This window comes from Lupinus angustifolius, chromosome LG06, assembly GCF_001865875.1.
Source record: "Lupinus angustifolius cultivar Tanjil chromosome LG06, LupAngTanjil_v1.0, whole genome shotgun sequence".
In the NCBI taxonomy this organism is placed as follows: Eukaryota; Viridiplantae; Streptophyta; class Magnoliopsida; order Fabales; family Fabaceae; genus Lupinus; species Lupinus angustifolius.
The window spans coordinates 7,934,327-8,006,415 of NC_032014.1; the positions used below are offsets into that span (position 1 = coordinate 7,934,327).

Sequence of the window (72,089 nt, forward strand, 5' to 3'; positions counted from 1 at the left end):
TAGCTTAATAACTAAATCTAAGTATTAGATTGACTATTTAACTTAGATATTTAGAAAATATTTAAGTGTTTTTTTCAGAAAATTTGTGTTTCTATTATATAAATACTTGTATATAAATTATATTATCATTATTATCTTGGAGAGAGAATGTAATAATAGAATAAGGTGATAAATAAATTGATATTGATATAATGGAAAAAATAATAGCAATTTTGCTAAACAAAAATCATTCCTTGTATAAACTAATGAAACAACACTTATAAAAAACTAAAGAGTGAAAACTTATACAGCACGTGAAATTTGGAAGCTATAAGCTAAATGATAAACATGATAAAATTTACATTTTTCAGTCAACAAAAAAGAGTACTGCAATACAAAATAAAAATCAAAAGAAAAAGCATATTCAAAAACAAAAATATAAAACACCATATAATCCTTCTTCTCCTCCTCCTCATCCGCCATTGAAGCCATTCCTTATCTCTAATTGTTTTATATTAATGTAGAAAAATTAATAAATTATTAACATCATTTTAATTTAATTAAAATACCCTACATATTTTCTGCCAGAGAAAAGTATACTGAATAAAAAATGATAACGAGAATAAAATTGGAAAAAAATTGAACAAGTCTAAAAATTGTAAAACAACATTAGCTTTAAAACAAAAAAATCAAAATCTAAAACAACGAAAGATGAAGAATGGAGGGAGTATATTAGTATAATGTCATAGGAGTTTCTACTCCCCGAATAGTATCTAGCAATTTTTCTTTCGTGGGCCTCAACCCAGTTTATTTACACAAAAAAGAAAGTCATTTTAAACCATTTTTTTAATCTAAAAAATACCATTAATCAAAATTGTTCCAAAAAAAATTCTGGAATCTTTGTAAAAGATCTGTTCACTTACAAAATGTTGACCGGTTGATGAACATGTTTCAATGACATATATTATCCTTCACTTAAATCATTTATTTATTGTTTCATCATTATAACTGATATCATATATTTTCATTTCTGTTTCAACTCATGTCCCAATTCAATGAAAAAATATTACTTAATTAAAATAAAAAATTTAAATACACAACTTAATATTTTTATATCATTTAAAAGATATTAATTGACAAAGGACATGAAAACATAATGATTTTGGGATAAAGGATATGATTGTGCTTATTTAATATGGACCAACATCTCACATTTAAATCATTTTTGTTCGGCTTGTATACTTGGCCATCCTTGATCAGCTTGTAACTTGACAAACTCAGCCAATATCTTGATATCTTCATCTTCTAAACGAGCTCCAAATGTGCACTGCCCTCGTGGCTTGCATTCTTTACCAAAGCCCTACATGCACTTAACTATATATATAACACATTCTTCACCCAACCATAATCTCATATTTAAATGAATTTTTAAAACCACTTAAAATTAACCATGAGTATTAAAAAGGAAGTAACACTCCTATAGACTATAGAGAGTCCTAATCATATTCTATGATGTTTTATATTTCTTTTACCTCATCAATTTATACATATTATATATGTGTCATGTTCATGTTTCCTTGATATTATTAGAGGACACAAATTTAAGGCATTAGGTAGAGGAGTATAGCAACTAAATAATTAGCAATAGTACATGCATAAAGAACTCATTTAAATAGTACATAAATAACTCATCATTAGTGTATGCAAGATAACTTACTGGCATTCTTCCCTTGCCATTATATGTGATACTGTAGATATCTTCTTCTGTATCAACTCCATTTCTGTTATAGCAACATTAGAATTATTTTATAGATGTTTAACAAAATGACTCAGGAAATATGAATTTTAAGTTCACATTTGTGATTCTCCGAAGACCTTGCTATGCAAGTACTTTACAAGAAAGAAATATTGATTGATGTCTTCAATTTAAGCCAGGGACATTATCATATCAAATATCTTCTCATAAACAGAAAATAAGCCCTGAAAATTTCAGTTCCAATTTAAATGCCTCTAATAATATTTTCAATTTCACCTCATGAGTTACCTCTGTAAGTCCTTTGTAGAGAGAGTTGCACCCTGAAAGATAAAAATATGGAAAAGAGTAAGTAGCAAATAAGGAAAAGAGAGATTTTATTTTGCAGAAGAGGGTGCTCACTGGTTGTATTATGTTTCCACCAGCATCATGACATCCAATACAAGCTTGACCAAACAATGTAGCCCCTTTATGAATATCTATGGTCTGGCCAATTGAAACTGTACAACACAAGAATCTAAGCAATAAACTCCATCTTTCATTTATATATAACATAAAGAGGAAAACTTTTAGCCCATTGGTGCACACCAAAAACGACTTTACCAAACCAAGACTTAGACTTCACAGTAATAAAGTTTTAGTCTGTGACTCTGGCACAAGTTATCACTAACAGTTATCAGAATCATGAATATGATATTATCTCAAGTACTAGATTGTGAGAGAGAGGAAAAAATAATACAGGCTCTAAAATAATATAAAAATCTACACCTTTTGGTATTACATGTTACAATTTGGACTTAGTACTAGAGAGCAGCCTGTATTGATACCCATTTTTAACTAATAATTTATACCTATTAATTAATAGGCGAGTAAAATAACATTACTTTTAAACTAAAATTTCAACTGTTAGTTGTTACAAAAAACAAAAACAAGACTCAAAGGCACGTGGACAACAACGTAGTTTGAAACAAAAAGCAGGGGCATTTTAGTATTTTAAAGCATATGGATAATGAGAATAGGGTATACTAACCTGGGGTGCTGCAAAATGGAGATAAGACCAGAAAAGCAGCAACAAGAGGAGGAGCCAAGGTCTTGAAAAACTTCACTTCTTTTGCCTTTATAGAAATTGAATTCTCTTCCCTTTTCACATTAACCTTATCACCAAACATTCTTAATAGTGTGTGTGTGTGGTTCCATTAAAATTCGCAAATACATAGGAAAAGTGAGAGAGAGAATAGTTTTTACCTTAATGGAGAGGTGTGGAATGTAACCTGTGCAATTAGATATCATGCAAGCAAGCTTCATTTTGTTTGTTTTGTATATAATATAATAAGACGCAACTCAAACTGGACTCTGGTCTCATGTAATAGCAGATTAGATTAGAGTTTAGATTTAGAGATGCTGATGTCATATATTTTTTTGGTTTGGTATCCTCGTACCGGAGGCAATCCTGTCCGAGCCGGGAACATCCACAGGTACGTGTGGCTAACTCTTCCAACGGATATTTTTTCTCTCCACAAGACTCGAAGCCGGGTTCGAGTCGGGAACATCCACAAGTACGTGTGGCTAACTCTTCCAATGGACATTTTTTTTCTCCACAAGACTCGAAGTCGGGTTCTTACTTAAGAGGAATCAAACATGTACCACTTGAACCAACGTCGTCCGCTAGTATGCTGCTGATGTCATATATGATATAACAAAAGTACCCTGTACAAATAACAAAGGTACAATCACATTAAAAATACTTCATTTACAAATAACAACTATAATAGTTAGTTATAAAATAGATGTATAAATAAATGAAATAAGGTAAAATATTATGTGCCTCTCATTTTTTTTTTAATAAAAATAATACACATGAATAATAAATTATGCAATGACAATATGTAAAATTTTATGTTGATAATAGATAAATATTAATATAAAAATAATAAGAAGTAAATAATCAATCAATTAAAATGGAACAATTATTTGGTGAAATTTTTATATGTTGGAGGAACAAATATTCTCATATTAACCTAATCACATGTGTAAATTAGATTAAATTATTATTAGAACTATTTTTGAATATGGAGTTTGATGGAAAGTTAAAAGTAATTTTTGTAGTATATAATTATACATATAAAGTTGAAAGTTAAAAATAATATGAGACACTTTTAGTATAGAGTTTGATGGAAGAGTATAAGAGAATGTAAAATAAGAATTGATTTTCCATTGGAAAACATAATTCAACTTTAAAACAAATGATTCATGGTGGAGAATCTTCTATTTTTTTAGCTTTCTTTTCGAAAAAAAAGTAATTTAAATTTATAATCTGGGTAGGTTGTTGTAACTTTAAATTTATTTTTTCAAAAAATAACCAAAAAATTTAAATTTATTAGATTAAATTATTATTAGAACTATTTTTGAATATGGAGTTTGATGGAAAGTTAAAAGTAATTTTTGTAGTATATAATTATACATATAAAGTTAAAAGTTAAAAATAATATGAGACACTTTTAGTATAGAGTTTGATGGAAGAGTATAAGAGAATGTAAAATAAGAATTGATTTTCCATTGGAAAACATAATTCAACTTTAAAACAAATGATTCATGGTGGAGAATCTTCTATTTTTTTAGCTTTCTTTTCTAAAAAAAAGTAATTTAAATTTATAATCTGGGTAGGTTGTTGTAACTTTAAATTTATTTTTTCAAAAAATAACCAAAAACTATAAAATTTCATTTAAGAAAGAAGCATTATACTTTTTTTTATTTAAAGTCTTATATCTAATATATAGAGTCAATTATAATGACATATCTTGAGTTTTAATAAAATTACACAAATAATTTTTATATTTTATTAACCTATATAAAACACTCATGATTATATCTATATATATTACATTCATTGTCCAAGTAGTAGAGATAAGTGTAATTTCTTAAACAAAATGACGATAAATGTAATCAAGCTAAACAAAATATGGTATTTTGTGAAGACAAATTTAAATAGTATAAGAGTAAACGTCTTGTATTATTTTTGGTCAGGTACAATAATATAAAAATGATTTAAACAACTCCTTAATATTATTCTCTCAGTTTGTAACAGATAAAAAATAATCAATAGATATTGACTCTTTTACTATTTGGGTGTGTTTTCACAATATACTTTGACTTTGAGTCATTGCACAACAATCTCCACCTTGGCGAATATCATCAATCTCCATCTTCCGCCATTGGGTTGGGGGCGCTCCATAGTCCATCATCAGTGAATGTTCAACAAGCTCAGGCAATGCCTGAACTTGTCCACAGTAACCGGTTTGGTTAACATATCAGCTGCATTTTCTGAAGTGTGAACCTTCTGCAATAGTATCTGCCCACAAGCTACCAACTCTCTGATCTTATGAAATCTCACATCAATATGTTTGGTTCTAGCATGATACACCTGATTCTTTGCTAAGAAGATAGCACTCTGACTGTCACAATGCAGCGAAACTCCACCTTGCTCAATGCCTAACTCATTTACTAGTCCCATAAGCCACAAGGCTTCCTTAGAAGCTTCACCAGCTGCCATGTACTCTGCTTCAGTTGTGGACATAGCAACAACAGACTGAACTGATGATCTCCACATAATTGGTCCACCTGCAAGGGTGAAGACAAACCCCGTTGTGGACCTTCTATCATCCAAGTCTCCTGCATAGTCCGAATCAACATAACCAATAACTGAAGGCTTACTCTGTTGGCTGCCAAACATGATACCGAGACCTGTAGTCCCCTTCAAATATCTGAAAATCCATTTGACTGCTTCCCAATGTTGCTTCCCTGGTTTCGACATGTACTTGCATACTTGACTAACTGCTTGTGCCAAGTCCGGTCTAGTACAAACCATAGCATACATCAAGCAACCCACTGCACTGGCATATGGAACCTTTGACATGTATTTCTTCTCTTCATCTGTCTTTGGACACTGATCTAGGGAAAGCTTGAAGTGATTTGCCAATGGAGTGCTCACTACTTTAGCATTGCTCATATCAAATCTCTCTAAGATCTTTTCAACATAGCTTTGCTGGGAGAGCCATAGTTTTCTAGCTCCCCTATCCCTGTGAATCTCCATCCCAAGAATCTTCCTAGCAGCCCCTAAATCTTTCATGTCAAACTCCTTACCTAGCATGACTTTCAGCTCATTGATATCACTCAAATGATTAGCAGCAATCAACATATCATCAACATAAAGTAACAGAAAAATAAACGAACCATCGTCAAGGCTTCTCACATAAACACAGCAATCATACTCACAACGCTTATAACCAAGCTTCAACATATAAGTGTCAAACCGCTTGTACCACTGTCTGGGAGACTGCTTCAACCCATATAGAGACTTCTTCAACTTGCAAACCAAGTGACTCTGTCCAGCTGCACTGAACCCCTCTGGTTGTGTCATGTAAATTTTCTCCTCTAATTCACCATGGAGAAAGGCAGTCTTCACATCCATCTGTTCTAAGTGCATATCCCAGCTGGCTACCAAGGCAAGCACTGCCCTGATAGAAGTGTGTCTCACCACTGGGGAGAAAATCTCATTGTAGTCGATCCCCTTCTGCTGTGAATACCCTTTTGCTACAAGACGAGCCTTGAATTTTTCCCCTTCTTTTTCTGATACTGCTGGCTTCCTCTTGTACACCCACTTGCACCCAACTGCACGCTTGTCTGGGGGCAATGGAACAAGCTCCCAAGTTTGGTTCTTCTGTAAAGACTCCATCTCCTCCATCATGGCACCCATCCATTGTTCTTTCTCCTGGCTGTTTATAGCCTCTTGAAAGCTACATGGATCTCCTGAACTGATATGGAGAGCAACTGAAGCCATATCCTCAAAGCCATATCTCTCTGGAGGTTTGATAGGACGTCTATCCCTGTCTCTAGCAAGTAGATACTCCTGCACACCTGAACTCTCTGCCTGAGAATCATCATGTTCTTGACTTGAACTAGTGCATGGTTCCTTGCCTTTATTCACCTGAACCATTTCATTGCTCAGTGGAATCATATTTGAACCCAAATTCTCTCCATTTGGCATGGGCACCTCTGTCAAAACTGACTGTTTCATCATGAAATCTTCATCAAACACTGCATCTCTGCTCAACACCACCTTTCTGGAAACTGGATCCCAGAACTTGAACCCCTTCACACCTTTGGTATATCCAATGAAGATACACCTCTTTGACTTAGGATCAAGTTTCGATCGTTCATCACTGGGTACATGTATATAAGCAGGACAACCAAATATGCGTAACATATTATAATTAACTGGGTTACCTGTCCATACTTCTTCTGCAACTTTACCATCCAATGAAGCTCGTGGTGATCTATTGATGACATAACATGCCATACTAAGTGCCTCTGCCCAAAATCCTTTGGAAAGTCCAGCATTCAGTCTCATACATCTGGCCCTCTCTGTAAGAGTTCTATTCATCCTCTCTGCAACACCATTCTGCTGAGGAGTCTTCTTCACTGAAAAGTGTCTCTGAATGCCATGTTCCTCACAGAATTTCTGAAACTGTGAGTTTTTGTACTCTGTGCCATTATCTGACCTCATGTATTTGATTTTCCTACCAGTCTGGTTCTCTACCTCTGCCTTCCAAACCTTGAACTTGGCAAAGACTTCTGACTTATGCTTCAGAAAATATACCCAGACCTTGCGAGAAAAGTCATCAACGAAAGTAACAAAATACCTAGAACCTCCTAGGGATGGTTCCTGAGTGGGTCCCCATACATCAGTGTGGACATAATCTAGAATGTCTCAAGTCCTGTGTTGGCCAGCCTTGAAACTAACTCGTGTTTGTTTCCTAAGCACACAATACTTGCACAAATCTAGCTTGCATTTGCTGACTCCCCTCAACAATCCTCTTTTGCATAGTTCTGTCATACCACGCACACTCATGTGTCCCAAACGCATGTGCCATAATTTTGTAGCACCATGGTCTGAATCTATTGAGATCTCTTCAGCCACTCCAGCAACTCCACCTACAACTGTTCTCCCTAACAACTTGTAAGTGTTCCCTGCAGTCCTTTTACCCTTCATCACAGTCAGAGCACCTTTGCATACTCGAAGAATATCACTGTCCCCATCAGCTCTATAGCTAAACCCTTTGGCCTGCAATGTCCCCAAAGAAATCAAATTCTTCTTCAAATCTGGTATGTGCCTAACCTCACATAACGTCTTCACTACACCATCATCCATCACAATTCTGAGTTCTCCCATACCAATAATTTCACATGCTTTATTATTTCCGAGATACACGAAACCAAAATTGCCTGCTCTGTATGTGGTGAACCATTCCCTGTTAGGCGTCATGTGGTGGGAAGAATCAGTGTCAAGTATCCACTCATATGTACTATAATTTGATGATACAGATAGTAGATCAACTTCACTATTGTAACCAGAGTCATCTTTCTGTGCAACATTTGCAGATGTAGATACTCCATCTTTCCCCACCGGCTTGCTAGGACTCCATTCATTGGGACAATCCTTTTTATTATGCCCAGTCTGTTTGCACTTATAGCACTCTAATGGAGTTCTGCTCCTAGAATTTGGTTTTTTCCCTTTAGTAGGACCTCCTCTGCCTTGTCTCCTCCCACGTGCTTGGCTCTCTTTCACATACAGACCATCACTCTGAGACCCTTCACCTACATTCTGTCTTCTTTGAGTGTGGGACAGAAGTGCAGATGTGATCTCATCCAGTTTGATTGAGTCTTTCCCGTACGTCAATGTTGTCACCAAGTGTTCATAGGAATTTGGCAAATAACACAGTAATATTATTGCTTTGTCCTCATCATCAACCTTCACATCAAGTTTCTGCAAGTCATTGATCACTTGATTAAAACTGTTGAGATGTTTTTGCAAATCAGCATCTTCCTGCATCTTCAGGTCATAGAGTCTCTGTTTCAAATACAACTTATTTGTTAGAGACTTGGACATGAACTGATTCTCTAATGTCTCCCACACCTCTGTTGGTGATGTCAGATCCATTACATGATACATCACCTCATATGATAGACAGAGTCGTATGGTTCCTGCAGCCTTCTCCTTCATCTCTTCCCAACCTAGTTGATCCATATGGTTTATTCTCATGCAGCACCTTTAATAGACCTTATTGAGCCAACACATTATTAACTCTCCTTTGCCACAATCCAAAACTACGAGTTCCATCGAACTTCCTTATCTCAAATTTGGCACCTGAGCGAACAATCAAATAGTAAAGAGTATAGAGACAAGAGAATAACACAAGAGATTTGGTAACGAGGTTCGACCAATTGTGCCTACGTCCCCGGGAGCGTTGAGCGGCTACCACTATATATTATTAGAGAATAATGATCAGTGTTTTACTATTCTTTTCCTTGTTACATTAGGTTTACATAACATCAATATATATAGCCTCTACCCCAACCCCTTTACATCAGCCCAAACCCATAACTTGTATTGTTGTTATCTAGAGATATGAGTCATTGCACAACATAATTACACTCCTCGCCATTTTTTATTTAAAAAATTACAATTATCTTTCTTATAAGAGTAATATGCGTAAGCATATAATCAGAGATGATTTACATAAGTATACAATCAGAGATAATTTGTGTAAATTAAAAAGGATGAGTGATTTATACAATTTAACTAAAATTGAAAGTGTCCGTTCAAGTTACTCTAATATATATTATTGCAATATATATCTTTAAAAACGATAAAGCAAAAATATATTTAATTTATTCAATAAATAATAAATTTTGAAGTTATACATAAAAAAATGGCACTAATGAATTCTATTACCAATTAGCACATAAATCAAAGAGGTGTTGTATTTTAACTAGTGGTATGGAATCTGAAATCCTTGAAATTGTGTGTTATGAAGGGGTTGAGATTTTCTTCGAGTTCTACTATGACCAGAAAATGAAGTTTGGTAATATTTTATTAAAAAAAGTTAAAAGGTGGATGGTTAAAAAAATCTTCTTTTGCCACGTGTAAACATCAAGATCTGAATCGGTTACGAAGAGGTTGAGCCATTGTCAAAAGAATAAATATTTCTGAATTAGATACGTTTTGACAATTTTGTTTTGTAGCCTTAATAACACATGGCAAGTATTTTAATGTTGAATTCAACAACTTTGGTCCATTTTTATGACATTATGGTCTTTCTCCTTCCCCATCACTTCTCACTTTGAAAACAGTGCTAGCGCACGCAACCTGACACTATCACTTCTACTTTCCTACTCCAAACAACACCTTTCCTACGATTCTTTCCCCAACACCTTACACTGATTACCCACTTTTACAAGCACTTTCGATTCTTGCTGTTTCTTTATTATCAGGGTTTTCAATTTTATCTTCCGATGACGATCCTACGGTTCAGTTGCAAAATAAAGACACAGGAGCAACAACCATATGTGAACCCTAATCTTGATCCTGTGTTATTGGTACCGGGTGTCGGTGGATCCATGTTGAACGCTGTAGATGATCGAAACGGCACCGAAGAACGCGTTTGGGTTAGCGTACTCGCAGCTGAGTGCAAAATGAAAACCAAGCTTTGGTCACGTTACAATCCTTCTACCGGTAAACCGTTTTTTTATTTTTTATTTGTTTTGGTTGATCACGAAATTAAGAAAGGTTAATATAACTTACGCATGATTGGTTTTGATTTATTTTAGTTTTGATAATTATCCTAGTTGAGCCTTGTGCATTGTGACGTTCTTCTTTTTTATTATGTGATTAATGATCATGCTGTATCTGAGCATATCTGTTTAGTGCATTTCTTTCGTAATGTAATCATTGAATTGGTGTTTCCAGTGAAGAGTGTGTGATGAGGAAATGTGAATTTGGTAATCTTAACATCTTTATTAATCGGTTTTGAACCCAGGGAAAACTGAATCCTTGGATCCAAATACAAGAATCATGGTTCCCGGAGATCGGAATGGGCTCTACGCAATTGATAATTTGGACCCTGACTTGGTATGCTTGTTTTAAACTGATCTGTGTGCCTGCAGTTTACATGGTTAAACAATTGGTTCTCAAACCCTATGTAAATCTTGTGATGCAGTTAATTGGGTCTGAGTCGGTGTATTATTTCCATGACATGATCATTCAAATGCTTAAATGGGGATATCAAGAAGGAAAGACACTTTTTGGCTTTGGGTTTGATTTTCGCCAAAGCAACAGGTAACTAATTAATTTCAAAATTTTGACCAAACTTGAAAAAGTCAGGAATCTGTTTTCTTCTCTTCACAACCCAAAATAATGGATTTTGACAAAACTTAAACACTCCACTCTTGAAATCTGCACGTTTAATGAGATTATTTTATTTATCTTTCTGCATGAAAAACAACTTTCTCATTTAAATAGTGAAATTGATCCTCCATAGTATTTTTACTGAATTTTTGTATAATTCATGTTTTTTACGAAAGGTCTAGTTTTCCTGACAAACCTGCATAGCCTGAAGTAGTGTCATTGTGCAAATGGTTTTTAACTTGAATTGTTATCTCTCTATTGTATGTGTTGGGCGTTGGTTTTCTGGTGGTATGCTTTCCCCCACAATTCTGAGGAATAAGTTCTCTAACAAATACTTTCTCATAATCAAAATAAAAGTAATTTCTCTACCAATTGTTTATTTATTTTCATCTAGGTTACAGGAAACAATGGATCGGTTGGCTGCAAAATTAGAATCAGTGTATAATGCTGCGGGAGGGAAAAAGATAGACATCATAACTCATTCTATGGGAGGTCTTTTGGTGAAATGTTTCATGTGCCTGCATAGTGATGTAACATATCCATTAAGCTTCTCAAATCACTTTAATTTTGTTTTGAAGCTTCCTAGAACCTTTTTTCATTTCTCTCTGTCAATTTATATCGTGGAACTTATTTACTTCTAAAAGGAAAAGTCTAAAATTATGTTCTCTTTTCATTTTGCAGATTTTTGAGAAATACGTTAAGAATTGGATTGCGATTTGTGCGCCATTCCAGGGCAAGTAATCATATTATATATTTTCTTAGAAGTATAAAGTAAGGAAATTGGATGGAAATGCCTCATCTAATATTTCAATAAAACTGTTAACCCGGGACTGTTAGAATTTTGTTTTCCTTGTCAAATATATTTGAGTAAGGCAATTTCATATTTTCTTTATAGGCTCAAACTAAAATAGTTGATGCACAAATAATGTGCATATAATAATGAGTTAATATTTGTCAATTACAATGAAGAAGGAAAAATAGACGTCGGTTATTGTATTATGCTCGCTGTAGTGGTGTGGTGGAAGATTAAGCAGGAAATAAGTGTTGAAAGGTTTTGGATAAGTGATCTTACTGTCATGTCACTTGTTATTACCTATAAATGTTTTATATTTTAAACTAATTAACAACACTGTATAGTTTGACTTGTTTTGGTTGCCTTCAGGTTCCTCCTTTTGTCATCTGTATTGTTTCCTCTAGTTAGAGGTTTTTAATTTATTTTTTCTAATTCAAGTACATCATATTACTGTTATACACTGTTCTACAGGTGCACCTGGAGTGATCAATTCTTCCCTTTTAAATGGAATGTCATTTGTGCAGGGATGGGTGCAGAACTTTTATATTTCCAAATGGACCATGCATCAGTTGGTACAGATCAATTATTTTTTGTCTTTTGGATTTGTCTTTTTTCTCTCTTCTTCTGAGTCACCCTGCCTTTTACATGTATGTTATATTGTTATTTCATCATCACCATTACTGACGCTATTTGTATTTTGTATACATGAGTTTGAAGAAGTCGGGTTCTTACATTTGTGTGCTTTTTAACAACGTAAAAGTATATTTATTTTACTGTCTTTGCAATTTACCCTTACTTTAAGGTGCTGGCAGCAGACAGGAATGTTGAATGGATTAGGTGTTTACTGTTTATTAATCAGTATGAAGAAATGGGAAAATATGAATGACATCTTCCTAAAACCAAGGTCAAGGACCTAAAATACTTGAAGGGCCATGTTAGTTGTCATAATTCACAATGATGAAATATGCAGTGACCCAATCCAGTAGACAAACATAAAAAGGGCTGCCCAGTACACGAGGTTCGTACTTAGTGGGGTCTAAGGATGTTAAATATATGCTTCCTTATCCTCGGAAGTGAAGATGCTATTTCTAGGATTTGAACCCATGACCTCTAGATCACACGGCAAACAACCTTAACGTTTCGCCGAGGCTCATCCTCATAGTAGACAAACATATAAAACATAACTTTGGTCGCTCTTGTTCATGGTTTTGTACAAGTTATTTGATTGCATTTTCATGCATGATATCTTAATGTTGACTGCATGATTTGGATTTTCTAGCAAATTTTTGTTGGGTGCTGTGTTCTCTGTTTGTGCTGCTTCCCCCTGCCAAAAAGCACAATCTTGTTTGTAGATATTTTTGTATCCATGCATCTTGTTCTTTTTATATTTGAATAGACATTGTAGAATTATTTTTTGAAGCATGTTACAATGTCACAGCTGATTGAATGTCCATCGTTATATGAAATGATGGGCTGTCCCAGTTATCATTGGCAACACATTCCTCTTCTGGAATTGTGGCATGAGAAACAGCATTCTGATGGTGAATCTCATATTATTCTGGAGTCATATCCACCAGGTGATAACATTGAGGTTTTGAAGCAAGCTCTCACAAATAACACAGTGAGTTACCAGTTCTACCTTGCTTAGCGTGCAGCTTAGTTAAACTTTTTATAATTGAGTATCTTCAATTTCCTTGAAATTGAATGTATTATAAATTTATAATTTTATACATGTTTTTGGAGCATTTAACAATTAAATTCTAGAAACAATGAATAATTTGTAAATTAAGCAAACATGTATTTCCTTTTCTATATCTAGATTTGAACTTGGAACTTCAATGTGATCTCTTGTGTAGTTTAAGGAAATCTTAATTTTTTTTCTTTTCCTTTGGGGCAGGACAAGTGAAGTTATGATTATTTATATGCTTTCATGTACTTCTTAAATACATTTGAGAAGTACAAGCGTTGCTGTTCATCTATGATTTTTACTGGTACAGAGCTTAACCAGATTGGTAGTTAGTATTGCATGTATCGTGCTATTCATATCGCCATACGATGCGGAAATGATGGCCATCGATGCAAATTGTACCTTGCACCTTTTTTGTGCCAGAAACTTATCAAGTATTCTGTGAATGAGCTTTCAGGTTTTGCTGCTGCAGCTTGCAGAATGCACTCCCTTTCTTAAAACTCTAAAAGAGGTGTTTTTTATTTGTTTACATCCAACTTCAGATGGACCGATTTTATAAGTGGCCCAACCTAATTTTACCCCCATCCTTCAGTGATAAAAAATGTTATTTTAATGAAAACTTAAATGGATACATTGTGATAACTGAAAACAAAACACTTCTGTCGTTCAGTCGTTCTTCTCTGCTGCCTTTCCTGTTACTTCTCTGGTTCTTCTTCATTTCTTCTCTGCCTTTCCTATTACTTCTCCATTCCTTTATTTGGAATGATGATGAATGATGAGGATGAGGATGATCATTAGATTACACATTTTGAAATAGGGATTGGAATTTAGGATGTTATTTTGCTGTCATTTGGTGTTACTTTGTTATTGTAATTAGAATCTTATCACTTGGATCTTGTGTGGTTGTATTTTGTTGCGGTTTTGAAGCAAGCTCTCACAAATAACACAGTGAGTTACCAGTTCTACCTTGCTTAGCGTGCAGCTTAGTTAAACTTTTTATAATTGAGTATCTTCAATTTCCTTGAAATTGAATGTATTATAAATTTATAATTTTATACATGTTTTTGGAGCATTTAACAATTAAATTCTAGAAACAATGAATAATTTGTAAATTAAGCAAACATGTATTTCCTTTTCTATATCTAGATTTGAACTTGGAACTTCAATGTGATCTCTTGTGTAGTTTAAGGAAATCTTAATTTTTTTTCTTTTCCTTTGGGGCAGGACAAGTGAAGTTATGATTATTTATATGCTTTCATGTACTTCTTAAATACATTTGAGAAGTACAAGCGTTGCTGTTCATCTATGATTTTTACTGGTACAGAGCTTAACCAGATTGGTAGTTAGTATTGCATGTATCGTGCTATTCATATCGCCATACGATGCGGAAATGATGGCCATCGATGCAAATTGTACCTTGCACCTTTTTTGTGCCAGAAACTTATCAAGTATTCTGTGAATGAGCTTTCAGGTTTTGCTGCTGCAGCTTGCAGAATGCACTCCCTTTCTTAAAACTCTAAAAGAGGTGTTTTTTATTTGTTTACATCCAACTTCAGATGGACCGATTTTATAAGTGGCCCAACCTAATTTTACCCCCATCCTTCAGTGATAAAAAATGTTATTTTAATGAAAACTTAAATGGATACATTGTGATAACTGAAAACAAAACACTTCTGTCGTTCAGTCGTTCTTCTCTGCTGCCTTTCCTGTTACTTCTCTGGTTCTTCTTCATTTCTTCTCTGCCTTTCCTATTACTTCTCCATTCCTTTATTTGGAATGATGATGAATGATGAGGATGAGGATGATCATTAGATTACACATTTTGAAATAGGGATTGGAATTTAGGATGTTATTTTGCTGTCATTTGGTGTTACTTTGTTATTGTAATTAGAATCTTATCACTTGGATCTTGTGTGGTTGTATTTTGTTGCTATTATGACTTAAGGATTATGATATATATATATATATATATATATATGTGTGTGTGTGTGTGTGTGTGTGTGTGTGTATGTGTGTGTGTGTGTGTGACTCTTATGACTTGAATTTGTGCTTTTTCCTATGGTATTGTGCTGTTATGAGTCTTATGGCTTATATTATGATATGTTTTAGTATTTTTAGTTATTGATCATAAACCTTACTATTCACAATACATTTCGGTTCATGATTCGGAAAATAGGCCTTCCGATTCACATTCTGAATACCGATTTGATAACCATGGTATGGATGATAACTATCTGTAATACCCAGGTTAATTATGATGGTGTGGATTTGCCGCTGCCTTTGAACTTGGAGATCTTGAAATGGTCAAATAAAACATGGGAGATTCTGTCTTCTGCCAAACTTCCTTCACAAGTTAAATTTTACAATATTTATGGGACCGGTCTTGATACGCCTCACAGTGTTTGGTAATGCCTTAACCAACTTTTTGCATCTTTGGATAATGCCTTGGTTACCCCGGAAAGGGATTTTATCAAATGCATTATGAATGGTCTACTGCGTGTAGATATAAATAGTTCTTTTGAAACCATGTGAGTGATGTAACCCTCACTTTACATAACTACTATTGTGCAGCTATGGAAATGAGGACAAGCCTGTCTCAGATCTGCAACAGCTATGTCATCTCGAGGTCATTACATTTTGTAATTTTTTACCAAATGTATAATTCTTGTTGCATGTGCAAAGAATGCTTTGGTGCACGCAATATTAATTCTTCTAATTTGCATTACAGCTTTTATCTATATCTCTATACTTCTATTTAAGAGAAATCTTCCATCTGCATTTTTGTCTGTTCTTATTTATTCTAGTATTTGCTGAATAAATTAATGAAAGCTGTGTTTAGATTAATAAATTCCAAAACAACATTTTTTAAGCCAACATTGAGACATTTGGCATGTCCTACTGACCTTAGAATGTGATAACCTCCCCTTTGCCTATATTTTTTATCTCGCTACAACAAAGTAATTCTTTAATAAGCCAATTTACTCTCTACTTTGTTTTCCATTTTGTATAATTACTTCAAATTATTTGTTCCTTTATTCACTGTCTTTGCTCTCTTGTATGATATGATTTAGGTGCAGATTTTATTTGAATATATTTCCTGTAAAAGCTCCCTCCCTTAAGGCCTTGTTTAATTTGTTGTTATTTTTCCTTCAGTAGGCGAGTCTAACTTTTTCTTTAAAAAAATATTCAGGCCAAATTCGTATGTGTTGATGGTGATGGAACAGTTGCAATAGAGTCAGCTAAGGTTTGCTAACTTTCCTGTGCATAACCTTTATGCAATTGATAATTTGTTGAATCCAAATATGCTACGGAAAGACACTTTCAAATTTCCGATGTTATACTACTTTTCTTGGTTATGATACTGAAATCAATTAGCTCTAGCTCTACTGCTATGTGATTTATGGGCAGGCTGGGAGGAAGTTCAAAATGTTGGTTGATTAAACCTTTTATTACCTATTGGATAAATTTCAGAAAACCTTGTTCAATGCACTCTCTGCAATTTTCCTCAGTTTCAATTGTTACACTTTATTGAATTGTGGAATTCATACACGCCCATAAAGTTTTTTATTTGCATAATTTGCCCCCATACAGTATGCATTCAGTTAGATTGGGGTTAAATTGCACAAATCAGAAGTTTGGGGTTAAATTGTAGATGAAGTACAGTTGAAGGGTTTTTATTTTTGTTGTAATTTCCTTATCTCCAACCTAAGCTTGTAACTAGGATATAGTAATGTAATAGGCGGTACTTACCTCCAAGTTGAAGATCGTCACTGTGGGACGGTCAATTTGCAGCCTATTTTGGAACTTTTACCATAATTTTATAATTTGGTTTGGACGTCTCAGTTTAGTTCCTAACATGATCTTGTCATTTAAGAGAGATAGACAGACCAGCCTGCACAATATCTGTATGCCTCTTTATGATGACACTGTAATATTAAGAGCTAAAATGAGATGATCCAACTCCTTGTTAATCCTATGCTGCATCATTGTACCATCATATAACACTGCTTTCGGTTTAAGTTGCTATGTCTTCATTTCAAATGCAGGCTGATGGGTTCAATGCGGAGGCAAGAGTTGGAATCCCTGGTGATCATCGCTATATCCTTTCCGAACCTCATTTATTCCGAATTCTCAAGCACTGGCTAAAGGCAGGAGATCCAGATCCTTTTTACAATCCCCTCATAGATTATGTGGTTCTACCCACAGCTTTTGAAATAGAGAGGTCCAAAGAGAAGGGTCTAGAAGTAGGATGGGAAATTATTTCCAAAGACCAAGATGACCAAAGCAATACTTCTGCTGATATAACATCCTTGAGGTCCATCTCTGCTTTGCATGGATCAGCCAATCAATCTTATTCTGAGGCTCATGCTACCGTCGTTGTTCACCCCGGCAATGATGGTAAACAGCATGTTCAACTGAATGCTTTGGCTGTTTCAGTTGATGCCTCATGAATCATTTCATGTTGAAGTATGAATGAATGGGGCTTGTATAGTTATGGTTGACATCTCTTGTATAGAAGCAGTGAATTCTAAAAGCTTGTATAACTGTGAATATATATATAACATGCTTCTAAGTTTCCAGAAGCTGTATAAAAAATAATCAACTCTAAAAATGCATTATCAAAACATACATCTTGAAATAATTTTCTAACTGGCTATCTAATGCCAAAAGTTTTATACGGGAAAAATGTGAAGGCTAAAACTAAGTCAAATGAACATACTCTCTTTTGTTAAATGCAAAAAATAAATCTCCTGAACTAAAGCATGCTATACAAAAAAACAAGTATGTGGTAATCAGAATTTTCTATCCTGCATCTTCTGAACCAGACCATGTCTTTTTCATCATTCAACTGAAATACTTCAAATGTTCAGAATAAAGCCACACTCCAGAATTAGCAGAATGATTTCACAAGTAATATATATCCAACAGAATTTATGCAGTTGAGAAAGTGAATGAGTTCACAAGCTGAGGGTTGGGTATTAATCAAGAACATCATAACACATAAATTTGAAGCAGAAACACATCAAGCTAGCTCAAAAGTGCAGCAATATCAAATTGTAAAGAAAGAAAGGAAATAGCTTCAACCTCAACCCTTGAAAAATAAGCCAGTACTACCCCATTGAAGCAATGGTTGGAATGCTGGATTATTAAAAAAGAGATTTTATATCATGCAGGGTAGTGCTTGATTGATTGAGCAACTGTAAACAATTAATCACAAGTTCGACTAGGACACAGGGATGAAGCCACATGCATTTGAGGGTGTGTAAATTGCACACCCTGGATCTTTTTGAAAAGAAAATGTATAGCACTTATAATTTTATAGGTCTCAAATTTATTTATTTTGTAAATGATATATTTTGTGAAAAATAACTAATCATTTTCATGTTGAATAAGATTGTGAATGTATAGTTTAAGGATCTTCATGATTGTTTCTCTTAGAAAATATTCATTTGTTTTTTTATATCGCAAAATTGATTGAATTTACAAAGTTTTTATCCATATCATTTTGTTTCAACTGCTTTGGTCATGTCCGACAACCAACTTAAGACTTACATCATTGATATGCATAAAAATGTTGAATTTGCTTCTTTGAAATGAATTAATCACCTTTCAGGTTGCTTTAAAATGAAAGACATATTGTTTATCCATTGGTTTATATTATTTTAAAGTTAGCAATACAATTGTAGAAATAGTTTTTTCAACTATGAAAAATGTGAAAATTTGGTTTTATAATCGAATGGGAGATGCATGAATAAGTGATTGTCTAGTGACTTATATTTAGCAAGAAGTGTTCAACAATATTGACAACGAACTAACCATTCAACGTTTTCAAAATGTGATATCATATACCAACAAAACGTTAGTCTAGTAGTGTAAGACCCTGCTAGATCCTACGATAACCAAAATGCCAATAGTTTAATTACTGAGAGTGACACTTGTTGGGAGGAGCAACCACACCCGAAAGAGATCAGTTCCTTACCTATAGATTGAGGGAATACACTTGGTAGTACAAAAAAATGTGATATCATATAGAAATTAATTATAAAATATATAATTTATTTCATTAAATATATTTAAAATTTTCTAATTATAAGATCAACATATCTTTTTATAATTGATAATATTTATTATTTTAATTTTATCTATTTTGCACATCCTCCTATTCATTGCATTTCATTTGTTTAATTTGAAAGAGGAATCCCAGTTAGCCGTTACATTTTATAGGTCTCATGAAAATTGTGAGGATGTATCACATATTTTGTTTTCTTGCTTTTTTATTTTTATTTGTTGGTCACATTATCGATGAGTCTTATTCCTGAATAGAAGGCTGAATAGAAGGCTGTCCCTGTGTCTCTAACTTGTAATGAAAAATAGTGCTAATGCTTAGACTTGTTGATTTTTCATTCTATGCAATAGGCTCCAATCCATGATATTGCTATATTTGGAATGAGAGTCTCCTAGGTCATACTTGGAGAATGTTAGTCACCTTTTTTTCACCAGGGAAAACATGAAAACATGAAATTGAAGTACCAATTGATTAATATATGCTCACAGCATGTATCTAATTCCAATCAAGTTAATTATTGTTGCAGTCCATCTAGGGATGAAAGTAGTCAGGTTAGGCTTGGTTTTGTCCAAACAGACCTGGACATGTTTTGCCACCTCTTAATTGAAATATAAAACTTTGGTCTCACTGTAGAGAAAGATCAACTGTCCCATAATTTTTCTGTCCACATGTTCTAAATAAATCAATGGAGTTTTCTCATTTGCTTGTGACACCAAATAGTATATGAAAGTCTACTTTATGCTCTCTTTTGTTTAAGAGAAGAAAGTGGATAGAGAGAAAAGATAAGGAAAAGTGTGAAGAATTAAATGGTTAAGAAATAAAATGAATTTTTATATTGTTTGATATAAGAGAAATAGAGAAATGATATTAATTTTTGAATGTCAAAGATTTCTTCAAATGAATATAAGATAAAAAAAATTAGTTAGTAAAAAATTAATATGTTTAAATAGTTTGCTACATATTTTTAATTATTACTTCTTAATTACTAACCAATCATTATAACAATGATTATTATTAATTAAATAGAAAAGAAAATTTAAAATTAGGAAATCAATTTTTTTTTTTAATATTTTGCATAAAATTACTCATTCACCTCATGAGTTTAGAGAAAGAATTTTGTAGGATGACATACCTTTTTACTCTCTCATTTCTTTCTTTCTTCTCAATCAAAGAGGAAAAATATTTTATTTTTCTTCAACTTCTCTCTCCCTCTTTTCTCTCTCCACAAAATCTACCTTACCAAACAAAGGGTAAATGCATAGTTTACACACAAAAACTTCATGTTTTACTTCTATAACTTAGATATCTAGTATTACTTGAAAAATTGATTTAAGTAGTACATTTTATATGATATCAATGAGATTCTAATATTTTTTCTTGGAACGTATTGACTTTATATGGAAAGCTATCTAAAAGGGACAATTTTTTTTTAGATATGTGGGTTCTTAAAAATATAGCAACAAGTACTTATAAATGTAATAATACTCATATATTTATAATTTTTTAATAAATATTTTATATATTATAATATTTTATTAGTTTGATATTATATATCATTTATTTTATTATTATCCATGATAAATCTTAGTTATTAAATCATATTGATAAATTTATTATATGCACCTTATTCATGTAATCATTATTAATATATATTCATTATCATAAAATATATAAATATATGTTTATATGCATATGCACTCACCCATTGTGATTCTAATTTTGATCGGTATGATTATTATTTAAATAATATGTAAAATCAATTGTTAAGTGTCAAAACGATCATAAAATATATATCTATTTTGTGACATTTTAACTCTTTAATTAACCCAAATAGATGATTTTATGCTCTTACATGATAAAAGCTTATGAATTGGTGAAATATTATCATTGAAGTGTTTGTGTAGGCTTAAACTAGAGGAATGACAAAAAAAGCTAAGTTTTCGGGCCAAGATCATCTAGGCTTAATGCAGGAATCGCGTTTAGTAGATCAAGAAGCAGCTGAGACCTGTGCTTAATGCCCAAGTCACGCTCAGCGGCAGAAGAACCGGGCCTAGTGCAAATGCCTTGTTGAGCGTATGTATGTGACCAAGAATTAACACAATTTCCCTCTATTTCTTATACGCTTAGCACAATTGTGAGGTGCCCTCAACATAGATGTTGCACCCATCGCGAGTTGGTACACTGAAAGGTAGGACCTGGTTAGTTGAAAAGTTGCTCTCACCATGCACAAATGGTGTACTAAGTGCAAAAGCCATCATGCAAACACTATTTAAGGAGGCTTAATTCGAGCTATTGAGAATACACTTAAAGCATTGCATTTTAATACATATTTTCTCAGTTTTTATGAGAGTTTAGCTTACTTAGGTCGTAGGAGCTAAGTGTAACTACTAGTAGAGTTAATTTATGCTCATTTGTAGTGATTCTACTACCCTATGAGTTATGTTTTATCCATATTGTACTTACATTGTGAACCTGAGGAAAAAAATCTACATTTGTTGGAATTAAATGTAATACGGGCTTGATATATACACATTGATTCTTCTTATATTAATTCACGAAGTTTTGATTCTTTTGAGTTATATATATGTTTTATGCTTGCTTTAAAAATGATCACACTACGCCAGAATTAATATTTAATAACGTCCATTTAACAACGCTTATGTGTTGAACGCTGTTAAATATAAGATGGAAGAGAATTAACATCACTTATTGAAAAAAACACTGTTAAATGTGTTATCTTTAACAACGCTTATCGAAGCAAGCCCTGTTAAAGGTCATACTTCATATATTTAACAACACTTCTTCAATAAACGTTGTTAAAAATATTATCTTTAAGAGCGCTTATTGAAGAAAGCGTAGTTAAATGTATTATCTTTAATAGAGCTTATTGAAGCAAGCGCTGTTAAATGTCATACTTCATATATTTAACAACATTTCATCAATAAGCGTTGTTAAATGTGTTATCCTTAACAACGCTTATTGAAGAAAACGTTATTAAAAGTGTTATCTGTAACAGCACTTATTGAAGCAAGTACTGTTAAAGAGGTCATAGCTTTAACGCTTGTTTTAGTGAGCAGGATCTTTTCAAATTCAAAAACAAAACCTTACACAATAATACATATCATTCAGTTTATTATTTCACTTACTTTTCTTCTTCTTCTTCTCCTCCATAACTTATTTTTTTCTCTGTTTTTTTAGTTTTTCTCTTCAAGCAAGTTATCGATTTTTGGTTTTTCTCTTCAAGCATAAGATAAATCGTTATCTTATTTTAGTTCATTTATTTCTCTCTCCACTAATAGTGTTATCTTTATTTGTTGTGAAGTTATGCAGCTACGGTGAAGTTATTGAATTTTTGTTTTTCTTTTCAAACATAAGGTAAATCATTATCTTATTTTATAGCTGATTTATTTTTCTCTTCACTAATAGTGTGACATTTATTTGTTATGAAGTTATGCAGTTGTTCTAGGTTTTTGGATATGGTGAACATTGGAGGAGAAAAAATGAACAATTTTTGAAAGATCTCATTACTCATATGTTATTTTATAATATTGGAATATGTTAAGGTTGAATGTAGTTGAATTTACTTCAGTGAGCGCTATTATATGTCTATAGCGCTACAAAAAGCGATGTTATGTACTACTATGCTCACATAAAAAGCGCCACAAAATCGATGTTAAATGACAATTTTAAGTATTATTGTTTTGCTATTCTGACGTAGTGTCATCTTGTTGTAGAATTTATGAATGAAATGCTTAGAGAAATTCATGCATCATTGTGAATAATTGTTCACTTATATCATAATTGTCATCATGCATGTTGTTGAACTAGTTACCATACATAGAATTAAATCAATAATTTTATAACTCTCAAACTTGTTAACATAGATTTTAGATATAGAAGTATGTTTAATTGTTCATATAAATTCATTTTGTTAATCTAGTTGCTAGACATAGAGCTATTTTAATAAGCTATTAGCATAAACCAAGATATTGGCGGTTGAGATATTGCATTTTTACTCAATATCATACACATAAATTACTAGACATAAGTGCTATTTGGCGAGTCATTGATTTTCATCTTGTGTATAAAGTTATTAAAAATAGAGTTTTATTACATCATAAACTATTAAGTTGACTAAGACATTAACCTTTAATACATTATAGGTCATTTATGCGGAAGAATCATCGTATACTAATTGAATTGGTGTTCTGAATGGTGTGTATATTGATAGCAAGTAGAAAATTAAATCCCAATATCTTTTGCGAAAGGATTAAAATCTTGTTTATTTTAGTGTCATTATTTATAAAACCACTTTGAAGGATAATTTAAAATAATAATTATTATTTGAAAGATTATAATCTAACAAGTCCTATATTCTTGCTTGTGACACTGTTGAATATTTTTTTCCTAATTTGCTGGGTAGCACAACTCCTAGAAATAGGAATGTGGAAAATTAAAATTGATGTAAACATCTATAATATATTATTAAATAAATAATATATATAATTTATTATTATTATGGGAAAATTATGATTATGTTAACAAGTCTTTTCAGTCGTATACATGGTATTATTAGAGTACATAGTATAATTAGAAAAATATAACACTCTCAAACTTCGGATACAGGAATAAGTTTTGTACATCCAGACTATAAATGGTCAACCATTGACAAAGCTATGTAATGTATAATTAAATGCAAGTATTATTAGTTTTTTAGTTATATAGAAATGTTTAATAATTAAGTTGTCTTGATATATATGGTAACGAAATAAAATTTCTTAAACAATTAAGCCAGCCTGCAAATTGGAAAGGATTTTTTTAAAAACATAAGCCACTTGTTTATTAAATAGGTTGAGTATCCAATAATACACATGCGAGACCTACGATCATTCTCAACATGTGTTGAATATCTAAATTATGATGTCCAATTTAAAATTGCCTCAATTTTTTTAAGTATGAAAACGTTAACTTAAAAGTTTGGTTTAAAAGGAAACTTAATTTTATATTATAGGAGGAAAAAGGAATTAATTGCAATTATTGCCATTATTACTACATATATTTTTTCTTTATAAGCTTGTCATAAATTTGGAAAAATGTTTTTTTTTTACTATTAAGGATATATATTTACTTTTTTTGATAAGGAATTAATATTCTCCTTCTGGGATTCGTAGTCGCCCCTCTCACAATTGTCATTTACAATAAATTGAACTTTTGACATTGGAAATCTAGTGAAGTCTTATACTACCGGATCAACGTCTTGTTGGTAAATGTTTTACTCACATAATATTAAAGTATATGAATGTATAAAAATGTGCATTAACAATGTATCAAAAGTATACTAATAAATTGAAAATTGTTTAGGTTCTCATGCTTTTTAAAGATCATCGTAGTGTCATCAATCACATCGTCCTAAACGGACAGCGAAGAATTCTATCATTTCAACAACATTTTTAAACATTAATATCCTATTTTTATACTCAAACACATTTAATTATGTATATTTTTAAAGCAACAATGAAGTGTATTTTGAGTGACGATTGCTAAAGTTAAAGACTTAATTATCATTGACTAATATGACCAATCGTTAGAATTGTAGAGATTAAAACAAGATATTAATCGATTTTCATGACAAAGTCATATAACGATTGATATTGACACAAAGTCTTTAGATAGATTGATAGGCTCTCTAAAAGTGTGTAGGCCCATGGACCGTGTTTGACAGTTTTTATATCTTCTAGTATTCTTAGAGTTTTTTTTTGGGTATATTATCACTATTCTTATAATATAATATGAGTGCATTATTAATGTAAATATTTATATATAATTGATACAATATTTATCATTCATTTGAATTATATTTTTTAAAGAGTCAATAATAATTATTAATAAATAATACATTAATAAAATATAAAACTCATATAATATTAATGTATACATTTTTTTCTCAATTGTATGTATGAGTAACATAATTTGAAAACTTTTGTTTATAATAAAAAAAAATATTTAAAGTTATTTTTAACTTTTGTTTTTTGTTTAATGACATATTTTAAATAAAGTTTAATATATATGTATTGTTAATGTAAAGTACATCATTCATCATTCATATCTTTTATTTTTAAAAGTCAATATATGGATGATGCATGATGACTTGAGAGTGTAACAAAGTAAAAAACTCTACCTATAAACTATTTTCCCTTTTAAATATAATAAATGATAAGTATTAGAATAAAAAATAATTTGTTCTTATTTAATATTTTCTTAATTCATATAAGTATTAGAATAAAAAATTAAATATCATATAAATCAAAACAGACGTTACATTTCTCAAGGGATATTTTCTTTGCATAGGAACAAATAATTATGAACAGATGTAGTATTAGAATTTGACATTATATACCTCCCTTATTTCTTAATAAGTGTCATCCTAAGTTACTTTAAATGAACCCAAGAAATCAATAAGCTTTTATATTTATTAAAATTGTTATTGTTTTCTCTATTACACTCTTATAATTTCTATCTCCCCTTTAATTCACTATTGTTATTTAAAAATGAGGTTATAATTGATAAATAATAAATTAATACTATTTTTAACTTTGAGCCTACCACTTAAATATACAAAAAAAAATCTGAAAGAAACGATATTTTAAAAAGAAGGGGAATACAACTTATGTTTATTTTACCAATTATATTACAAATGCAAGCTTATTTTTTTTAAAGTAAGTTAAACCCTATCATTCAAGCATAAATTAGAATTATTTTTATCTTTTTTATACATACTTCTAAAAACAAATAGCTCAAAATATAAATGTACCACTTTTTGTTGTGTATAAAACATAATTCTATTCTTATTATTACATGAAAAATAACCATGATAGAAGCTGTCTATACCAAACACAACAGGAAAAAAGAATAAGAAGGAATGTAACCCATAAACAAACACAACATAAAGAATGACATAGGATTCAATGTATCGTATAATCTATGTACCAGCCTTTCTGGCAATGATAAATTAACAATTATAATATGAAAAAACATTTAAGGATGAATTTGATCCGCATCTATAGAATGATACACTTATAACTTTGACTTTGAAACCATTTGTTCACTACCATCTCATTGACTATGTTATGACTATATCGCAGTTTCCAAGCAAGTCAGTTAGTAAATTTTTGCGACCAATAAACTTTCTCCATCACTTTCATAATTTCTTTATAAATGTAAAAAAAATATAAAAAATATTAAAAGGGGATGGGTTGTCTCAGATTTGGATCATACTGTTGTTGAAAAATACAGCTGGTAAATATGATCCAAATTTGATTATTTCTTCTACAATTACTGTCAAAGACAAGAGATAACAACAAACCTAAAATTGTATGCTGAACCATTTATAACAGACCATGTGTTCCTCAGATTACATTCCTCACGTCTTCCTCCAATTTATTCTTGACATATATAAAACCATTTTAACATACCTTTCTCTATTCATTTGTCCAATCAAATTGAAAGCAACCAAAGTCAGAAGCTGGAAGCAATAGGAAAAAAGCCCCACCAATAAATATATATATATATATATATATTTTAATCAAAGGTGACGGCACAATATATAAGCTAATGCCATGTTGAAAAACATATGTAGTAATTTGAAACTTGAACCTTGGAAGCAATTACAATATGGCAAGATTGAAGGTACTTGCAGCCCTTGACACAGCAAAGACACAATACTATCACTTCAACGCCATAATCATTGCAGGCATGGGGCTATTCACCGATGCTTATGAACTCTTCTCTATAACTCTCATCATCAAGATGATTGGAAGGATATATTATAGTGACCGCCACGGCGATCACAAACACCAGACACCGCCTTTTGTTGCTTCGGCCTTGGTGGCCGTGGCGCTGTTAGGCACGGCCATTGGTCAAGTTGTATTTGGTAGGATTGGTGACCTCAAAGGGCGCCGCCATGTCTATGGATATGCCTTGATACTCATTATCATTGGTTCCTTGGCTTGTGGTTTTTCCATTTGTACCTCTAGAACTTGCGTTCTCCTCTCTCTAGGCTTCTTCAGGTTTGAATACTAACAATGAAGTGAATAACTTGGTTAACTAGATTATTTCATAAGAAATAAATTATGATAGTGTTTGATACATAGATATATAAGCTTGTATATGCTAAATGTATATTCAAGGTAGTTTATGCATTACAGGCTTGGTAATGTCATTTTATATTTATTGGTTATTCTTGTATTTGTTCAACTAAGTTTAGTTTTAGGTCAATAAACATGTTCACTAGTTTATAGATTTCACTTTTCCATTACCAATAAAAGGGTTTGAACTAAATGTATTACTATTATTTTTGTTGTTGTTAAGGTTCATGTTAGGGCTTGGGATTGGTGGAGACTACCCTCTATCCTCTACTATAATGTCTGAGTTTGCCAACAAAAGAACAAGAGGGTCTTTCATTGCGGCGGTGTTTTCCATGCAAGGGTTTGGGATATTAGCCAGCGCCATCGTGACAACGGTGGTCTGTTCTATATTCCGCCGCGCCTCGGACACGTCACCTCAAAAACCAACGCCACAAGGGGCTGATATTGCATGGAGATTGATATTGATGTTAGGTTCAATTCCAGCAGCCATGACTTATTATTGGAGGATGATGATGCCTGAAACTGCTAGGTAACATTTTCTTTCATTATGAGTTGGTTTTTCTTCATTAAAAACTAGACTCATTTGAAACTTATCTGGGTGTCTCTCTAACCATAGAAAATGTAATTAAAAATTCTACATGGTATATATGACAAAGACAGATGAAGTTTAGAGTCGTTGAATTTTTATTTTATGCACTTACTAGTCCTTGTCTCATCATTAAGGACACAATTTAACCCTTTAACTGATTATCTTAATTCAAAGAAAAAATAGAATGAAAAGGACCTGTGGGCTTCACTATTAAACTGACCAATTGTGTCCATTTCATTAAGTTGAAAATTCTGATAAGCGATTTTTCTTAATCTGTAGAACTAAGAATATAATTAAAATAATTGATGATGATACCTTATTTTGTTGAAGTAATTATATGCATTTAATAGTGCAAAGTAAGAGTAATATGAGTATGCCTAGAAGTCTTTCTCAAATCAAAATAATTATTTATACAATTATTTCTAACAACTTTTGAGCAACTTGTTATTTATAAATCCCTGATTCAAAATACTCCTCTTCATAATCAAATACTATATTCAAAATGAATTGCAATAATATATTCAGGTACACAGCATTAGTGGAACAAAATGTGATGCAAGCAGCACATGATATGGAGAAAGTTCTTGATATCTCAATCAGCGAGATAACTGAAAATAATCCATTGCCACCAACCCAACATAACTACCCTCTCCTTTCCATGGAGTTCCTTCGTCGACATGGCCGTGATCTTTTTGCTTGTTCCTCTACTTGGTTTCTTGTGGACATTGTGTTCTATAGCAGCAATCTTTTCCAATATCAAATATACAAACGCTTCCTCAAAAACAAAAATAACGTTGATGTTTATCAAGAAGCTATCCAACTTGCTGGGCTCCAAGCAATTCTTGCTGTATGTTCCACCATTCCTGGTTACTTCTTCTCTGTCTATTTCATTGATCGTGTTGGAAGAGTCAAAATCCAAATTATGGGGTTTTTCTTCATGGCATTGGCTTTTTTTGCAATAGGGTTTCCTTATTACTCTTATTGGGCACGTGGAGAGAAAGAAAGTAATAAAGGTTTCATAGCTCTCTATGGCCTTGCTTTCTTCTTTGCCAATTTTGGACCAAACACCACTACTTTTATAGTCCCAGCTGAACTTTTCCCAGCTAGGTTTAGATCAACATGTCATGGCATTTCTGGAGCATCTGGTAAAGTTGGTGCAATGATTGGCTGTGTTGGATTTTTGTGGGCTTCACATAAAGAGAAAGAGGAGGGGTATCCTAAGGGAATTGGAATGCAAGTTTCTCTCATCACACTTGGAGGGGTGTGCATATTGGGAATGTTGGTCACCTTTTTTTTCACTAAGGAAACAATGGGAAGGTCTTTGGAAGAGAATGAGACTGAGCCTCAAGATATTAAAATTGAAGAGTTTAGCTAATGTTGAACCAATTTTATTATATTTCTGGGCCTATTTTGTAGCATTTTTTAAGGGTGATTTTAATATGAATCGTAAATAATCATATCATTTCATATATTCTTTATTTACATTCGAAATTTTCACAGCTAGGATACCAAACTAGCTCTACAAATAGCAAGGAAGAAAAGCATGGTTTTCATCTCGTATGCAAGCAAATAATATCTAGAAAATGTTGTACTGTGTGTATAAACCTGAACCTCCATGGGAGTTCTTGAATGTTTTAATTTGTTTGATTTATTCTATGTGAATCGACGTACAGGTTCATTTTTTGTTAGCTTTCTATACCTAGTTAGGTTAATTTGCTGAGTTAACTTGTTAAAGCTTGTTACTTCATCTATTTTATATAAGCCACATCATTGCCATTGAACACTAAAAGCCTCCCATTGATCTAAACTCTTGTTTTTTTCTTTATCACTTTCTCTCAAGCTTGCTATATGCTTCTAAGTTCTAAACACTTGATCTTATAGGGGCCCTAATTTTTAGGATATGCCCTACATTTTTATCCACCTTTATAATATATTTTTAAATATAAAAAACAATTGAGATAATTGTAAAAGAGATTTGAAAAAAAAATGTAAGTGCTCCAAAATCCCTTTAGCCAAATAAATGGGCGTTGATCCTGTATTTGTCAATGTGCCAAGAATTCGAAGAAAAACATTTTGACGAGAACTCAAGTGATGATATGAGAGGAATATTTAGGGCTAAATTTTCTTTTATGTCGATGATAAAGCAATTTGGCAACACACTAGAACGTTTGAACAATATCGAGAATATGAAAATATTTTTTATTCTTGTTCACTTCTGAAAAATTACTTTAATTTCTTTGAATAATTGTTAAAGTCTAGTTTTAGTCATTTTGAAAGTGTACTTAGTAACAATAATTTAACTGATATTGATGCAAATGAATCATACCCGGAGTAAAAGTTACTTATTGAATTCTTGTGTAAATAAAAGATGGGTGCTTTTGATATTTCAAAGTCTTTGATCAATAATTGCAAATACAATTATGTTCACTATTCTTGTTAGGCTTTTTTCAGTTCAAAAAAAAGTAATTTTCTTCACATCAAATCGAAAGAGATCTCATAAATGTAACCAATGTAACTGATATAATTATTTGATCAGTCTATATGACATTATATATGTTATATAATTAAAAAATACATTTGTACTTCCAACTAATGGTAGATGAGAGTTGAAATAGAATAAGATTTCACGATCGATTTTAACATTGTTGGTCAAACCATTCAGTTTAAAGTTGTTTAAAATAGTTCAACCAAGTTTTCAACTGTTTAAAATGGGCTAACTAACTGGATAGTTTTATGGCTTGTATGAAACCATTCCCCTTTCCAATCTATGGTTGAACCATCCAATCTAAGCAACATCAGAAAAAAAGTTTCTTAACTAAAATTGTTGAAATTCTACTTTAGTTCTAAAATGTCACAAAAGAGACTCAACAGATTAGGATATATAATAACAATTTGGAGTAACATATTGAAGAAACTTGAATATAAGAATTGAATAGATGATTTTGTTTCAAACAACTTTTTAAGTGAAAATTTAACATCAATTTTTTAGAATGGTTGGAAAGTCATCAAATATAAAATATTTAAAAATTATAAAGAATTTTATGTGCTGATATGTAGTAAAAAAACAACTGAAATGCCTAAAACATAAATATATACGAAAAACAAGGACAACTAAAGAGACTGAGACCAACTTACCAACCTTTCATAATATACAGATTAATATATACATCTACTATCACATCAAGCTCATAATGCTCTATAACTCAAATCAAAGAGATCTGGCTAATATCCCTTAGCCAGGTTCATGAACAGTCTAACACCACATTTGATGCTTTCTACTGAATAAATTAAATGCCATAACTTAACATGGTAAATTGATAACTGGGGACACATACAGCTTTCTCAAAACTTCAACCTACTCTATATTTTTAGGCTAGTAGAAAAGTTCAATCATCTTCATCAGACAAGTTTGATGGACTGTCAAGTTCTGCCATGCTAGCAGAAGCAAAAGACTCGTTCGAGTCCATTGTAGACAGGGATGAAACAGTATCTGAATCTGAGACAAGTTCATCGTGAACAATGATGTGATCTTCGTCGATGTCGGATGTCTCTGATCCTGATACCCCAACCAAGAGCCTGTTTATTGCTAACTTTGCGGCTTCGACAAACCATTCATCCTCAGGAAGTGCACTAATTGATAATGAAAATTGGTTGATGTCAGAATCCAGTGGAAACAATACATGTGATGATAAGGAATAGAATTCAAGCATCCCGGCCATAGAAATGAATAATACCTTTGTGGGTCTATACCCCTAGCAGAGAAGGTCCTGATGGCACGAGCGATAATAGCAGATGCTATCTGATGAACATGTCGAGACTGATATCCGGCAAAACGTGCAATTTCAACAGTAAAGTGCATATCAAGAATTAACTGCCACAAAAAGTCAGCTATAACTGAGAGGATGGAAGAGAAAGAACAAATATCCACTAAATTGTACAAAAATACACAGGAATCGAAGAATAAGCCAATTCATAACTTTCTAAAGGCATCTGAGTAAAGTACCCTAATATTACATATATTTCTTATAAAAAGTAGGCTCTATTATTTCATTTGCATCATTGCTACTATAGACATGACCATCAAAGAAATGAAAAGCTTTATATTTTCAATTGTGGTGGATGAAAAATACTTGAGATGCAAACAGATACTCCCATCATTTCCACACCAATTATTTATGGAGAAGCAGAAAAAAAACAATGCTTTTTGTTAGAAATTGTGAATTAACCATGACTTGTGCAAAATGAAGCATCAAAGTTGTGTAGCACACAACCTAAAGCCTGATTACAGATACTGGTCTTATGTAAGAAGACCTTTCAACGAGATAACTGAATTGAGACATAAAATTATTTTAGCAATCGAAGAACGTTGAATTAAGATATGCAAGTATTCAGATTTCTTGAAATTTGAAATAACATGAATATATATTTAAACATGTACCTGCTGCAAACCAAGTGGTTGGAGAGGAGCTGAAATATCCTCTAATACACCCCAGAACTCTTGCTCATCAGACAACCACATAACAACAGTCTCTGTTAACCTAGCGAGCAAAATTTTCTGTATTTTCTCTTTCCCAAGTAATACATCTCCAGCCACAGTTGCTAATTGCTGCAGCTTGGCAAATAATGCCTGCAAATAGAGCTACACATATCAGTACTAAAATAACAACACGAGAACTATATGTTAGAATAAATTAGGCTTATTAGTAGTGGCCTTGTATCAGTGGTAATAGGTCCGTTAAGCTATTGTATAAGTGTCACACTCTTCCTATCAATCTCATAAGATATTGTTGTCCGTCATTCTCAATTTACACTTTTCTTTGTTAAAACCCTAAAGTTTCAAAACAACACCAGATAGCAAGCTCACAAACTCTCCCTCTGCATTCACACACACGGCAAAATGTTGTAGCTTCATTGAGAAACTCAATAATTTCTTTTTAACAATTAAAAAAATGTAATAAACAGAAAACATTTTCAAAAAAGGAAACATGGAAACTCAAAGGATTAGCTAAGCAACAAATAAGAGTCAAATATTAGAGGGAAAAACAAGTTCAGCAGCAAAGACAGGAGAATAAGATTAATGACCTGAAATGGAAGTGAAGGCAGTGGGTCAGAATCACGGTAAAGATCCTCTCTGTTATCATTCAAGTAAATATGTGCATTCAATCTTGTTTTCCCCTCTCTTGAATAGATGAAATTAAGAATATACTGCCGACAGAAGTGATCTCGGAGTTTGTCAAAACAGTGTTGAAGATGTTTCCTCCACTCCTTTAATTCAACACTAGCATTTGCATTAAGCACATTTTCCTTGAGTTCACTAATTGGTTCCTTGCTTTCACTTTGCTGAGTCCATGTTGATAATACAGCATTTGGTAACAGTTCATCCAATATGGTAAATGCTATTCCTAATATTGCAAGTTGTTCTGAGTCTGTCTCAGCTCTGAAAGGCACAGCCTCTTTCAGCTCTGGAAGGTTGTCATCATCAGAAGGACCCGGTAGCGCTTTGATAAGAGCATCCATGTATTTATCAAATAGCTGAGATATTCTACTTAGTATACTTCCTCCAAAGTGCAAACTAGCCAACGGTGTTAGCTGTTCCAATATCTCCTGTATTTTGTACAAGTACACCACTTATGTTATAGTCGGACAGAACAAAATCTCAAGCAACTTCATTAAATATGCGTGTATGGAACTGTGTTTTTTACTTGCACACAGACTGATTTACAGAAACAAAACAGGTGAAGATGCAGACACAAAGATTAAGTGAACATTATGATCATAAGGGACATGTTTGGGTAGTTAATCATGGATAGCGGAGAGCAGTGGTCGACCTCAAATACACTATAGCAGGATCATGGTTAGCGGGTTGGCCGCTACAGAAAATACTAGGAAAATATAAGTGATTTACAGTTACACCGTATGCATATAATGCTAAAAATAGAAAAATATACTACATTAAAGACATTTACAATTAACAGTAAAATTCATTGTCACTAAATATTATATAACTTCATCAATATTTTTTTATAAATCATATGGCAAAATAACATTAAGATGATTTACAATAAATATTGTGTTATTTCATAATTATTACTTTAGTTTCATTTTTGTTTAGTTTGATTTTATCTTATAAAAAATAGTAAAGCACTGTTTTTATGTGAAATGTAGTGAAGCACATTTCAAGTAACTAAAACCCTTGACCAAACAGTGAAATGGTGTTTTCTTCTGGGTTGCATCATGCATATGTCATCATGAGTTCATGACCCGACTTCAGAACCCATGAAATGGCACAGCTATGAGGAGTTTCATCCCTAAAAATACAGGAGCGGCCGCTACAGCTGGGATCTGGACATGATTCACCACGACCACCATCAGCTCTGCTACAGCATATACCTTTGCAGGGAGGTGCCAATATGCTCTGCTCCTCCTGGTCGTGAGCAATTGAATACTTAAGCTTAGTTAAGCTTTTATTTGATAACATTTTTTGAAATAAGCTAAAAAAGAGCTTACTTTCGTAAGCTTTTCTCATAAGCTGAAAAGAGTTTAGGAAGGTCATAAATTTATTTCATAAGCTTATGAATGTAAATTGTTCTCATAAGCCCAAATAACCTCTCTGTGAGCTATTCTGAACATCCCTAAGACAAATTATTGCTCATTTATTATGTACTCCAATCTTGTTATTAAAACCCCTTTGCAAATCCAAAACTCCTAAGGTAAAGTCTTTTGTTAGGATTTAGGACAAGGGTGCTTGAGTGGTTCTGGTTTGAAATTCCTGTTTCTGCATTGCTTAGAAGGCACTATTTGTTTGGAATAAGATGTTTGTTAGGTTTCAGGAAGTTTGGGTGTACCCTTTTATATTGCAGACATCATTATGAGTGATCCAGAAGGAAGGCCAAACCTCACCTTGATGTGTAAATTTGCTAGTTTTGTGTGTTTTTTGTTTGGATCATAATACCCATACTTTTGAGGGTGTTTAATATCCTTGATGCTGTTAAAATATAAGTTATTTTTAATTACTTCTCTTAGGTAATTTTCATATTGATTATTTACCCCTATGATCCTATCAGAGGAATTTGACAGCTTCATCCCATTCATTTCATTTCGTTTTATTTTTGAAATATCTCCCAGTTACTGGCATCTTGTCTTATGTTCTATAATTTTTTTTAAAAATAGACAAGTTATTAAAATCAAATTCTTGTTAAAAAGACAACCCTCTATAGCATAGTTAACAAGTTCAGTGGTAAGTTGTTCCTAAAACAGAAATACTTTTACCAAGAATTCCTTTTGTATGGTTTCGAAAAAAGAAATCTAGCAGAAGAAAAGGGAAAAATATAATGCAGTCTCAGAGGCAGGCGGGAAAACATATAATGGTCCCATTATTGACATAACTGAAAAAGTATGCATGCGTATATGACGCTACGCTGCTTCCGGCACTAGTTACCCATAAACAATAGTCAAATCCTCATGCATCACAGTAAACCAAGACAAGCAGTCAAGCACTAAAGACTGAAGAGCATGGCTATGAAGGACCATTTACTTTAGTTTAAAACCTGTTATAGATCATGAAGTCTTCATTCAGTATTTTCTTAACCAACAAACATATTTATTATAAAACAATTCATGCTAAGTTTTTAATATATGGGGGTCAGCAGAAAGCTATGCTTGAATATTGATCAACATAACTCAAGAATAATTGTTTTCAATGACAGATAGCAAGTATAAAATGGAAAATGAAAAGAGGAAAAAATTCAAAGGAAAGAGAGAAGGCTTTTCTCATCAACAATTTTTTTTCTCATCCAGTCTACAAAGTCTTAAGAGTAATAAGGCAATATAACATATTTATTGTCCACTAGATAATAGCCATATCATATGATGAAGTTTACTTACTTCAACAATGCGCATAAACCGCATTCCACTCTCAACAAGCATGCTACTCGATGAAGTTGCAATAACAGAAAGTGAAGATGCAAACTGGGGTGACAATGGGAAGCCTTCATCAGATTCTGCCATGTCAAGAACTACTCTTCTAGCACGTCTAAAGTTTGATTCTAAAACTTCTTCCACATAAGTACGCAGTAGCACCAATAATAATTTAGACATTTTCAATCCTTGTGACTCCAAGATTGAGCAGTAGTTCAGACTAGCCTGAATGCAGATGCTAGCAGCACGTACAGCAGAAACAGTCTCCGATGAGGGTGCATTCTCCTTCACCAATCGTAAAAAATATTCAATTTCGCACTCTGCCCACTGAACTATTCTATTGCTGTAAACAGGATTATCTCCAAAAATCAAAGCAGATTCCTTTGTTGTCAGTGAAATTACAGAAAACACAATCTTAGATAATGTAAAAGGAAATGTTTCAGGACAGAGAGAACTTGAGGGAAGCAAAGCCTTAATTCTCTTTTGGAGGTGAGACCCATAAAATTTCAACAGTAGTTGATGTGCTCGAGGACCTTTTCCAAGCTTCATTAAACCATTTAAGGTCTTCTTAAGCTCAGGATAACTAACAGAAGGTTGTTCAGCAATTCCAGCTAACTGGTCTTCAAGGACCACTTTTCTTTCCAATAAAGCAGACTCGTATGAGGAAACTTCATCTGAAGAGATATTCCCTGTGCCTTTCAACACATCAGAATTTCTTTCTTCAGCATCTAATGCCTCTAATGCTTGTTCAAACTTATGCTCGGACACAAGTACATCAATGTTTTCCAAGAATATTGTTTTCTTGTCATTTATCTCATTTGATAAGGGCTCAAGGAGTTCAGATATTTCAGGTTCAATTTCAGTAACATCTTTGTTTGACTGATTCCACTCTTCCAACTCATGACAAACACCAGTCATTAAATCCTGTACAAGAATGCCTTGAGCTGAGATGTGCTTTTGCAGCTCAATTAATTCATGCTTTACTTCCACAGCCTCTTCAGATATCCTAAAACATAAATAACAATCAACAAAAACTTTGTTTATATAATATCACCTAGGAAAGTGGTTTAATTATTAAAAGCTTCTTGCTTTACAGTTTTGGTTTCAAAGTTGTTAGCAATATTAAAACAGAAACCATCAGTAGACTAGCAACTTAAGCTTTTGCAAAGCTTGGTCTTTTAACCAAGTAGCCAACTGTTCAATACTTTCCAACCCTATTCCTCCGATTAAACATATTTCAGCACAAGTTAGTTCTTTGTGCACATTTCAAGTTCAAGCCTACAAATAGCTTCCGTGTGTAGGGGGTGTGTTAGAGATAATACCATAAGAAAGTATAACCAATTACCGGGAAATCTCCTAACAGCTTCAGTCTTTTGGCTGACTTGTTCTGTACAGAACTAAAAGAAAAGAAAAAAAAAACAGCTACCAGCTTGCTCCTCATCTTCAACTGTAGCATCGATCCATACTACAGAAACATTATCCAGCTATGTTTGCAACAGGAGTGGGTATAGTGTGGTTCCTCAGTTAATTAAATAGGATTTTGAAAATTCACCAGGATTAAAGAAAAAATAAAGTGAAGAAAGAATGGAAATAAACCAGAATGCTATCGATGATCATCAGTTGTTACAACTCAAGAAAATGAAACTTAAACTTTTAAGGGTCAGTTTGGTATGGGACTAAAATTGGAGGTGAAGAGTTCGCAGATCAAATGTCAATGCAATTTTACTAGTAAAACTTATTCATAACTTCTTCACCCCATCCCAAACAGAATTAAAATGGCTATTTATTCCGTTTTTTGGGACAGCTATTAAAGGCAAGAAGCATAAAATTGTAATTTCTCCCATTCATCCTAATCCTATATGAAAAATGATGAGTATAAAATTTAACTGATGAATTCTTAAACAAGAAGTTGCCGATCAAAGAACTAAGACTGCTAGCTTATGTTTCTACTGCATAATCAACAAGCAAATGCATACTGTATGTTTAGTTTTATATATATTCAAGAAAGGAGGAGAAAAGAATACCAGTTAGCACAAAACCTAGGGCGCACGGGTATGGGTATATGACCAATAATCAGTACATATGAGTACAAGTCCAAAAAGCAATAGAATACCGTTTACATATAGTTTTGTCATAAAAGGACTCATACCCATGCTCAGGACATGTGTGTGATGGTAATAGCATTCATATCAATGCAATATAAACAAAAGTAGACAGAAATACAGTCTTGGCATTCTTGACTGACTAACTTCATAGGATTACAATTTACGATGCGCATAAAGCTGCCTGCATAATGGGGAAAGATGGGAGGATGGAAGGGATCAAGAACACTTTATGGTGACCGATATACGTTACCTCAAAAAAGCCAAGAACTTTGAGTGCATATTGCCACATAAGTTCTCCACAGCATCCTTCAAATCTAAGAGCTCGCAGCAAAGCTTTCTAATGCCCTGAAAGGATCAACAAGTTTCGTCACCATCCAAGGAAGCATGCAGACATGCTATCCAGTAATCCGAACCAGGGAGCTCACAAAACTAGCAAGCAAGCAAAAAATGCAAATCCCATACCCATACCCATACTGTGTCTTATAAAAGAGCTACAACATGAAACATTTTGAAATCAGAGTAAAAACACATGAATAATGCCATAACAAAAATTGCATTCATGAAATAAAATAAACACAGATTCTTCATTGCATTTTATCAGAGTAAAATATACCATAAGAAATGCAGTCACACAACAGTACCAGAGTAGTGGTATTTCTGTTTTTTTTTGTACTACCAAGGGTATCCCCTCACTTTGGGTAAGGAACTAGTCCATTTTCGGCGTGTGTGACTGTCTCTCCAACATGTGTCGCTCTCATGAATCGAACATTTGACCAGAGGCAATTGGTGGATACATGGGATTCAAAATAGGCTAGCAATATCCAGGACATTAACATAAACTATAATGAATAATAGGTAGATGGAAAATAAGTGTCTTGATACGTCTAAAGGCATGACTATACTTTCATCCCTCATGTTTTGCTTAAAAACTGAAGACCCTGACTAAAATAGAAATCAATCATATGAGAAATTAATATCAAGAAACATTCTTTTAGAGACTAACTTGGATATTTACTCAAATGAAAGTTAAAGTGAACCCAGAATAAAGCTAAATAGTGAGAATCCCCTCCGAAATAAAGATCATTCAGTTATAACAAATAAATAACTTTATTTATTTCACACCAAAAAAATGGCTTCATTGGAAATTAATATCAAGAAACAAGAATAGAAACAGATGAGAAAAAACCTAGTTAGTTAAGAAAACAACATGGGTAGAAACAAATGAAAAAAAAAACCTAGTTTTGATGGTGGGGGACATTGTTATAGTGAAATGAAGAAATGAAAGAAGAAAAAAATGGAACCTTTTCAGTGTGAGACTGATAGAGAGAATCAACTTTGGATTGGGGAATGATGCTCTCAATGGAAGGGAATTCATCTTCTTCCTCGCTACTCTCCATTACTGCTTCAGCTCGCAGAAGAAGAAAGTTTGAAAGTGAAGACAAGATCTTAGCACAAAATCTAAGACAAAATGGACGGAAAATAAATGGAAAATGTTCCAAAGCCTAAAAAGAAAGAGATATAAGAAGAGATGAAATAAATATGATCGATTATAATAGAAAATATATATAAATATTATTGCTCAAAATTAATAGCTTCTTTAATTGCTTTCATCTCTATTCTTAGCTTTTCAATAATAATGAGGAAAAAATGATGTACTAATCCCTTTATAATCCCATAATCCAATTTCATCCTTTAAAAAAATAAATATTAATAGTTCAGCCTTATTTAAATAAAAGTTTAAGTAAGTTGTATGTCACTATGTCGAATACTAATGTATTTATTATATTTGTCATCATATTTAAAAATAGCATATTTTAGGTTATTCCTTAGTTTTTTTTGGTACAAATAGATTTTTTCGATACAATTTCTTATCAATTGATTCAATCATTCTTAATATTTTAGATATTTTTTCTTGTTTTATGTTTGCATCATTATCTTATGATCGTACATTAAATAGAGTGTTAGAATAAATATGAGTTGTTATGAATACTTTGGTCAAAAAACACATTAAATAAAGTGTGATAATAAGTTGTTAAGGATAATTTGATCAAAACATATTATTTTAAATTGATAAATTAATTCTTCTAATTATTTTTCTTTTTCTTTGTTGTTATCTATGAAGATATTTATGGTTTGTTTGAGAGTTGAATTTTAGAGGAGAATGATGGGAAATGAAGGTTTGAGAATCATCTCACAAGTGTAATTCATGGTTCTCAAAGTTTCATTTTCTCTTTATTCTCTTTCAAAATTCAACTCTAAAACTAATTCTTCAAATAAAGTGAATATATGATTAGAATGAAGAGTTTCCAACATATCTTCCTCAAAAAATTATATAAAATAGTGAAAAATTACACACTCAAATGAAGTACACTTTCTGGTGCATAAAAGTTTTGTAGCTTAATATTACTCAAAAGCAAACAACAATGAAATAATTCAGAGAAGTGTAATGAACTTCCAAAGATTAATTTTATGGTCAAAGATCTCATAGCTTAACATTTTTCTACTACACCCTTATCAATACTTCTTATTTTTTTTCTATCTCTTTTTGAATTTCATCATGGAACTTATTTCTTTATCTTCTTATCCCCTCATCTCCAACACCTAAGACAATGAGGTATGAGAGTATAAATTTAATATTATAGAAGTTTGTTTGAGAGTTGGATTTTGGAGTGAAAAAATGAAATATTTGAGAGTCATGAAATACACTTGTGAGATAACTCTCAACTCTTCCATTTCATTCATTCTCATCTAAAATCTAACTTCCAAACTAACCCAAATTTAACCACTTCAAAATATCTTAACTAGAGACTTAAAGGAAGCCTCCTTCACTATTAGATTATATTTATACCTGTGTGGGTCAAAATTTACATAGTCATCATATTTCTTTTTAGGTGGGTCATTATTATTCGATCAGTGGGTCATTCACACTGATGTTTCAAACAAAATGGGCGGGTTAAGATAGACTCAAATATTATCTTTATCACTTAAAAAATAAAAACAAACCCTTCATATATAGTCAAACCTCTAACCCTTCATTTATAATTTTGGATACATATCTCATTAATTTTGTTGATTTATTTTTCACCAACCAACAACTAACAGGATATTAGTATAATAATATAAGTTTTTACTAAATTTCAAAACAACTAAAATGTTAATAATTCGATTATTGTTAACGATAATTATTTTAAATAGCAATTAGACACAAAATTAATTTCTTACCCCAATACCTTTAAAAGTACCATAAAATTTATATATGCTATATTTATCTTTCCTCCCAATCCTTCTAATTGAATTCTAAATTGTAAAAATAACCACGTGGCAACTAAACTATAAGGGGGAAATTCATCAACCCAGATTGCAGGGAATGATAATTCTCATTAATACTTTTTACAACTTTATAATATTGCAAAGGAAAATAGCAAGAATTATAAGATATTGTTCAAGTATGTCCCTAAAATAACATTTTTAAAGTTAATAGTCGGGTTTACATTTATTGTCTCACAAAAGTGTATCACTTATTCTAATTGTCTTATTTTAGGAAAGAGGATGTGCTCTCTTAATATCCCTTCAATCATTTTCTAACATTTCCAGTGTTTTTATTGTTTTGCTATTAATGGGATTCTTTTCAAAGTTTTATACGCAATAAATGATTATATTGTCAAAATATAGTAATTTCCCCTAATAATTTGAATAAAAAGATGAAATGATTTAATTTTATCAATAAAATTACAGTTTTGGTGAACTACCTTTTATTATTGACAAGCTTAATAATATTTTCAATTTCTTTATTTCGTGTTAAACTAGCATAAAACATCTTACAAAAAGAATATGAGGTAGTATTATTTATAATAGTTGTGTCAATTAAACTGTACCATTAAATATTGAAAATAATTTTATTCTACCCGTTACTTTATATATGTTATTTTAGTTTTTTTATACTTAGACTAAAGAAATCATTCACTTTTTAATAAATAAAATCACTTCATGATACTCAATTCATTCCTTTATGATATATATATTTGATAGTACCAAAAAATTCGTTCATTTATAATTGTTATCTCGGTTGTTTTGCACAATTCAATAAAATTACTAAATTTGTTTCATGTTAATAAAATTGTTAGTATCTTCTTTATTATATTATTCCTGATTTTTACTCACATTTTAATTTATTGTTATGTGGTCTCTCGTAAATGTATAACGACCAATAATAAAATAATTAATATTATGTTGAACTTTGAGAACGATAATTTAATAAAAATATTTTTCTGAAATAACTACATCTATAAAAGTAGAAGAATTAATTATTAAGAAAGTAATTAATATTGTATTGAATAGTTGAAAAACTAATAAAGTAATAATTTTTATTTGTGAAGTCGTAAAAAAATATTTTATAATATTATTTGTGTATAAAAATCATCTTTCTTTCTAATTAAGGATGACAACCTAATTCAATTTATATGTATTTGTTCGAACTCAACTTGAATTTAACATGAAAATTTTATTTTGACTAAGTTTGAACTCAAATATTTTACAATTTCAAATATTGGGTTCATTTTGTGTTTTGTATAAGTGACACTTAAACTCGATACAAATGATGTATATAATAAATGGTAAAATATAGAATTATTATATAACATTTATTAATGGATAAATATGTTCATTTAAATGAAAAGAGAAATTATTCTGGAACAGAGTTGATATGAATTCGAAATACCAAAAACTTAATGAGAAGGTTTATCATCTCTATTACATGTAGTACCGAGTTGGAGAGTTAGAGTTATTTAATTAAAAAGTGACCCTTTTCCATATTGTTGTCAATCATAATTTTAATCTCTAACATAGAGTGATGCAATATATTTGGTATCATTCTAAATTAGATATTCAAATAGAAACCGTTATTAATTAATTTAATTGATTGATAATTAAAAAAAATCCCTGTTTGCCGACGCAATCTTGACTAGTGCATGTGTGTTAGAAAAATCCCCAAACGCTCATTTCCCCGTCCTTTTTCTTTACCCTCTCAAGAAAAGGAAAGAAAAGAAAAGAAAAGAAAGGAAAAAGGAAAGAAAATAAAGAGTGAGGGTTAAGATAAAGCGAAAGCAGCATAATCCGAAATCGTAGGTTGTTAGATCTGAAAGGAAGGAGAAAAAATGGGTGAAAACGAGAACCAGAAATCTTTGATCTACGCTTTCGTGTCTCGTGGAACCGTGATTCTCGCTGAGTACACCGAATTCAGTGGGAATTTCAATTCCATCGCGTTTCAGTGCCTTCAGAAACTTCCTTCTACTAACAACAAGTTCACTTATAACTGTGACGCTCACACTTTCAATTACCTCGTCGACAATGGCTTCAGTATGTTTCATTTCATTCTCTTATTTTTTCTCTGATTCATCTATCAATTTCATAATACCTAAATTGAATCAAATCAGTGCTTCTGGACATATCAAATTACCAATAATCGACACATTAATGAAATAAGATGTGTTATTTTCATATGGTGTTATGTTATTGTTTTAGTATATGTAATACTCAATTTATGCATATATGTTTTTATTTTGTTGTCTTTCCTTTAAAATTGAGTTTAATTTGTGGTTGTGGTTGCAGTTACAATTATATTGTGTTTGTCGGAATTGCAATTAGGAACAAATTAGAAGAAAGTATTTTTTATTTATTTATAAAACGTACTACATATACAACTTTTTTTACCAGTGTTCACCTCTTTTGAATCTATCATTGATTGGAATTGCGGGCACTACCGAAATCCGAAATTAAAGTTTTGCAGCCGCAATTTGAAAACTTTTTTGCATCTTTTTGAACTAATTTTTTTAGTTTTTGTTTTTAGAGGGTAATATTAATAACTTTGATGTTTGTTATTATGATTAAAAATGTCTGTCTCACTGACTTTTGGGATGTTGTAGCATATTGTGTTGTTGCAGATGAATCGGTTGGAAGACAAGTGCCTATGGCTTTTCTAGAGCGTGTCAAGGATGATTTTGTTGTGAAATATGGCGGTGGAAAGGCGGCAACCGCTGCACCCAACACTCTTAATAAGGAATTTGGGTATTAAGATTGCCCTATATAAGTTCAATGGTATAGGATTTAGTGTGTTATTTAAACTTAAAAGCTCATATGCTTTCTGCAGGCCAAAATTGAAGGAACATATGCAGTACTGTGTTAATAATCCTGAAGAGGTAAGCAAGCTTGCAAAGGTCAAAGCTCAGGTTTCTGAAGTCAAAGGTGTCATGATGGAGAACATTGAAAAGGTACAGATTCACACTACTTATCTGCATTGGTGACCTAAGAGGGTCCATATAAAGTTGAAGAGATCAAATTACATAGTAAATTACAATAATAATTTTACAAGAGAGCGTTAGGATGTTGTGTTCAAAAAATTTAAAATGGCAAAAACAACAAAACACAGTGTGGAGTTTCAAAAAAATTGAACATGTAATTACATTAACCCTCATAAGGGAGACCATTAAATTAGTATGCCCAGCATTTTATAAAATTATTGCCTTGTAATCATGCTGTGCTGATAGTCAAGTCTTTATAGGTTTTGTTTGGCATTTCAACAAATTCAGTTTCCCCATGTCACATGTGGGATTTGAAGTGATTATAGAAATTTGTTAAATATGTTTCAGTTTTATATCCAAAAAAAAGGTGGTCTAGTGCATGAGACTCCCAATTAGTGGGCTCTGAGGTGTTTAAATGTATTTCATTTTGTTATCCCAAAAAACAATAAACTGCAAATAAATGTGGTTATGTTTGTATTATTATCACATATTTTTTATTGCATGTAAGCAGAAAAAATGGGACTGTTTATTCGTGTGCAAATAGCTTGGCCATCTAAAATAGGGGAAAGGGAGGGGCCAGGGGAGCAACAAAAAATTAAACCTAATAGCTTTTTGATTCCCGTCTTCAGGTGGAAGTTTTCCACATTTGTTGTCCATTGTCTAGCTTGTACGTATTTGAGTTTAAAGAAGTTTTTTAATCTGAATTATTTCAAAAGACCAAGGCATATGTAGCTGAGTTGTCAAGTTCAATTATGAGGGAGCATATGATCTAATAATGAGTCGGGTTTTGTTGGATAAGTTTGATGACAGTAAGGACTTTGGTGATAGATGGGGAAAGTAAATTCCAGGATCTCTCTCTTACTACCTTTTTTGAGATGTTAATGCTGAGCCTAGGGCTCAGTTTAATGAAAATTTGGGAATTAGGAATGAAGACCCTCTGTTTCCTTGTTCTGAAGTTGTTGATAGGAACCAAGTGGCTTATAATTAGTTCAGTTAAGGAAATAGTCTCCCACCTCCAATTTGCTGATGTGTTATCCGTTTTGAAGGAGTACAGCAACACAGACAATTTTTTGTGTATCCTTAAATTCTTTAGGGCTATCTCTGTCTGAAAGTTATTCTTGCCAAAAGTAGTTTGGGTGAAAACAAAGTTTACTGACTCTCATGATTTCATCTATAAAATGTATGATTTATATTTTATGGAAGTTTTGAAGCCACATAATTGCTCATGGTACTCCTAGTTCTAGTGTACTTGGATTGAGTTTTGCTGTGCTATCTGAATATGATATTTCAAGTCCAATTTTTTTAAGAAATTAACTGAGTTTTTATAAATAAGCCGAGACATTTGCAGCAGTTAGTTATTCTACAACTGCCCATGTTTTATTCCTCTGCACTCTCATAGAAAGTAGAAATTTTATGTATTTCAATGACATATAATGGAGTGGATTTCTTTGTCTTTTCTTTATGCCATAATTATATTCATTATAATCTATGTATGGTATGGTATAGAAATGCATAAGTTCCACCAGAAAAACATATAGATCATACCTGTTGTACATAATCAACAGAGAATATGAATAATAAGTAAAGAGAAGAATGTAGTCAAATATGTGGCATTCCAATACCTTTGATGATGTTCAATTCATAAGGACACTTCATCAGATTGTATTGACATGTTTATAATTTAATGCAGGTTCTGGACAGGGGAGAAAAGATAGAGCTTCTGGTTGACAAGAGTGAGAACCTTCATCACCAGGTTAGTATGTGCAATATATGAGCACCTGCCACTTCTTGTGTTGTCCTTTATAAATTCTTCTGGTGAACTGCTGCATTCTATTTTCTATTACTTTATAAAGCATTGTCTCGGCCCTTGATATTCGACGCCATACTGTTTACATTCACTCCCTTTCACCACACATGAAGATAAACCAGAAGAAAAAAATGATTGTTATTTCAAAGCCATCTGTTTTTAACTCCCTTTTTCCTTTATGCTATTTTTCGAGGCAGGCACAAGACTTCAGAAATTCAGGGACCCAAATCCGTAGAAAAATGTGGCTGCAAAACATGAAGATGAAGTTGATCGTATTGGCGGTAGTGATAATCCTGATCCTCATAATAGTCCTTTCTGTCTGCCATGGGTTCAACTGTGGAAAATAAGCATCATTCTGAGGCGCATTTTATTTTGTTATTTTGACTTCTGTGATTATATTGACCAGAGATATGAAATGATATGATTTTGTATGGAGGAAAGACATCAGATCCCATATTCAATTTGTTCTGCTTACAAGATTTTATAATATGATATAAGAATGATTTTACAACAATAATTAGTTTTTTATCTCACTAGATGAGATCGGTTTTGAATTGAACGACGTCATAATGCTCTATCATAAATTTTTCAACAATATTGATGTCTAAGTCTTTGTTAATTATTTATGCAAAAAAAGTTCTTGTTTAGTTTTACTGTGCTTGAATGTTTAGGCATTTTATTGCACACCTAAATAATGCGATTGTTGAGCTTAAAAGTATAAGTGAGAATGAAAATTCTTGGATTAGTTAGCAGAATAATCTTCAGACTTTATTCTTCTCACATATATCTTAAATTTGTGACACTTTATTTTTTATATTTTATTTTCTTTTAAAAATAGGAAAAACTTGAGCAACTTGTTTAGCAGATATACAACAATTCAGAGCATCGCACATAATAGTACCCGAACCTAATATTATGGCCCAAGGCTCCTAAGATCTTTCCTAATTGTATGGAACTGTACTAAGGAATTTGAGTCTAGTATTTTTCCTTCTTTCCAATACTAATCGGTATAAAATTTCTTATAATATTTCTTATAACAGTATATTTCGAATATCCAATAACAATAGATGAATTTCTGCTGTCTTAGGAAATTTACACAACAACAATAAATATTGTGTCCAGCAGATAAAGATGCAATCATGGTTGGTCCATAACTTAGCTGATATATTATTTTCTATGTCATTGTTGATAGTCACGATCTCATAATTGTAAACGCTGGTTATTTGTTAGCAACATTCTAGATAGTTGCAGGATGGGTTAACTTGGTAGTTGAATAATCAAAATCTGAATATTTGATCCTTTTCTTGTACCTTTCAAATTAGGTAGTAACTTTATAATGTGTTTGTGAGTTAAATTTTGAATGATAAGGAAGAGAAAGAAAGGGATTGAGAGCCATGAAAGTGAGGTGACCTCAAAGTCTTTATTTTTCCTTCTTCTCATTCAAACCTCAATTCGTAAACAGATCCTTAGGAAAATGATACCCGAGAGACTTTCTAAGTGTTTTCGTGGTTTAGGGTATATGTACCTCATCTTCCACCTACAAATACTTTTTTGGATGTGGCTTAACATTTTCTTTGTTTTTTGTTATTTTAACTATTTGATATTTTATTTCTTAACTTATAATGTGCATCTAGTTATATGGGCTCATACGTTTATCAAGCCCAATTTGTTCAAAGCAATCTAATAAGCAAAATAAAAGCTTAAACATAAAGCCTACTTAATTCCATACCCAATTAATTGTGAAACTGAATGAAAACACACCAATGAACCATACGTCCATACCCCATTATTTTAAGGATTTTCTTAACCTCAACTCTATGCCAAAAAATAAAATGCTAAAAATATTATATACATTATTAAACTAAACGTTTATAATAATATTTTAAGAAATGATGAACATAGTTTTTCAATATATTCTTACTAATTGATAACTCCTTATCTTCAATCCTAAGAAAGTGAGGTTAGGGAAAGGAAATATGGAGAAAAAACTATGTGCATATTAACTTATTTTGACATGATGGAAGCAAAACATAAAATAATTTTTGATAAAGTCAATATTATTTTATTTCCCTATGATGCTTCACGGGTCAAGTAGGCAGGCCAAGAAGAAAAAGTAAAACTAGCTGACATTGGAGAGGCATTACCACCAAATATATAGCATTAACTCATCACATATGGTTATAGTTAATAAACAATAATAATTGCATAAAGCAAACAACATTTCAAGCACCATTTCAGTATAGGCACGTTGGATCTTGATTAAGAGATAAATAATTACTTATAAAGTAAAGAGATCATAATTATTTGTCATTGTCAGGCTATTTTGATTCGTCGTATTCTAAAGGTGAGACCAACGTGTTATGCATATACTTTCCCTCTCTTAAAACTATACCCGTTATATTATCTATGTCATGAAAGATTTTTTATGGAAATTATATAAACTGATAGTGTATGAGTTTTATTTACAGTCAATATATTATTTATCATTTTTGATGTTTTATCATAATTGATTCTTCAAAAAATTAGTACAAATATATAGTGAATAATATACTAACTATGTATAAATCTTTATATTAATAGTACATATATATTACAATAAGTAACAAAAACACTTTAAACTTTAACAATGTTTATGGTCCTCGTCATTTTGAATTGAACTTATTAATTAATGTTAAACTTCTGACGCATGCATTGCCTATTAGGGCATGTGGTTTCTCTGACACGCTAACCATACCCCAATTACCTAAGCAATTAAAAAGACCATTAAAAAATTGAAAGAATATAATAAATTAAACAAATAAACAATATAATTTTCTCAATTTAGATTAGCACATGTGATTATTCTATGACATGTAGAAATAGCTAAGATTGAGCTAACTCTTTAGAAAAATCAAAGTGGTGCAGTTATCATAGTTTTCCACTAGTGCTAAACAAACAAAACGTATATTTAATCATATCAACTTCATCAATAAAAGCCAAACAAACACTCTAGCATAAAATTAAGAAAGGAGACAAAGAAAACAATCATCAATCTGCATCATTACTAGAGATTGATGTAATGATGTTGAGGCATTGGTCCACGCCCTCTACCTTGTGGGGTCGAATATAATAGTTTCAACAATGTATGTGACTCTTGACAACACCTAAAATTATTATCATCTTTATAATATAATATATATATATATATATATATATATATATAAGCAAAACTTATTCCATGCTATCGTGCTCATTCGGCTGCCCCAAAAAGAGAAATTTCAGGAAAGTGATGCACCCCAATCTCTATCAATTTGGTTCTTATTATTTATTGTTATCTTTTGCAATATTGTCTTGGCCAACTTGATTGTGGTTTTACTCGAATATTTGTTCTTTTTTCCATGGGATATAACATCGTGTCTTCAATCCTATGTGTGAAACGCATATACACGTCATTTTCGTGTTTATAGATGACAGTTTTTAATAAGGGAAGGTATTATACAAAAGGGGTGTCAACCTAATTACATATTATATTAAAGATTGATACAAATAAAAAAATGAATATACTATTATGTAAATGAGTATAAGTTAATATGATATGGATATAACTCGACTCCCAAAAGATTGAAAGCTAAAAAATTAATCTTTTAGAAAAAAACCATAACCAAGATTTAATTTAATCAAATTCATATAAGGATATAATTAGAGGTTACCAAAAGATTGAAAGCTGAAAAAATAATTTTTTGGGGAAAAAATCACCAAAATGATACAACATCTTCCAACAAACTAACAAAACATTATAAACATCATGTTTCATAGTGAGATAAATGATACCTTCAATATATTTTCCCTATAATTCATTATTATATATATTCATATATAATATGTGTGTTGCGTGTCAATGGCCAACATATTTGATTGATTGTCTTTGGAAAGAATGGATCCAAAAATAATAATTGACAAATTGTTTTCAAATGTATAGGCATTCTTGTTCTTGTACAAAGTTGGAATTGATTTGTGGGAAGAATAATAGTATAAGGTCATATCAATCGGCTAGAAACTTCATGGAATGTGATGCTTTTCATTGTTGCTTTTTTTATCGTTATCAATCTAGACTTGAAGGACTAGAGAATTAGATAGGTTTAAACTCGACAATCACGGGGTCCTAAATATGAGTTGAAGATATTAGGATATAATTTGTTTTGTAAAAATACAAATACAAATAAAATCAGCCTACTATGTTTATGGATTTAGTGGTAATTCATTCAATCTTTTGCATAAGTACAACATGACTAGCTTCTTCTATCTTTCAAATCATGAAATTAAGCATTCTATGACTATGCTGAAAGACAAATGTATATGGTATGTTATTATCAGCATTTTGTAACTTTTTTTGAAATGAAATTTGGACTATAGCTACCATGGTCCTGCAGTATTAAATAATGACTGATAATGTGTTATGTAGACTCTTCAAATTAAATTCAAGATTATTTAATTGTCCTCCTTTCACATAATTTTTCTAACTCTCCTCCACATATGTGCTTAGTAGTGTTTGGCTCTAGTTGAAAGGATTGCAATATCTAACGCTATACCTTTATATAGCTAAGAAAATATATGATTCTTTTTCGTTTAATATTAAGGATTAAAAAATTGAGTTATATGTATTATTTTTAGAAGTTAGTTAATTCATTCGAACATCTTCAAGATGTAATTCAGCTGACCGTGAACTTAGAAAGTGTTTAAATTTGGTTTGTACAGATAATGGTAATATTAATATGGTGATGAGAATACTTATAGTAGTGTTTATTGTGAAAATATGAGAGAGAAAGACCATACTATTTTATCCATATTTGTTTAGAAGACAACTTCTCATCGGATAAAAAATAAGTTTGGCCATGTCATGACTTTATATAATCATCTTGCCTCATCAAACTCATGGCAATAGAATATGACAAATTATCTTATTCTACACACAAAATCAATCATAAAAAGAGTAAAATTTACTCTTATAATTTTTTATTTAAAAATAAATTAAAATTTGGACAATGATTAAGGGTCCAATATTAAATGAGATCCCCTTCATTAATTGACACAATAAGTTTTAACTTCTAAATGCTCACATTTTTTTTGTTTGCTTATTATACATATGTGAAAGAAAAATTTACATCATACTAACAATTACGTTTTTATGTTTAAATATGTTTCCTCCCTAAAAATATATTAAATTTTGATTTTAATTTTAATTTCTCTAATTTACTTTTGATAGAGATTTAGTCTTCACATATTTTTAGAGATGCCAGAAGTTGACTGGTGGATAACCGTAAAAATATCTACAATGAATATTCACAATAGAGTGAGAACGAATTTTGTGATATCCACCATATGGATACCCTTATATATATATATATATTAATTTATTAGGATTATATATTATTTACTTTATTATTATTTCGTAATAAATTTCAATGTTTTATATTATATATATCTTATTATTAATGTAATAATTATTTTTATTTAATTATTACAAAATATATAAGTAAAATTGAAAAAGCGTTGGATATGAGGAATTCCCACTACCCATAAGGATACCACAAATAATATGGGCGCTACTAATGGCCCTATTGCTATCTCTATATAATCTAATTTTTTTTTATAGTTTATCATCGTGTGAGTAAGACCTATAGCACATATGCTTTTTTGTGTGGGTATAATTAATGTGGGTATCATCACCTAAAAGATAAGGAACTAATCTCGTTCGAAATATATGATTGTCTCTCATAATAAATGTCATTTTAGTTGTTTTACTTATTGATAAGATGAATTGTTTTATCTATTGATAAGATGATTAAGAAATTTGTTTGAAGAAATATAATCAAAAGTACTTCATTTTACCGAAAATAATAAATATATTAAAGCAAAAATTTAAATCTAACATCAAATTGTTAACAGCTTAGTTGCATCATACTTGTGATCTTGTAGCAATAGTAAAGTTGGCCAGGTTCAATCATGTAAAAAGCAATGAATATTTGTGTGCCTAAATTTGCACCCATATACCATTAACTTTAGATTAAAGTAATAGCTATGTTGTTTAGGGGCAGCGTCAATGGATAAGACACAATGGGGTCAAATCAGTTAATATTGATCATGAAATATTAAAATAATATTCATAGGATGAGTTTCTTTTTCCGATTAAACAAAAGTCCAAATCTATGAGGTTTTTGGACCCTCCTCTCTTTTTGCTTCAGTTTATTTTTGCCATTAAAGTGTGGGCACTTTATCATTTGCTTCCGTTTAACTATGATTTGGCCACCCACTCCAAATTTGCAACAAATAAAGTGACCCTCTTCTATCTCGTGCTAGCTCACAATATCAAATGAAAATTCTCAGTAGGGATTTTCAATTAAAATCCGAAACCCTACTTATCATATTGAGGATAATGTCATATTTTTTTACATTTTATATTCATAAAAAAGAAGAGTAGGCAAAAAGAGAGTAAAAGAAGACACTAAAAAAACTCCATGACTAATAATTGACCAAAACCAAAAACATGGAAACTCCACCCACCTTCCTCGTCCATTATTACATCAAAAGTTCAAAACTATAACTTTTTTATACGCGGTTCACCACTTTGACAACCTTTTCAATCCCCACACGATCTTCAAAATTGGTTAGCATATAAATTCAACCTTAAGTTGAATATGTGAAAGATAAAGCGAAACATCAATCAAAAACTGCAATATTTTTAAATTTATTTATTGAAAGTTCCACCACTACACTATTCCAACACACTGGCCCACCACCATGTCGGCACTGGAATATGCATTATAAACTTATCTAGAAGTCATTAGAACGAGGGGCCTGTTATATAGGGAGAGGCAACATATATAGAAAAATATATTAATGTATCTAATAAATGTAAAAAAAAACTTAAAAAGTACTGCAATATTATCTTCTGTTATTTAAAGTTTTTGTTTTAAAATTGTTGTTGCTTAATAATTATATTGTTTGGTCAAACATTTTTCCAATTCTATTTTCGTTCATTAATATATACATATGATCTTTATTTTGATAATTATAGTTTTTTCTATATTAAGATACAAATAAGGATATTTTAGTTAAAATATAATATTATTTAGTAATTTCTTAATATTTTGGTGGATATTAACCTTAAAGAATATAAAAAATAAAGAATGGATGATAATTAATAATACGCGATATAATTTTGTTCATTGCTTTCATTTAAGCAACATCGGTTTTTTATGCTTTCTTTCTCTTATGAAATAAATTTAAGCAATACGGAATGGACTATATTAAAAAGTAAAGAGATGATTAAAATTTACCAAGATCCATTAATTATAAGACCAAAGACTATTACTTACACCAAAGAGAGAAATAATATAAACTTGAATATTATTTTTCCCCGCAAAATCATCATCTCCATTGCATTATTAAAGTGTTGGAACCAATTCATTGGCAAATCCAGATCAGATTCAATTCAGGAATACGCCCCATTTGAAACCAATCGACAATTAACAAAAAAATTATCAACATTCTATATATGATTAATTAGAATGCATTGTTCCATAATTTCCATCCTCATCCTATTTGAACCCATTTTTTAACATAATGTTTTGCTTTCTGCATCCGACGAAAAAATACATATAACGTGACAAAAGTTTTATTGGAAATAACACAATAGTGCATAAAAAATTTAGCTACATTCTTTTACAAACCCCTCCACTAACTTTTTCCATGTATAGTAATGAAAGGATTTGTCTTAAAGAAAAAAAGTTGTTTAACATTTTGAAAGGGATGCGATAGGAACAAATGCATGATATGTGTTTCAAACTTTGAACGCACTAGGTGCAATTTTCAAATCCTTCTACCTACTAACATGTCCAACGGTTCAAATCCTTCTATCATTCCTAACATCACTTTCCTCTCTTAGTCTAAATTTTTACTTGACTTTGTTGGCGTAAATTCCTTGATTAAGTGTTAAGATAACTGAGAAATTCAACTTTCATCAACCAATCTAGAGTAGTAGTAATCTAAACCAATAGTATCCCTTCTTAACTGTTCATAAAATGCTAAGCCTCCCATTCTAGCTAGCATGCATTTACGTTGAAATTACTAATCGAATATTTTTTACTTGAATGCTAAAACACTTAATTTGACTCTGATCCCTGTAGTTAGCCTACCGTTCGATTTTGCGGTCAAGTACCTAAGATATACAACTAATGAAGACATGATGTTCATTATTAACTGCTTTATAATTAACCTAAAAAAATGGATAGCGAAGATTATTAAGCAAATAGGATTCAAAATGCAATAGTGGCTAGTACATGTATAAACTTCTTGCTTTTCAAATAGCAGGCTTTAAATTATGCTAGGCTTTTTTTATTACATTAAAGTGATATATGGTCAATTATATTGCAGGGTGCGTGGTTTAAGCCAAATCCAGGCATCTTAATCAATCGCACTGTAAGAAAATTGTAGCACATCATGAACCTGCTTGCTAACAAAAGAAAAATCGGAGGAAAGTTTATTAATAAATAAACCACTTGGACCAAGTATAAGTCGAAGGTGCATGTGTGACAAAGGTGGAACGGTGTTATGATCAAAGTTTGAGGTGTAAAATAAGTACATGTATAGAGACATGTATGTATAATTTAAACAGTGACCACAAAGTTAAATGATGCAAAGTGCTAAGTACAATTTATAGGCTTTGAGCAACTTCTTATATTATCTCCTATAATTTGTGTCACTTTATATGTTACAAATTGTAATTATTCAAAAAAATATTTAACAATTAAATTTTAATTTAAATATATTTTTTAATCAAACATAAAGTTAGAGCATATAAAGTGATACACATTATGAAACAATAGATATGTACCTTGAGCAACTCCCCCACACATTATTTAATGTAATTGATATTCCAATACCCATGATATATCATGTTTATCGGGCACTTAAATCATGGAGGGAAATGTAGCTAAGTGCTGTTTTTGCATGTGCACACATCCCCTTATTATTTAATTGAGAAAAATATCATAAAAATATATATAAAGATAATGTATGAGTTTTATATATTATTATATTATTTATGATCGGATTTTGCAAAAAACATAGTATAAATGAATAGTAAATAATATATAATTTATATATAAATTTTTACACTTACAATACATAAATATTATACTCTATTTATATATACAATATTATGTTAGTATTTGAATATTATATTTTTATTTGTCTCCTCAATATAATAATTAACGAAAAACGGGTCAAAGAAAATTCTTATAACTAGTGGTATGTATTTACCTTGCAAATAAGAAACTAATCATTTTTTAAAGTGTATATGTACTCTTCTTAATAAGTAACACTTTAAGGGATCAACATATTATGTATCATCCATTGTAACTACTGAGAACATTTTGATGAAAATAAAAAATAGTTAAAATTTGACATTTATTTTATTATTTTTTATTAAATAATCATTAATACGTACTCACTCATTATCCGTTTTTTTTTATATTTTTACTATTATGTGCATAATTTAAAATATTAATGATGTAAAAAGAAATTAGTTCGGTGACAATAATTGTATTTAATTTATATTGGAAATAATAAAAGAGATTAAAAAATAGTGGCCATAAAAAATTAATATCTATTGAATTTTTAATACATAAAAATATGGAATGAAGGGATTACAATAGTATTCACCAATTCCACTACTTCTATTGCGAAATTCATAGAAAATAGGCACTAGAAAATAGAAATTTGTGGTTGAATATATGTCCCTCAATAAATGGAATCCACATTGATGATCGTGCGGCGACAGTCACATATGAAATAAATGTTGGCCAAAATTAGGGTGGTCCGTCCAATACAAATATCTGTACTATTTATTTTTCTCTTTTTATTCATGAATACGGACTTTACTATTTATTTAGCTTTGTCTGTCACATTGAACTGTAAAATTTGTATCTCAATGAATATATTAGAAGATTGGGGGGTACTTGTTAAAGAAAAATAAATATCAAATACAAATTATTTTCTTAAAATGTAAATGTTTTAAATAGTTTAACATGTGAAATGAAATATATCATATTTGTTGTCTAAATAATAATAAAATAATATATTATTCAAAACTAGTGATTCTAACCAATGGACAATATATTAATAATTTAAAGTTTAGCCAATTTACCTTGAGTATAATTATTTCATGCTTGTACATCCAATATATATTTATATATGGTCGAATTTTATGGAATTTAAAGTTTAGATCAGATTCAAAAATTAGTTCGAAGGTCAAGAGTTTATCTCTTAATGTTCTTAGCATGATTTTTTTCACAAACTTACTTTTATGCTAATACATGCTTTTCAAATCATTCATAGTAGATGGAGCATTTTATTTCAATAACATACCTATTTAATAATGTGATTTTTAACAATGCTTTTAAATTGGTTTTGCTAATACTTTATGATACTCTTGTGGAAACAATTTAATACCAAAGCAGTTATATCATTTTAGATGTAGTTGAGTATCTAATATTTTTAAATATATATACACATATTCATATATTTTATAAAACTATTTATGTATATTATTTCATATGATAAAATAAATATACATAGAATAAATAATATTTAGAATAAGATATATAAAAAACATGCAATAATTTGATGGAGTGACTTGTCCGTACATAACAGTTGAAGAAACAGGGGACTGAGCGAGGAAACCAACTTCCAACATAAATGGGTCCCATTATACGTGGATCAGGGGTCAGCTTTGTTGTCCCCACTCACGCACCTTGCACGTGCAATATCCTTTGGGTCCCATTTTCTTCGTCATGGTCCCACGTGGCATTATTCAACTTCACCACGTCGTGACAATGAAGCCACGCGTCATTCCGTGAGTGACCATGTTCACATTCACACATCTTGAGTAGTGCATAGGCACCACTCACACAAACCATAAAACTAAGATAATTAATGAATCTTTATCTCTAAAACTGGAAAAAATGCTTCCTCTTAATAAAACAAGATTTCATTAAGCATGAGTGACAATGTATTGTAATGTAAAGTAATTATCTCAACAGTGACGAAAATAAAAGTAATTATTCAAAGATTTTCTTACCTTTGTCATAAAAGGTTGGTAAAACCAACAATGTATTAATTCAGTGGTGTAAGACCTTACTAAATTATTAGGATAATCAAAAAGTCATAAATTTAATTACGCAATGTTTTTTGAGAGGGACAGTTATACACGTTGGAAGAGATTATTTTCTTGGAGATATTATAAAAAAAAGTTGATAACAATTTTATAAATTAGAAGAAGAAATGGTGATTTTTAAAAATTATATGCTACCAATGTAGATATTTTTTCACCCTAAATAATAAATCGTTTAATATTCAGATGTAATTTGAGATATCGAGTCTCATAAAAATTATATGTAAATTTAATTCCTCGATATCTAAAAAAATGGCATCGTAGCAAAATTTAATACGTATATTAGATACGAATAACAGAAGAAGAAAAGGTAAAAAGGAATACCAGTACTATTACTATGAGATAAGAAAAAATATTGTTTTTTGGATCAAATTTTGCTAAAATTAAATCATTCTCAAAATAACAACTTCAATTAAATTTAAAGTTTAACCGCACCTCCGTCATGACTCCACCTGCCATATTAAATTTAAATTGGAAGGAGTTTAATTTCATAACACGATTGTTGATACACTTGTTTATTAATTATTATAGTTGTAGTTTATGAATGGAATATTAAATACTTAGATTAGATTTTGATCTGTCTAGAAAGAAGCGTTTGACTTTCTCTCTCTCTCTTTAAAAAACAAAAGCCATAAATAAAATGAGACTCATTCATTGAGTCTCCTTCTCTCCCTAGTCGTTAGTTGCCACCTCATTTTCATGCTCTTCTTCTCTTCATATATATTTTCATCCTCTTCTTTTTCCCACTTCTCAATCCCATTTTCATTTTCCAACAATAACAAGAACAATAACAAGATCATAAACTGGAAACAAATAACTCAACCGACCAACTCTCATGGCAGTTGAATCTCCTCATGTTAACCTCTTATCGTCTCAGTTACTCATCAATAACAACAACAGGTATCTTATATAATTGGTTCACTCTCTTGTTCTTTTCTCATACTCATATATTTACTTATATATTTTGTTCTCATTTCTTTCTATCTACCTTCTACAGTGACATAATGATGAAACCCAATTATCATATTCATAATCATGAGATAGATGGTGTTATGCCTATGGCTCCTTCAACAATGCATGATTCATACTTTTTCCCACTTTATCAACAATCCAGTTTCTGTAATCAAATTCCAACTTCATTCAACAAATCTGAGAGTGGTCTCACCTATCATCACCAAATCCCTGTTACAAGGAAACGTTCCAGAGACTCAATAACTGATTCAAACGTTCTTCTAATCTCTCAAAAGAACAAGCTTTCCTCTCTAAATCATCAACCTTCTCTTCAAAACCAACACTTTTTTCTTCTCCATCTCCATAACCAAAAATTTGAGATCGACCGCTTCATTGCTGAACACGTAAGTAATTCGCCATCCTTAATGATTTTCTCTCTGTTGTTTAAAATTACGGTTTTTTTTAGTTTGTTTAATCATAATAATCACGTATAATTAGGAAGAAAATAGGACCTTAATTATAGTTAAATTACGTTACATTATTTATCATAATGATGGAAAATTAGAAGTAAAGAATATAACATAATCTGTAGTTTTAAATTTTTGTTGTTCTAAAATGAACAAAACTATAGCAATGTGATAATGAGGATTAACAAAACTGTAATATAGTGACTATAGTTATGGAAACAATGTAATCCAAATATTTGGTCAAAATCACGATATAATTGCATGACTGTTATATTTTGACTTCAATTAGCGTATTTTAAAACCATGCAGTCAATAATATTTCTATTTTTGCATGAATAATAATAATTTAGTTGATGAATATACAGACAGAGAAAATCAGGATGGAGTTAGAGGAACACAGAGTGAGAGGATATAGAAAGTTACTAAGCGTGATTCAAGAAGCAGTGGAGAAGAAAGTGAAGGAGAAAGACGAAGAGATAGATAGAATGGTGAATCTGAATTGGGTGCTACAAGAAAAGGTGAAGAGTTTAAGTGCTGAGAATCAAATTTGGAGAGATTTAGCACAAACCAACGAGGCCACTGTTATTTCACTGCGTACCAATTTAGAACAGGTCCTCGCGGCGGCGCAAATTAGCGAGGACCACCGTGATGATGATGCAGAATCGAGTTGTGGGAGTAACTACGTGGAGGCGTGTGGTGGTGATGCGGTGGTTGGGAGGATGTGTCAGAATTGTGGGGTGAGTGAGTCTATAGTACTGTTGTTGCCGTGTAGGCATTTATGTCTTTGCACAGTGTGTGGGTCCACCACCCGAAATTGCCCTCTCTGTCACTCTGGTATCAATGCTAGTGTTCATGTTAATTTCGATTATTAGGAGTTTTATAATTTTTATATTTATACTGTTCGAAATTATTGGAAATTTGTTTTTTTAGTCAGAAGGACAGTGTATGAAATGAAAAATAAACTAGAATTCTTTTGTTAAAACAGATTTGTTTTATTTTCTTTTGCACATTTTATTCATTGATTATTTTTAAAGATTTTACTCGAGTTTTTTTATTTGTGAAGTCAGTTAATACGGTTTTTCTGGTTGGTATCGATCGCTGTTTGAAGTTAGAAGGTAGAATTCATCTACTGGCTGCTTTAGTAAGTTTTTTGAGAGTTAAAAACATTATTAACTACCTATTTTATTTGGGATGAATTGAAAGGACGTTTTGTCAAGACCATGTCTTAATTACGAAGAAATTCAATATCTCAATGTTACTCACAAAATGTTTATCTAAATAGTAGAATGTTATTCACAAAAGGAAATTTCTAAGTTTCTTGTTAAAATGTTAATGATATTATTCTTAAAACTTATCATGCAATTTAAGATCACTATTTCTATCATCCACTTAAAAGGATGAGACATAAGAAGTATGATTAAACCTTTGAGTGAATGAATCGTTTGAAGGGTAAAAGTATAAGAATCCCATTTATAAGAAAGTTGTAATGGGCACAGAAGTGAACAGAAAGGGTTCATGTATATGGCCATAAGCAAGCAAGCATCAATTCCCAAAATGGCTGTGAATGTGATGAGTGATTCTTCTGTTTGCTTTCATTCATTATATATATTTTGTTTGGATGAGAACCAAAAGTCTATAAAGTTGAGACAGACCTAACATCTTCATAAAGTGAAAGGCAAATATAAAGTAAAAAAGAAGCTAAGGTAAGTCCATGTTGGTTGCTGCAATCCAGAAAAGACTCTGTAGAAGCCATCATCATAACACGGGCAAGGACTATATCAAGTTTCTCATGTCAAATAATAACCAATAGGTGAATGGTGATGCTTCCTCTTTTCTCTTTTTTACTGTTCTTTTTCTTACAAGGCATTTACTTAGTCCCTTCCTCTTTCAATAATTCTTTGTCCCAACTCTCCTACAAAGTATGTGCATTGCTTTTACCACCTTCAAAATAATATTTAGCTTTATTCTCTTATCTCTTACACCTGATAGAGCATAAGCATATCAAGGTAAGTATAAACTTTTTCTAATATATGAAAAAAATAAGTACTGTAAATCATAACATTCATTTTTCTTTTGATATGAATAAAATAAATACTTTAATTTTTATTTTTGTTTCTATGAAATATTCACATTATTCACTGCATAACCCAGCTGGGCATTCATCAATAGTTGTGCAAAACCAATCGGAATGAAATTTCAGTCACACAAGTCACTACCTGTCATGGACATCCTCCCTCTTAATATAGAATCAAAATGCATATTTATTTCATTTGTTTTTAATGACAAAAATATAATTTTATTGTAATCAAATGAATAAATATATTATTAAAAGTTGTATTTCTTTTATTTTTTGAATCACTTATCTCTCCGTTAATAGAGACGATCATAACTCAAATCAAACATGCATGTAAATAGTATACTTTTATAATCTCATATGTTCATTTGTGATTGTTTTTCTTTCCTTGGGTTATTTCAACATTAAAAAAACAGTGATATTTTCTGTTTCCAACCCCATCTCAAAATCAACAATATTTCTTAACAACTCTTATACTATATATATATATATATTTCACTGCTTCTTCTTTGGTTAAATGAAGACGGTGTTGGGATTTATGGTCAATTTCATATTTTCCGATCCTCTAAGCGTGGATTAAAAACTAAATTTTGAAATGCGAAAAGCACTTGAATTTAATAAATTGAACATGAACTTAGATAGAGTCATAGATATACTGATACAGTTCCCACTACATTTTTAATTAAACAAATTTGTCAAAACTTTAATGATTGATACTATTATTAAAGTCCTAGCATTAACGTGGGTTCAGTGACCCACGTGTTTGTTATGAACCAAAAGATCCGGGAGTGAGTCCTCTTTGTCAGTATTTTCTTAACTTTATCTTTTATCTTTTCCCAATACTCAAAATCTTCACTTATGACTTGTCTGTCGCCAAAAAAAGTGTTATTTAAGCTGTACTTCTCTTCTCAATTGAGATGAAATGAGTGAAACTGAAATGTTCATATTTATCCTCTTCATTCTATCTTTTCTCTCCTTTCCTATTCAAATGCCTTTTTCTTTAGTCCACCACCATATTCATGCTTTTTGGAATAAAATCCATTCTTGTGCAAAGGAGTAAAGGACACTACTTTCCTTGTCACCCATATATTAATATATAGAAAATAGGTTACTAGATCATATTTTTGTTAAGTTAATCTTTGAACAAAAGAATGTTTTCAACAGAATATTATTTTGGCCTTTGGGGGAGTTTTATGCTGCTAAAATCATTTGGTTATAGCTGAGGATAACAATTCTTTGTGAAATTAAGTAAATTTTTTACATTTGTACATATTTAAAAAGTTATTTGATAATAGTGTATAGTATTATTTAAAGAAATGGCAATATAAATGTGACCATTTCAAAGTCCTAAAGTTACAATACATCCTATGTTTTTTTTGGGGGCCTCGGTAATAGGCATGATACCTTACTTCCTCATATTGGAGGTACAATTCCTTAATTGCTTGGACTGGATGCTTCATGTTAGGTGTTTAGAAAGTGGTCGGAATAGGATAGGAATAGTGTCTAGTGCAAGGGAGCAAATCTTTTCTCACATAATATTTTTGTCATGTGTTATGTACCATACATCATAAGTTATGATTAGTCAGAAAAGTAATTAATAATTATATTTTTAACTTTAACATATGGAGCGATACAGATTGTGAAATTGTTTTTCTAATACAATATCTCCTCATTTTTACAAGTATCATTCTAATTAAGTAATAACTATTGTTTCTTATCAGTTATATTCTTATCCTCATTATTATACTCATTAACAATATCTCATCATTTTACAAGTGTCATTCTAATTAAATTATTTGTAAAAAAAATACACCTTAACTTAGCTTTTGTATTCAATATACCCTATTATTTTTTTCATTTTACTATAATAACGAGGATAAGAAAATAATGGATAAGAAACAATAGATATTATTTAATTTGAGAATAATAAGGTGGGTATCGGTACATGTGTTGTTAGGCATTAACATAATAACATGAGCATGTGCTAAGTAAAGGCTGACACATCAGAAATTCAGAATCAGATCCCTCAAAAGACAAGAATCTGAAGGAAAAAATGATCAGTATCCCACCATGTCTGATCGAAATTTGGTATGCTATTATTATATATGGTTCAGATCAGAACCAAATTAGTGAACATTAATTACACTACAAACATTATATAAATATACAGTGATATGATGTATGTAAATTTATGAGTATATTATTATTGTTTAGTACACTGCTTATACAGATAGACAGCATAGTTAAAGAGATACCCATGAGAACGATCATAGACTGAGAATGCTGAATAATTGAATATAAAATAAAAGGAAGAAAATTACTAAACCAAATAGAAGCAGAGTAAGGACATGCACTGATATTGCACGTAAAGAAGGGTTTGGAGACCACCTCAGCTAGTACTGGTATTTCATTAACATGTGTCAATATAACGTTGCCCTACCAAATAATGTTTTCTGCACACAAAACCAATCCAATAATACAAGGAGAATAGTCAAAAATAAACAACCTAATTTCCAAACTCGTGGACCCTCTTGCAAGTTGCAATAAGAAGTCAGAACTCAGAAGAAAAAAATGTGTCACTTTGCAAGTTCTCTACGAACATGGATCGTCTGTCCTAATTCTCTGTCCCCACCAATTAAAAATTGACACATAACTAAATAGAAATTTTTTAAAAGCAAAATGTGACATTTTTATATTACTTAGTCAAAGCTAGTTGGACTGAGACATAATTTAAGAAAAAGATATGGGACAGAGGATCTGGATCCGTACTCTACGCACTACACTTAAGCGATGACCACATTTTTTTGTACAATGATGGAAGTGTGGAAAGTTATTAAACTCGGACTAGTCAATGACTCGATCAAAGTATTGAATCAATGAGTCTACCAATGAGTCAATGGTTGGACCGGTTAACTCGGTTTACATTAACAACTCTAAAAATTCATAATAATATATAACAATACTTAATAATTATGTAGTCAAAATTAAAAAAACATTAACATACATAATTAAACAATCAACATAAAAAACTTCACTATTATAAGATGATACAAATAAGTTGAAAACATCGTCAAACAACATATAAATTATGCTTTAACTACAACAAAAATGTATAGTAAGTTTAAAATTTAATTAAATAGCGAAAATTTTGATTTAACGTAAGCTAACAAATGACAAATATAATTACAGTTAAAATCGATTGACTAGATCGATCAGATGAGATGCTCGGAACGATTAGATGTCTGGTTCAAAGTTGAACCAGTTTGGTCCGACCTGTCAGTTCGAGCCGAGTTTTATAAGACTAGTTGTCCTTCCAAACAAATATCACTATCAAAAATTGAATCATTGAATTTTTAGTCTACATAAGGATCTAACGGACTCTTTGACATAATTAATGCCTTCTTGGCAAGCGACAATCACATTGAATTCGCATGGAAAAGATAAATCATAACTGATGGTAATTAAGAATGAGTAATTGGTGATTTGTAGAGTAGAAAGCATATTAACCTAAATAAATTAATGGGTTGCAACTAGGTCAGGAAAGGAGCCGAACTGAGACGGACTAGAGCTCAGCTCGGTTTAGCTCGATAATGATTAGTTCGACTTGAAACTCGACTCGAGTTCGATACGAGTTACTATTTTAGCTCGAGTTCGGCTCGGTTAAAGTTCGTGAATTGTTCGGTTCAGTTCGAATGGTTCATTTTAATAACTCAAATAATTAATTAAATTTTGAAAAAATAGTTCAAAAAAGTTTTATATATAAAAATATAATTTTTTTTATATTTATAATAACAATAAATATAAAAAATAATGTAGGGTCATAATAAACTTAAAAATTAGTTTAGCTCAGGAACCAAACGAGTTGAACTATATCTAACTCAAGTTCGGCTCGTTTATTCAACGAGCTTAATTTTCAGGTCATTTGGTTCATGAACCAAGTTTATCGAGCTAAATAACGAATCGAGTTTCGAACGAATACCGAGTTGGTTCGGTTCATTGCCAGCCGTAGTCACAACTCACAAGGTACACAATCGTGTTGACCGACAAATAATCATTAATTTATATATCTGACGTTTTTCAAATTATTTAAACAATATTATGCTTAATTATAAGCAAATTAGTCATGTAGCTTATTTTTGTTTTATTTTGGTTCTATTGATACATTTTTTTCATAACCTTCTCGATTATCAACTAAAATCTAAGTTACTATGTCATTCAATTTACAATATTAGTGTACATATATTAAATCCTAAAATAAAATTGATATGTCATGAATTATTGTTCAAAATTGTTATTAAATAAACTTTTTCCTATTTATAGTTTACTGTTTCTCCGTTAAGATAGTGATGTGGGCTGGGTTTGCTCTTTGCTGGGCCTAGCATGTATATATATTAAGTTATTAACTTAGCGGAAGAATAAATGATGTTATCATTTCAGAGTTATAATATGAATAACCAACAGGCGTTGGTTCAAGTGGTGCATGCTTGATTCCTCTTAAACAAAGAAAACTTGGGTAATTGACACTTCATTTTGTGGATGAATAATAATGAACATAGTGAGGCAAAGATTGTTACACAAGCTTCGTGGCTATGATGTCCCTGAATCCATGTCCTACCTTGAAAAAACTACATAGAAGCAATAGTTTTTGGAAAAGCTACCATACTAAAATCATTCCTAAGTAGTTTTTGTAAAAGATTATATGGATTGGATATTAAATGAAAGGCATAATCAAGCTCCAAGCTCTTGTTAGCATGGTAATGTAGGCAAAGCCTCATAATCCCAGGAAGAATACCATTGTTGCATGCAGCCTTTACAGGTTGAGAATTGTTGTTGATAGTGAAACATATGGTTAAGGAGTCACATTCCAAAATAAGTTCCAAGCCATTCCACAATTATTTTCTTGAATCCATGGGCCACCATCCCAATGCCAACACCTCCTGCTCAATCCAATATCATAGATATTCATTTTGAAGAACGATATTTACTTAGAATCCATTTGCGAGTTAAGTTTTGGAAGAAAATAAAGAATGAATATAAGATTTGAGGGACATGGAATAGATGTGAAGACTTCTCTTTTTCTTTCTTTCTCTCCAAAACTAAACTCACAAACAAATCCTTATTTTCCATGACTGACATTTGATTTTAGAATTGTTATAGATATATTCAGTCCCTGTACATGCTAGTCAAAATTAAAAAAACAACAAAAGTAACTTCCTCGTACCAGAGAAGTCCAACAAGAGTACACTGACGATCCTTTTAAATCAAGATTAATATAGGATATGTTATAAAATAATAGATAAGAGTAACATAAAGACAAACTGTATCTAAGTGTAAACAGCTATATTCAATTGTTGAATTCTCTACATAAAAAAGGGTAATAATAATGATAACAAAATTGAAGTGTGCTAATCAAAATCCAAAACTGAAAATGACAAGAGAAATGAAATCTTATATTTGCAGTAGGAATTGTATACTGTACTGTCAACAAGAAATGTGATCAGTGCCATAGCTGATTGCTTTAAGGCTTGAATCAGACATATTTGTAATCCATCTCATTGGGCCATTTGATTCCCCTGCTATATTATAAGCATAAGAAGGCCATCTTACATCCGTTTGACACATGTCGTCGATGCCCATTCTGATCATCTTCTGCGTTCTTTCGAGGACTATAAGACTTGAAAATGTAGAAAAACTGTTCCCTACAAAGATATCAGCTCGCAAACACACTTCATAGTCAATTGCAGACTGAATTAGATATGGATACTTGCTATAAATTCCATCAACACCAAGTTTCTTCTTCTCAAATGGTAAAAATCCTTCTTGCCAACCTTCCAGTATGGAAGAATTCTTAAGGAGTTGATCTGCTACTGCGAGATAAACAACCGGAGTCTTAAGACCTGCAATGTTCCCAACTCTTTCCATTATCTCTTTCTTGCTACTACAGATTTGATTTGTTTGTAATCTCTGCTCCAACTTTTTACAATGAATCATCCAATCAATTTCTATCCTCATGTGAACAGCGACATAAGGCAGAGGCTGAATTGAAGAGCTATCATTTTCCTTTTCCATTGATTCTGTGTTTCCTACTGCTATAATCCTAGACACAACTCTATCTGCTTCTTTCGCAATCTCATCTACCAAAACTAAGCACTCGAAAACCTTTGCATAGTCTTTCACAGGCCAATGATCGTGCCATAAGAACGGGTTTTTCCCTACAATTCTAATTATCTCGTGATCATTGGATGAACCTTTACTATGCTGTCTCAATTGATCCAAATCCCTCTCCACTGTCCACTTCCTACCACTTCCTTTCTGCATTTCAAGCACTTGTGTTCGATTCAAGACATCAGAGTAGCGACCCAATTGGACAAACCCGCTGCAGAGTGCATTAAACTTGTCAAATTGGAAGACCTTGTCAAAGGAAATGGGTTGCAAGAGGTCAATTTCTTTGTAAAATAACGAGGCACTAAGGCTAGGCATCAATAGAGTTCTATTCAGCAATCTGGCAGTAAGGCAAGCCCTTGCAAATGCAATCTTCTGATTGTTTAATCCCCAAACAATCTGAGGAACCTCCAAAAACTTATCTTGCCTAACCCCAACCGAAGCTGGAGAATGGTTGCGAATAAACACGAAGTTGCTCCATTCAACCCCATCAAACCCATGTAAGGGTGGAAGCAATATAGCTCTAAGGATCAAAATAAAAACAAACAATAACATACATTTGCAAGGGGTGGAATTCAAAGTTCCACCCATGAATTTAGACAGCTTAAAATTAAACAACACTACCATGTGCCTAACCGAGTCGTTGTCCCGTATCCGAATAGCTCTATAAAGAAAAGCATTAATCTTGGTTTGAATTTCAACAGAGAGAGAAATAGCAGTATCACTCACAAGGGATCGACATCAATGTATAGAATTCATGAAGATATTCAGTATCTCAAGATCCAACTTTTAAGGCCAGCAGAATCTGATAGTGTTGGAGAAGAACTGAGATATGAAAAACCAATTTTCAATACAGAGTTCTCCACTAAGTATGAACATCTACACATCCAGATTCCTGAAACAATAAGAAAGAAAAAAAGTTAAGAGTCGTGTGTGGAGTCGTAAAGCGAAAAAGATTCAATTTTAGGGTCGCTTACATCTATCCTACCAGACCCCACTAATTGAAAGCTTCGTACAAGAGTCAACCTTTTGCTATACCTTCCTCCACGTTCTTAAGATAGTTTCATTTCATAGTAGTAATTGAATTGAATTACCAAGAAAATCAAGATCTATGTAATGTTGAATCTAACATGCAAGACAATTTAAAAAAATGCAAAGATAGTGACACCCATGTGAATCTTGGTAACAAACACGATCATCGTAATCACAACCATAGCCCATCTCTATCATAAAAAGGAAACAAAACAATAAATAAATAAATAAATAAATAAATAAAGAAAAGAAAACAGCATAGGGATGATCGTAATAATAAAATAAGTAAGTGGATGGGAAAAGTTGTTAAAATAAATCACCTAAAATGAGACAAACACAATGTGGGTATCAAATTATATACCGAAAAGGGAATATTTGAGAAGGAAGGAAAAAAGAGAGAGAAGAGTGAAGAGTGAAGAAAAGAAGGAGAGAAGAAATGAAAAGGGAAAAGAGGGACCCAAAGGGGAAGGTGGAAGTACAAAGAGAAATGAGTGAGTCAGAAATGAGAATAGATTATGGTATGTGTCTATGTGAATGTGAGGCAAAAGTACAGGTCAGATTTGGTGCAGACTACATATGCAAGACAAGCCATAAATGAGGCCCACTTTGTTTGTTTGTTTGTTTAATACCATGTAGCAACCAAACCCCACCATCTTTAATCCTTAAAATTATATACTTAAATAGTTAATAATCCCCAGAATTTGTTGTTGTTCAAATGGAACGATTTCACACTGATATGTGATATCTACATATTATGATCAGATTCAAAATTTGTACGTTATCGGTATATTATCTCATGTATATTGGTATTATTTTTTTAAGAGTTAATAATGATTGAAAATAAATATGTAATCATAGTATATCAAACTCATACATTATCGATATATATTTTTCTCTTCACTTAAAGATATAAGAAATTTCATTTGACATATAAAAATATTTTTTAGTCAATTATCTAAAAATAATTTGGTATTCTAAAAAGCCTAAATTTAGTTCTTTGTTTTATTAATGTTTTACAATTTTATAATATTTGTCATAATATTGTTGGATTTTTATTAGACATTTTAATTTTTTATGGGAGATTTCTTTCTAATCATTGGAATGTAGCCTTTTGACACAGAAAATAAAATTTTCTTGCAACTTCTTTTCGTGTCATTGTTTCCACGCTTATCTCCCAGACTCCCACTAGATTCACTATTTTTATTAAGACACTAAAATATTTCATTATACTAGTAAATATGACATACGTACTGTTTTGTTTAATTTTAAAAATATTTAAACAGAAAATAATTAAATAGAATAGATGTCATAATTTTAGTGATTGAAGGAGATAACTTATCTCCTTATAATATGAGATACTTTATTCTTTTTTATTAATCACATTATACTCTAATGTTCATTAAAAATCAAAATTTTGCAACTAGGAAGAGATCTCTAATCATAATGTGTGAAAATCTTATTATAATGGAGGCATGAAATTGATAAATATTAAAAAGTAGCCAAAAGTATCCTTGAGATAAGTATCTACTTAAAAATCAGGTGGTATCTCCAAAGGTACACATGATTATAAAATTCATATCTATCATAAACTAATGATAAATTCTATTTTCATACTCGTTTTATACTATTATTAAACATTAAGTAGAAGTTTTTTTTGGTAGTGCAAAAAAAAATGCATTTTGTTGGAACAAGAGAACAATCAAATAGTAAAGAGTACAAAGACAAAAGAATAGCACAAGAGATTTGGTAACGAGGTTCGGCCAATTGTGCTTACGTCTCTTGGAGCGTTGAGCGGCTACCATTGTACGAGAATAAGGATTAGTGTTTTACTATTCTTCTCCTTGTTACATTAGGTTTATATAACATCAATATATATAGCCCTCTACCCCAACCCCTTTACATCAGCCCAAGCCCACAACTTGTATTGCTGTTATATAGAAATATGAGTTATTGCACAACAATCTTCATCTTCCGCCAATGGGTTGGGGGCGCTCCATAGTCCAACATTAGTGAATGTTCAGCAAGCTCAGGCAATGTCTGAACTTGTCCACGGTAACCGGTTTGGTTAGCATATCAGCTGCATTTTCTAAAGTGTGAACCTTCTGCAATAGTATCTGCCCACAAGCTACTAAATCTCTGATCTTGTGAAATCTCACATCAATATGTTTAGTCCTAGCATGATACACCTGGTTCTTTGCCAAGAAGATAGCACCCTGACTGTCACAATGCAATGGAACTCCACCTTGCTCAATGCCTAACTCATTTACCAGCACCATAAGCCACAAGGCTTCCTTAGAAGCTTCACCAACTGCTATGTACTCTACTTCAGTTGTGGACATAGCAACAACAGGTTGAACTGATGATCTCCACATAATTGGTCCACCTGCAAGTCTCCTGCATAGTCCGAATCAACATAACCAATAAGTGAAGGTTTACTCTGTTGGCTGCCAAACATGATACTGAGACGTGTAGTCCCCTTCAAATATCTGAAAATCCATTTGACTGCTTCCCAATGTTGCTTCCCTGGTTTCGACATGTACTTGCATACTTGACTAACTGCTTGTGCCAAGTCCGGTCTAGTACAAACCATAATATACATCAAGCAACTCACTACACTGGCAAATGGAACCTTTGACATGTATTTCTTCTCTTCACCTGTCTTTGGACACTGATCTAGAGAAAGTTTGAAGTGATTTGCCAATGGAGTGCTCACTACTTTAGCACCGCTTATATCAAATCTCTCTATGATCTTTTCAACATAGCTTTGCTGGGAGAGCCATAGTTTTCTAGCTCCCCTATCCCTGTGAATCTCCATCCCAAGAATCTTCCTAGCAACCCCTAAATCTTTCATGTCAATCTCTTTACCTAGTATGACTTTCAGCTCATTGATATCACTCAAATGATTAACAACAATCAACATATCATCAACATAAAGTAACAGAAAAATAAACGAACCATCGTCAACGTTTCTCACATAAACACAACAATCATACTCATAGCGCTTATAACTAAGCTTCAACATATACGTGTCAAACCGCTTGTACCACTGTCTGAAGACTGCTTCAACCCATATAGAGTCAACTTGCAAACCAAGTGACTCTGTCCAGCTGCACTGAACCCCTCTCGTTGTGTCATGTAAATTTTCTCCTCTAATTCACCATGGAAAAAGACAGTCTTCACACCCATTTGTTCTAAGTGCATATCTCAGCTGGCTACCAAGGCAATCACTACCCTGATAGAAGTATATCTCACCACTGGGGAGAAAATCTCAATGTAGTCGATCCCCTTCTACTGTGAAAACCCTTTTGCTACAAGACGAGCTTTAAACCTTTCCCCTTATTTTTCTGATACTACTGACTCCCTCTTGTACACCCAATTGCACGCTTGTCTGAGGGCAATGGAACAAGCTCCCAAGTTTGATTCTTCTGTAAAGACTCATTCTCTTTTATCATGACACCCATCCATTGTTCTTTCTCCTGGGTGTTTATAGCCTCTTGAAAGCTACGTGGATCTCCTGAACTGATATGGAGAGCAACTGAGGCCACATCCTCAAAGCCATATCTCTCTGGAGGTTTGATAGAACGTCTATCCTTGTCTCTAGCAAGTAGATACTCTTACGCACCTGAACTCTCTGCTTGAGAATCGTCATGTTCTTGTCTTGAACTAGTGCATGGTTCCTCGCCTTTATTCACCTGAACCATTTCATTGCTCACTAGAATCATATTTGATCCCAAAGTATCTCCGTTTGGCCTGACCACTTTTGTCAAAACTGACTGTTTCCTCATGAAATCTTCATCAAACACTGTATCT

The 72,089-nt window shown here is 31.8% G+C and overlaps 7 protein-coding genes across 13 annotated transcripts; 4 read left to right on the forward strand and 3 right to left on the reverse strand.

The window, feature by feature from the left end:
• On the reverse strand, positions 1,073-3,132 carry LOC109349503 (cytochrome c6, chloroplastic). 5 transcript variants are annotated; one of them, XM_019590324.1, is made up of 6 exons: positions 2,978-3,126; positions 2,763-2,886; positions 2,135-2,232; positions 2,024-2,055; positions 1,697-1,763; positions 1,073-1,339 (listed from the first exon to the last, which is right to left on the reverse strand). In XM_019590324.1, exons 1-6 carry the CDS (start codon positions 3,035-3,037, stop codon positions 1,199-1,201), a joined length of 522 nt encoding a protein of 173 aa, XP_019445869.1. In that variant the 5' UTR covers positions 3,038-3,126; the 3' UTR covers positions 1,073-1,198. The 5 variants fall into 5 exon arrangements, with proteins under 5 accessions (XP_019445869.1, XP_019445871.1, XP_019445873.1 ...); XM_019590326.1 differs by having other exon boundaries at positions 1,697-1,760; positions 2,978-3,124; XM_019590328.1 differs by having other exon boundaries at positions 1,237-1,353; positions 2,978-3,130.
• LOC109349504 (lecithin-cholesterol acyltransferase-like 4) lies at positions 9,917-18,008 on the forward strand. Its single transcript, XM_019590330.1, has 12 exons — positions 9,917-9,965; positions 10,013-10,304; positions 10,609-10,700; positions 10,789-10,907; positions 11,371-11,506; positions 11,658-11,709; positions 12,241-12,341; positions 13,208-13,390; positions 15,704-15,861; positions 16,028-16,082; positions 16,647-16,700; positions 17,503-18,008. Exons 2-12 carry the CDS (start codon positions 10,085-10,087, stop codon positions 17,905-17,907), a joined length of 1,575 nt encoding a protein of 524 aa, XP_019445875.1. The 5' UTR covers positions 9,917-9,965; positions 10,013-10,084; the 3' UTR covers positions 17,908-18,008.
• On the forward strand, positions 27,127-29,674 carry LOC109349506 (probable inorganic phosphate transporter 1-9). Its single transcript, XM_019590332.1, has 3 exons — positions 27,127-27,589; positions 27,891-28,196; positions 28,782-29,674. Exons 1-3 carry the CDS (start codon positions 27,195-27,197, stop codon positions 29,629-29,631), a joined length of 1,551 nt encoding a protein of 516 aa, XP_019445877.1. The 5' UTR covers positions 27,127-27,194; the 3' UTR covers positions 29,632-29,674.
• Positions 31,399-39,760, reverse strand: LOC109349505 (exocyst complex component EXO84C). The gene is made up of 7 exons (XM_019590331.1): positions 39,580-39,760; positions 38,529-38,623; positions 36,141-37,179; positions 33,339-33,860; positions 32,695-32,883; positions 31,991-32,127; positions 31,399-31,886 (listed from the first exon to the last, which is right to left on the reverse strand). Exons 1-7 carry the CDS (start codon positions 39,673-39,675, stop codon positions 31,643-31,645), a joined length of 2,322 nt encoding a protein of 773 aa, XP_019445876.1. The 5' UTR covers positions 39,676-39,760; the 3' UTR covers positions 31,399-31,642.
• On the forward strand, positions 43,306-46,888 carry LOC109349507 (vesicle-associated membrane protein 721-like). The gene is made up of 5 exons (XM_019590333.1): positions 43,306-43,633; positions 44,200-44,341; positions 44,424-44,544; positions 46,265-46,327; positions 46,579-46,888. The coding sequence occupies exons 1-5, from the start codon at positions 43,432-43,434 to the stop codon at positions 46,726-46,728; spliced, it is 678 nt and encodes a 225-aa protein (XP_019445878.1). The 5' UTR covers positions 43,306-43,431; the 3' UTR covers positions 46,729-46,888.
• On the forward strand, positions 58,240-59,935 carry LOC109349509 (BOI-related E3 ubiquitin-protein ligase 1). Of its 3 annotated transcripts, none has more exons than XM_019590337.1 (3): positions 58,240-58,493; positions 58,591-58,948; positions 59,377-59,935. In XM_019590337.1, exons 1-3 carry the CDS (start codon positions 58,429-58,431, stop codon positions 59,881-59,883), a joined length of 930 nt encoding a protein of 309 aa, XP_019445882.1. In that variant the 5' UTR covers positions 58,240-58,428; the 3' UTR covers positions 59,884-59,935. The 3 variants fall into 3 exon arrangements, with proteins under 3 accessions (XP_019445882.1, XP_019445881.1, XP_019445883.1); XM_019590336.1 differs by having other exon boundaries at positions 58,240-58,492; positions 58,587-58,948; XM_019590338.1 differs by having other exon boundaries at positions 58,240-58,486; positions 58,587-58,948.
• Positions 66,389-68,853, reverse strand: LOC109349508. Its single transcript, XM_019590335.1, has 2 exons — positions 68,600-68,853; positions 66,389-68,142 (listed from the first exon to the last, which is right to left on the reverse strand). The coding sequence occupies exon 2, from the start codon at positions 67,872-67,874 to the stop codon at positions 66,567-66,569; it is 1,308 nt and encodes a 435-aa protein (XP_019445880.1). The 5' UTR covers positions 67,875-68,142; positions 68,600-68,853; the 3' UTR covers positions 66,389-66,566.

Excerpts from the sequence above, each read along its gene's own strand:
- LOC109349503 (XM_019590324.1), bottom strand. The coding sequence starts at position 3,037 with ATGAAGCTTGCTTGCATGATATCTAATTGCACAGGTTACATTCCACAC. Across the intron at positions 2,056-2,134 it reads GTGGAAACATAATACAACCA|GGTGCAACTCTCTCTACAAA; the intron begins GTGAGCACCCTC and ends TTTATCTTTCAG. Across the intron at positions 1,340-1,696 it reads ATGGCAAGGGAAGAATGCCA|GGCTTTGGTAAAGAATGCAA; the intron begins GTAAGTTATCTT and ends AAGTGCATGTAG.
- LOC109349504 (XM_019590330.1), top strand. The coding sequence starts at position 10,085 with ATGACGATCCTACGGTTCAGTTGCAAAATAAAGACACAGGAGCAACAA. Across the intron at positions 10,305-10,608 it reads ACGTTACAATCCTTCTACCG|GGAAAACTGAATCCTTGGAT; the intron begins GTAAACCGTTTT and ends TTTTGAACCCAG. Across the intron at positions 12,342-13,207 it reads AATGGACCATGCATCAGTTG|CTGATTGAATGTCCATCGTT; the intron begins GTACAGATCAAT and ends ACAATGTCACAG.
- LOC109349506 (XM_019590332.1), top strand. The coding sequence starts at position 27,195 with ATGGCAAGATTGAAGGTACTTGCAGCCCTTGACACAGCAAAGACACAA. Across the intron at positions 27,590-27,890 it reads CTCTCTCTAGGCTTCTTCAG|GTTCATGTTAGGGCTTGGGA; the intron begins GTTTGAATACTA and ends GTTGTTGTTAAG. Across the intron at positions 28,197-28,781 it reads ATGATGCCTGAAACTGCTAG|GTACACAGCATTAGTGGAAC; the intron begins GTAACATTTTCT and ends TAATATATTCAG.
- LOC109349505 (XM_019590331.1), bottom strand. The coding sequence starts at position 39,675 with ATGGAGAGTAGCGAGGAAGAAGATGAATTCCCTTCCATTGAGAGCATC. Across the intron at positions 37,180-38,528 it reads AAGTTCTTGGCTTTTTTGAG|GATATCTGAAGAGGCTGTGG; the intron begins GTAACGTATATC and ends TTTATGTTTTAG. Across the intron at positions 31,887-31,990 it reads AGGGGTATAGACCCACAAAG|TGCACTTCCTGAGGATGAAT; the intron begins GTATTATTCATT and ends ATTATCAATTAG.
- LOC109349507 (XM_019590333.1), top strand. The coding sequence starts at position 43,432 with ATGGGTGAAAACGAGAACCAGAAATCTTTGATCTACGCTTTCGTGTCT. Across the intron at positions 44,545-46,264 it reads TGATGGAGAACATTGAAAAG|GTTCTGGACAGGGGAGAAAA; the intron begins GTACAGATTCAC and ends AATTTAATGCAG. Across the intron at positions 46,328-46,578 it reads GTGAGAACCTTCATCACCAG|GCACAAGACTTCAGAAATTC; the intron begins GTTAGTATGTGC and ends TTTTCGAGGCAG.
- LOC109349509 (XM_019590336.1), top strand. The coding sequence starts at position 58,429 with ATGGCAGTTGAATCTCCTCATGTTAACCTCTTATCGTCTCAGTTACTC. Across the intron at positions 58,493-58,586 it reads ACTCATCAATAACAACAACA|ACAGTGACATAATGATGAAA; the intron begins GGTATCTTATAT and ends TATCTACCTTCT. Across the intron at positions 58,949-59,376 it reads ACCGCTTCATTGCTGAACAC|ACAGAGAAAATCAGGATGGA; the intron begins GTAAGTAATTCG and ends ATGAATATACAG.
- LOC109349508 (XM_019590335.1), bottom strand. The coding sequence starts at position 67,874 with ATGGTAGTGTTGTTTAATTTTAAGCTGTCTAAATTCATGGGTGGAACT.